Raw genomic sequence first — 67,738 nt, 5'->3', positions numbered from 1 at the left:
AAAACATGACTAGCTATCAATTCAAACTGAGTTAGCATGATTTTAGACATGCTATTTGTCTTTCTATTTGTTTTGTATGCTTTTGGTTCGTTATATTTTTCTTTTTTTTCTTTAAATATGTGCATCTAATTGAGTCTGTGCTATTTTGTTCAGGATTCAAGTTTTATTTGTAAACATACAAGTATCTAAAAAAAAAAAATATTATAGAAACTATATTGAATACTTTAATAGTATGTATAGACTATAAATATGTAAGTATGTATATATAAATATGTAATAAAGATCTAAGTCCAAACAACTTAATAAACAAACAACATTAAGTAGCTAAAAAAACAAAAATGAAAGTGAGGTAAAGTGTAAGTATGCAGTTTTGGCAGCAGTAGTAAGTACTCGGAGTGACTTTTAAGTGGACCAAAACACATCACAGTGTGCTTTGGTCCACTTTGTGCCCAGTAACCTCTCTTCCAGTTTTGAAACTCAAATCTTATTGTAGTCCAGTGAGGGTGGGCCTGTCCATCTGCATGGTCTTACCTCCCGAGAATAAACGTCACAGCAGAAGAAGAGAGACGTCCCCCTCACCCCACCAGACCCTCAGTCAGCCAACTATGGTGCTATTATTCTTCAAGCAAAGGCTATTTGTTGGTCACTTACAAAGGAGTGCACAGTCCAAGTCTTTGAAGGGTAACGCTGTGTCTTTCCAATGTAAACGATAATACTGAGCAAAGATGTGTGATGCGATTGCGAGTCGACTTGACGACTGCTGCAGTTTTTTGAAACAAAACTCTTAAGTTTGTTTTAGCTGCTTTTTTGTTTGTTTGTTTGTTTGTGTCTTCAGAAGAGAAGATGGCATTGCTTGTGTTTACCTCGCTCCTGTGCCTGTCCTGCTGGGTCTGCTTCTACTTCACCCTGTGTAATTTGAACGGGTCCAGGAGCTATGAGTGGAACTGCCGCCTGGTCACCCTGGTGCATGGCATCCTGGCAGTCTGCATCACAGCATACATAGGCTATGTGGACGGACCGTGGCCTTTCACTTATCCAGGTAGGATGCATTACCTTTTGTGCATTCAAATAATGACATTCTCATGTTATAATTACATTATAAATTGCGCTGTTAAGACATAATCACAGACACTAAGGGACACACACACACACACACACGTGTAGCTACAAATAATTTTAAGGATTATTTTTTCTTGTTTTTTAATTACATAAGTCTGACTACATGAAATTAATTATATTTAGCATTGTTTTGCAATTGTATTTCATATAAATTATATTGCTAAATGTGTTACTTGAAACTGTTAATGTATTTACTGGGAAAAAAAACTTGTAAATGGGACGATAAAGGATAAATAAACATTCAGTGATCATATAATTATTATTGTATTATTGTAGTGTAATGTAAAAGTTAAAGGTCCCATATTGTGCAAAATCAGCTTTTAAATCATTTAAATCCTTATATTTGGGACCCTGGAAGTCCTGTTAGTCAGCAAAGTGTGAAAAAAGATGACTCACTCATGTTTTTGTGGTCCTCCTCAGGCTAAGTACAGGAGATAAAACACGCGATGTTGACTTCCGCGCTCACTGGGACGTCACAAGACGCTAAATTCCTGGAATTGTTGTCTCGCGGAGCTCCTTTAAGGTGGACCTAAAGAGATACTACAAAACCGAGCGTTCTGAACAGGGCTGTTTTGGCAGGGTGATTGAACTGCTGTCTTGCTTCATCCTTATGGTATTTTGACCAAAGCATGTCACAGACATGTTCATTAGGACACCAGGGAACCAGTTTAACTTGGAGAAATAGGGTATAATATGGGACCTTTAAATGTATTCAATTGATCGCCTGGTTGTCTTTTTCTCTGTATTTTAAAGACATGCTTGCAAAAACCTTAACTCTGTTTCTCTCTTGTGGATACAAGGTACAAAGAACACTCCACTGCAGATCAGTGCCATGGTGGTGAGCCTGAGCTACTTCATTTTTGACATGGCCTGGTGTGTATACTTTCGCACCGAGGGACCAGTTATGCTGGCCCACCACACCATGAGCATCCTGGGAATCCTCCTGACCCTGTGGTTGGGGGAGTCTGGCATCGAGTCGTGCGCGGTGCTCTTTGGCAGCGAGATCACCAACCCACTCCTGCAGGCACGCTGGTTCCTCAAGCAGACGGGACGCTACAGGTCGCGGCTGGGGGACGTGGTGGACGTCTTGTTTGTGCTGCTGTTTGTGGTGATGCGAATCTTTGTGGGAGGCACAATGCTGTACTGTGAGCTGATCTCGCCGAGACCCAGATTCTTTATCAAGTGTGGGGGCGTGGCCATGTACGCTCTATCCTGGGTGTTCATGGTGGACATTGTTCGGTTTGCCGTGCGGAAAAGAAAGAGCTGGCACAAACAGAAGATGGAGCAGCTCGAGCCAGTGGCAGCTAATGGTCATGAAGGAAAGAAGGACTGATATCATTGTTTTTTAAGGGAAAAGGGCAATGAAAGATAGATTTTTGTATTTTCAGCTGAGATTGTTTTTAAATTTATATCGTAGTCATCTCAGCATTGCTGCTAAATGTTAGACTAAAACGTGCTCAGAGAGAGCACAGTGTAATATGGATCTTAACCCTGATCTGCATTCCTACATTGGACAAATTAATGAACTTTTTTGGAATAACACCCAGTAACACCCTTCTTACACCTTACTATGTGAAGTAAGTGCAAAAAAAAGTCCTGTATCCACCTCCTTAATCAGATCATCTCTTAAAGTGAATGGGTTCTTCCCTCTTCCTCAGCACATACACCACCCCTCCCACCAAGTTTTTGCCTAATCCTGCTAATATTCAGACAAATAGACTGAACCAAACAAGTGAAAACACAACCTCCTTGGTGCAAGTAATTATTATGTAAAAGGAAAGGTGCAGATGCTGTTGGAAACCAAAGCATTTTCTATCAACTCATTGCAGTGTTGCAGTGAGCAGCTGCCTTGTCGTGTCTGTAAGGTCTTTATTAGGAAATAAACATGTCCATGTAACATTTTTTTAGTCACATCAGAGGTTTTCAGATTGGTTTCTTTGGAATGTTTGTTTTTATTTAAACTGTTGTACTCAGGGAGATTAGTCAATACTGTAGCTTGGTGGCAGTTCCAGAGAATTGTGTGTGTGATGTGCTTGATTTCTGTGTTAACTTTTTTTTAGTGTTTTGTCATTTCTGTGCGTGTTTGAAACCCTATTCCAGAGCCTGCTAATCTTTTTTATTCATTCATGTATTTATTTATTTAACTTCCTTCATGCACAGAGTGTACAGGGATACATTCTTTTGCGTTTAATTTGCATCTATGTGTGAATTATCAAGTTTAATTAACAACGTTTAGTGAAATCATGATTTATATGCGACATAGATCTGTATAAATATTCATGACTTACTTACTTCAGTAGACTGAGAACTTTTTATCCTCCACATGAGGGTCGCCGGGCTGAAGGTGCCAATCCCAGCTGACATAGAGCGAAAGGCCAGGGGTTGCACCCTGAACAGGTGCCAAGATAGTTGAGTCAGATGAATTATGAGCTGCTATCTGCACAGTTTACTGATCTTCCGTCTGACTTCCTTTGCACTAATATATTTGAAAGACCTGTAACATTTGAATATGTGGTTAACGCACCATTGCATGCAGTCATGCAAGTATAGGACCATCCTTTTGTTTTTGTCCACCAGAATGTCAAGATTCAGTCTTGAGTTATTATATGGGTTATTTACAGAACTCTGTTGTCCAATTCAATAATAATAAACATACTAGTTATGTTTATTCTTCATATTACTGATATGTTTTATCATTACATGCAAGAGGAGTTTTATCAAAATGAACACTACAAAATGGAGAAAACGCAGACCATCCCTTTGTTCTTCAAATTATGTTGGGTTGAAATTGGTTGTGTGGAATCATACAACGCCTCTTAAGCTGTCTGTCGTTGCGTGTCCAAGAAAATAATCGTCTAACTTATGTGCCTTCTTTGTATGTACTGTACGTGTGTGTGTGTGTGTGTATTTTGTGCAAATGTAAACCCCTTGCAAAACAGCAATTTTATTGACCACCCCTTTATTAGGTCTGGGTTTAATGATTTGCCTTTTGTAATTTCAGTAAAATGAAATAAACCTTTTGGAATATTGTTGGTGTGCTTGTGGATGCATTTTAAACTGAATGTACACTGACACTGGTGTTACCTAAGCTGTCCACATGGGGGCGTCAGAAGAGTTTATTCCTCAACTGAGGGAACACAAGGCCTGTCAATAAGCAATGCTGAAATAATGACATACAAATATGTTTGTCCTATGAATTCAACAGTTTTAATTATTTTGGTATTTGCATAATTTGTTTCCATGTATTGAGATACATGATGACAACAAACGCATGCTTAAGTAGAGAGAATAGTATTTAACTTATGTAGACGAAGTCTATTGATAATATTTCAAAAATGACATTCAAGACCTTTGTTAACATTTCTCTCCGAATCAATAGGGTATCTTTGTGGTAATCATATCCTGAATTACAACATAAGCAACATAATCCACACTGCATTCTCAAAAACTAAGACTATAATGACATTGATGAAAAACCTTGAGATAGACAAGTATCTTTTGTGTCTCCCACAATCTGACACAGTCTGCTCCTCTGGATATGTCATGTGTATGGGTTAAGGATGTTTCATTAGGAGTGGCCTCTTGTGATTTGAGGACAATGGACTGGACTGTAAGCTGTAAATAATGAACATAATGATGAGTGTTCGCCCCATCCCAGACCAACCACAGACAGACTGAAAAACACAGAAAAAGCCACTGGGAGCCAAGACAAAGAAAAATAATAACGCAACACGCGCAATTATCGAGTTAATCATCCTCCCGAAAGAAAGTGCCACCACCCTACTAGAAGTTTCTTAAGCCAGGTTTGCTGTTACATTTAGGGCATTAACTAATGGTTATTTACATCAAGAATTAATGAGGTGAAAACCCAATTCACAATTTGGTCCATAAAGTAGTAAAACTGAAAGGATGCAGTCCATGGCCAAGAGGAAAGGGATTGGGGTCCTAACCAGAAGGTCACTGGTTCAATCCTGGGGTGGGCCAAGGACTGGGGAGCCTGTGAGCAAGGCACCCAATCCCACATTGTTGTGGAGTGCAATAATTGTTCTAAGTGCAAAAAAAAGACAAATAAATAACAAGATGTCCATCACAAGTTGTACGAGACTCAGGTGAAATCTGACCATCATTTCAAAACAAAGATTTCCACTAATCTGATACAGAAGACAACAACAACACAGAGTAAACCAGGAAATGTGACAAAATGTTTAATTGTTTTATATTGTTCTTTAAAGGTGCATTATGTAATCTCAAGCAACTGGCCATAAAATCCTCCTAATATGTCACAGAGACTCAGGAATAATGTTCATATAACAAACTGAACTCACCAACAACAACAGTACAGCCAAAATATTTGCATTAAAAAAATATCTTGCAGACTGCAAATCATGTTTATGTTTTGAAATCGGGTTTTGGCATGTGGCGCCACCTACCGCCGTCTACCAATCATTGCAGTCAGTAGAGTCTCAGCTAGCGAGCAACCACGTGCTGCCAGTTACGTCAGAAAACGAAACCTAAAAGACTTCGGTATTTTGAATTTGAATGTAGTAACCGTTTTTGGCCACATTCTTACATATGGCACCTTTAATATTTGGCCAATTATTTCATTGTCAAACTATTTCCTGTTACTTTCCTGCCATTCAACTTACCGGTTAATGGACTAGTGTAAAACTAGTACTAAAAAGGCGAAATCTTAATCCTCTTACTTTTTCTCCAGCCTGATATATATTGATATATGGTTATTTTAATATTGAAATAATGTGAACATACATGGATAATATGCTTTGCTCTGCGTTTGTACTATTTGTGGTTTATATGGCTTATATATATATGCTAAATGTCTCTGTCTCACTTGACAAATTAGATTTTAATCTCGGTGTGACTTCCTAATAAAATGTCGAATAAAACGTATATACCCAATAATAATTTTTTGAATCGTAACTGAAATTAATATCCCATTCACTAACTGTTGACGCTACTGTCCTGACCGTGTTGTTATTTCCCTGTAAGTTGTAACGTTGACACAGAAACATATCGAGTTTTCGTCTCATCTCCCGGCGGAAGTGGTTAGTGGAAGCGCTATTGGACTCCAGTGTAGCTAGCTGGCTAGGGCGTTGCTAGCGGCAGAAAGTGGGATTTTCGGTACCCTTTTCCAAGTTGTATTCGTGTAGGAAATAGCGTCCAGCGTTGGAAAAAATGGCGATTGGCGTTCGCCAAAAGTTTTAAGCGTCTCGGTGTGTTTGTTTTTTCGCTCGGTGCTTACACAGGATTTGCTTGTTACTTTCTGCCCCGTTAGCTGGCCACGGAGCTAGCCTGCTTTGCTTTCCATCCACGGGAATTCTGCTGAGAAACGACTGAATTCTGGAAACATGGAGTCAAGGAGCGCTGCACGGTGCTAACCGACTCCACAGACTTTTTCTTACGGGCACTTTTTTTTTTATTGAAAGGACAAAACACCGGGACATTTATCGGAAACAGTCCACGTCTATGCTGTGGTCTGTGTGTTTTTTTGGCCGGTTCATTCTGTTGAACGGGAGTTTGCTTAGTTTGCACACGAAGCAAAGTTTTTTTTTTCTCCTCCTGAAAGAGCTTGTGTGTTTTGTTAGCTGGTAGCTGGAGAGCTTCAAACCCACTCTGCTCGCAGTAAAAAAATGATTTCTCATTCAGTTTAATGCGCTTGTTTTTTTTTTTTAAACCGAACACCAAGACATCTCTTTTTCGTCGGATCCGCGCCTGTATAACATTGGCTTGCTGTTGTTTTTGCTCATTTGTGAATCGGTTCGCCTGAACTCGGGGAGTTGAGCGATTCTCATGGTCACAGGAGACTCGTCCTCCCCACGGCCACAGACAGGCATTTCTGGGAGCAGGGAATACCAAATGGGACTGGAGGAATTTCCAGCATCTTCGGAGATCATTTGAGGCACCGAGGCCATTCAGCCCGAGGAGCAGGGGTGGAGGCAGGCAGACGGACGGACTACATACATACATCGCAGGGCCAGGGGGTGTCTGTTACAGTGGAAAATACAGATTGTTTACACGCTTCGTTTGGGACGTGAACGCAACGCCATCATACAAGGAGCTCACACATGCGGGACAACTTGTGCCACCTGGTATATTTATTGTTGATAAATACAACATTGTTGAACGCCGGGGAAGGATACCAACTGACTGTCCAGCTCAACGCGACAGAGGGCCCACGTATTTTTAAGCTCTGCACTGTAGACCCATTGCTGCTCATATTTTTTGTCAAAGAGTATATTGGTCGATTGGACGCGTCTCGTGACAACCCTGCAGTTCCCTAGTATTAATTTATTGACCAGCAGCAGCATTTAAAAAACACACAAAAAAAGCCCTGCCTGTACTTCAGACGGATGCCGGAGAAGGACGCTTCAGGAAATCGCCTCATCACACTCTGGAAAATGTTAATCGGATATAATTTGCTGCAAATCTAGAACCGGAAGCCCAATGAGTGACACACAGTCTAGCTTCACTGACAGGTATGGTACACACTGTGACTCTTCATACTCGTACTGTTCATGCACTGTCTGCACTTTATTCAAAACAGTGACTTGGCATCATGTGTGGGAAATATGTTTTGTTATTGTTTTTATGTTGCCGTCAGTGTAGATAGCAGAGTCTACTCTATCTATCTATCTATCTATCTATCTATCTATCTATCTATCTATCTATCTATCTATCTATCTATCTATCTATCTATCTATCTATCTATCGACAGTCTGATTAACAGTCTGTTTTGCTGGGTGAAGCTTTTCTTTGTGGTGACGTGCACAGTAATAACCGTGTTATACAATCTAATTACTAAGGCAAGGACACATCTTAATGGAAACTCTGCTGATCTCAGCATGGATAATGGAGTTCTCTGCAGACAGCTAAGTACCACTTGTCCAGGGAGCGAGAAGGCCTGCTGCCACTGTTTTGTGTGCCAGGGAGGGGAACAGTCATCTGTCTATCCTTGTACACCTTTCAACATCACAATTACCTCCTAAGCCTTTAAAGCTAACCTTCGCCTACACCTATTATAACAATCTCTGGATTTAGACAAAACCTTAGCTCCGTCAAGTAATCACCTTATCTGGGCATCTGTCAGCTTAAACCCAGAGGTCGAACACTGTTGCTAAGACCAGCAGGCTAAATAATGTGTCATGGCGTGAAGAACACACTAAATCATAGAGGGATCATTATACTGCACAGATATATTCTCTGCAGTCTTACAGGAAGACGTTCCTACTTGATGTTCTTCAAGAATATAGAGGTTTCTAGTTCAAATCTGATTTGCCAATAAAACAAAAGAAATTAAGTTGTTGCATTACATCAAATATTCCTACCTGAATCCCACACACCTGCAAGGGGAGCAGGTTAATACAGTGGAATGTGGGCGGTAGGTTTTTGTCCAAAGGGAAGCTTATTGCACAGGTTGGGAAATGAAATATTCCCATTGCTTGAGCTAGAGGCTAAAGCCCAACCCCATTTTACATGACCCCCTTCCCCCACTGCAGTGATGGCAACATTGTCATTGTGGTGCTGTTTATTGTTTTGTTTAAATGCTTAAACGGTATATATGCAAGCCACAACACTGGAAGTAATAGTGTTGACTGAACCAATGTAACTAAATAACAATCTATACTCGACCTTGTCATTAGAAATTACTAACAAACATAACTTTCACCTCTGTAATGTGAGGACAATAATGTGAAGAAGAACCTAATATAAGGTTGATATTGCTGTTGGAGGGTATACTATTCACTCCGTTTATTGGTGCAAAACAAAAGATGAATGCAAAACATTCTGTACATGATGTAGGTTGGTTGCAATCTTTAGACACTGTGGTCTGTGCAAGTGAATTGCCCTGTATCTCCCTAATTCACACAAATAGAGTTTGCCCAAATTAAGAGTCACTGTTAAGGATGCAGCACTTTCGGGGGTGTTTTTCCACCGTGACGGATCAAAATGACATTATTGATTTGTGGCTTTGTCTCCTCCTCTCTCCTTACATTCATTTGTATTTCCCCCGTCCCTGCACTCTCCCTGTTTGGTGTTGTGCGTTTCGTTTTTTTTTGCTGTGGAGGGAGTGTGCACCTAACATCCTTTGGTGTTGGGCTGCCTGCCAATGGGTCAGTTCAGTGTGCTGTTAGCGCTTTGTCATTGAGTTCTGCTGATCTCCACGTTTTTTCCCACCCTCCCCCTGAGGCCCTCCCGGGAAATGGTGCTGGTGACATCACTAATAATAAACAATAGCATTCAGGGTGGAAGCAAACTGGCTGTCTGTCCTATGCTCCTACAGGTCCATCAGCATAGGTTAGGTACATTTACAGGCACTGGTTGGAGAGTGTATTCAGTGTTTCCAAGTTGGAAGACAAGTGCTAAGTCATGGCGGTTGCTAGTAATGATAATGATAGGCTTTCAACTGAGTCCTTAAGTTTGTCCTTAATGGTCTATTATTGATGTTTCTGATGTAGTTTGATAAAAATAGCTGTTTGGTCTTTGAAATGCATCAATTGATCAACTAAAGGGTCCATTTATTATCATAATTGTTACAATTAATATAAAATGTAATTATTTTTTGCCATTAAAGGTATGATAGTAATGAAGTCAGCACCAGCTGACAATTTGCCTGAAATGTTTGTGGTTCAGTCTGCTTGTATGCGTCTCCTGCACTTGGCATCCCTCCCTGATAATGCAGTATAATTCTTCTCCAATCTCGCCAGCACTGACAGTAGGGGAGCCGTGTCAGCTGCTCTCAATAGGGCATTTGTTTGTTTTGTTTTTTTGTCACGTTGAATCCTTGACAATTCTGCTTCGTAAATAATTAATTTCAATTTCAAAACGTGGATTCATAGGGTACTGGTTGTAGGGATAGGACCCCAAATCCTGAAAAACGAAGGGGCATGGAGAGTCTCTGGTGCTGCCCACTGAGGCACCTGTACCTATCCAGGATGAGTGTCAATCCCCAAAGTCAGCATCAGATTAAGTACTCTTACACTTTTTTTTTTACAGATGTTTTACTTCTTCAGTGCTGCAGCTGGGTTATTAGGGTAGTGGTTGGGAGTATACAGGCTTTTGCATCTTTCACAAAACAAAGCAGTGACAAGGGAGTTATGTTTTTGGATGTGTTTGTCTGTCTGTGAGCAGCATGGCTCAAATAGTAAAATATGGATTTTTATTACAATGTCTGGGGACATATTGGCCTAGGGAAGATAATTTTAAGGATTTTACAAAGACACATTTCACCTTATAAGACACGGGAGTGTGGCGCATTGATGTTAAAAAGCAGGAATCATATTTGGGAACTAGACAAAATCTTTATACATGCGGTTGTGCACTCAGAACCCTTAGTAGTGTGTATTATCACCACTTTTGGAAGCTGCAAGCAGAGGCGTCCTTCATTTAAACAGCATCAGCACTGTCTTTATAGGTGCACTTGTATAAGGGTTTACCATCTTCAAGTTTTACAAATGAATATCTCTGTTTTGAACCACGAACATAAAAACTCAGCACTCCTTAATACTGTGATTGGTTCATATCGGTGAATGCATTCACTTATTATTATTAAGATGAATTCAAGAGCAGATTTAAAATAATAATTTCAAACTGTAATAATTTCTAACTGTACCTTAATCCCCAGTTACGATAGCCTCTGGGACTTTCTTCACTTTTTGTTGTTTTCGTGACAGCCGTGACCAAGCAAGCTGATCTTGATGTCCTCATAAGAATCTGAACTCATATTTTGAAGCCTCCAGGATTTTGCTTTGGTCAAGGCCATGTTGACATTTTGCAACTGGAATTTCACAGGGATCACCTGACCTGTCACTTATTATTGTCGTTCTTGCATGATACCAGCTTTCAATCACGATGATACCCATTCAAATATGCTTTATCTAGTTAGCAGAAGAAGAACTATTACAAGATATTGAGACCATTTACTCAGGACTATGTGTACTGACTGAATGAAGATCCATTTTCCCATAGACGCCCACTGGTGGTTATACAGTACATTGGTACTTTCTGAAGACTTCACCAAGGAAACAAGAAGTCTGTTGGGGGTGGAGGATAATATATTTGTCAATGTGAGAGCTGTGGCTGAAAGGATTATATTTTTTCCTTTGAATGTTTATCTCATAAACATATTGTTGTCTAATGTAAATATCTTGTAACATCTTATTATAGTCTTGTCAATGCAGTACATAGCCTTGAGGCAAATTACTTACAATTTACTTGGACTCAAAAGCTCTTTGATGGTCAAAAGTCAAGGCCACTAACTCTACTGTTACAATTGCAGTTGTTATTTGCATATTAGCTGCAGTGTCCTGCACCAAATGACTGAAGCAAAATACTTGGTCTTGTTTATTTATAAATTGTGAATGAGGACTTTAGGAGGACTCGCACGTGGATGTCACTTTGGCAAGCACACACCAACTCTCACCATACTCTGTTCATTCTCACCAGGTCCTATTTCACTCTTACACACACACACTCTCAGTCACATCAGTCTTTTATTCCACTCTTGCATCAGCCACCCGCTTTCATCCATTACCACTGCAATTAAATGGTTCCTTTCCGGATGAGTGTATTTACAATTATTACATCATTTGTACCTTTGAAGTTTCAAATGACAAATTGAACAGGGATTTAGTTTCCAAAAAATAACACTTTCTGAACAAATGCTCAATCTGTTTGTGTTTCGTAAGAGCAGTTATTATTATTCTTTTGTTATCTTAGTCACGTCGAGGGTGGCTGAAAGAAATGGAGATGGAAAAAGAGAGATATAATGCAGAGAGGAAAGAACCAGGTGATGCTCCAGGGGTAGTGGGTGGGGTCTGAACAGTAGCTGGGGCTGTGTGCTGGTGGACTTGGAAGTCTGTCACCCAGTTCTGTGATGCTGATGCTTGTAGACACCTTTTACAATTCTGCCTTGTTAGCCAAGAGAGCTGCAGGGCCCGGACATTACTTCCACTCCACAAAAGACTGGATCACAACAATGGAGAGAAATGGACAAGGAAAGAGAGCTATCTTACCCAAGTGTCATGCACTCACATGTCCATGTGGGATCTTAGCCACGAAGTAGGCTAGTGCCTTCAAGCTCACTGTGCTTGATATTCTGCCATGCCCCAGGAGATACTGTACACTATGATAGTGACAATTTATACAAGAAATTTAACTCAGTATTTTAATGATACTACTGTGTTAAAGGGGACATATTATACCCTATTTCTCCAAGTTAACCTAGTTCCCTGGTGTCCTGATGCACATGTCTGTTACATGCTTTGGTCAAAATACCATAAGATGAAGCACCACAGCAGTTCAATCACCCTGCCAAAACAGCCCTGTTCAGTACGCTCCGTTCAGTAGTATCTATTAGTAGTGGTAGTAAGGTCCACCTTAAATAAAGTAAAACAAAACTGAAGGGACGGGAAATGACATCAGCCACAGAGGCTACTGGGAGCTAACAGCAGTTAGCATTAGGAAAAGTGATCATTTGCAGCCTCTAGCGGGCACATTGCCGTCATATATAACATGTATCCACATAAATCCTCTGAGGCTGGAAGTTTGTGTAGAACTCTGTGCTGCACTGTGGAGCCAAAAATATAACTTTTCGTGGACTTCTGGTTTTCGGATGCCATTGCCCTTGCTGGCACTCTCTCGCGTTTTACGGACAAAGCGGAGCTCCGCGAGACAACAATTCCAGGAATTTAGCACATTTTCACTCCCCAATGAGTGCGGAAGTCAACATCGTGTATATTATCTCCTGTACTTAGACTGAGGACTACCACAAAAACATGAGCGAGTCATCTTTTTTTCACACTTTGCTGACTGATGGGGCCTCCAGAGTCCCAAATATAAATATTTAAATGATTAAAAAGTTGATTTTGCATAGTATGTCCCCTTTAAAAAGTCAGTATTGCTATATACTGATCTATGCTATTATCCACAGATATGTATTCATTTTTGTAATTGTAATATAGCTCTGAGTAGTTTGTGAAGTCCAGATCTCAGTGTGAGATGCCCTCTGACTGTCTTGAGGCTGTATGTAACTTCATATTTATTGTATTTGTAGAGAGCCAGTAATAGTGTTGTTACCTGTGCAATTTGCTTTGGATCATTTGTGTTTACTCTCACTAATTATGCGAGTAAACACAAACAGCAACTACTCATCTGTGGCTAATGCCGGAATCTAACCAACTGCCAACTGCCATTTACAACAGTAAAACCAAACGTTTGAGTCAGGTAACATACATATTTCCAGGACTTGGCAGATAGTACACCTTCCTCATTCACTCTCCTCGGTCCTCTACCTCTGCTCTCAATCTTGCTTTCACACTTGTGTCCATCTCTAGTTCTTGAGCGGAGCCATAATCCATGAGAGGCACGGGACGATGATATCTGTAGTTCTCACTTCCCTCCTCTCTGCTCCGTTGTGGCTGAAACAAAACTTACAACACACACCAGAAACACTTTCTCTTCACGACTCTTGCTAAAGTAGTACTTGCTAATAGAGCCACTGTTGTTCCAGAGCTGTGGAGGAGGCGCAATTTCCATTTCTGGATCATTAAATACTATAAAGATGACGTTGTATCAGACTGTTGCAAAGATTCTTACACATGTTGGGTAGTTCATGAATGTTTCCTACACTATCAGAACATCTCTAAATGAATGCAGTGACTTTAACATGCACACAAATCACATGGTCAGAGGATCTCTGTTGATCTGTCGATGCTTGTGGCATTAGATAAGAGCTGTAGTTCATAATGAATAATGGATTATAGTTTGTGAGGTTGACTACCATGACAACAATCAAAGCTTTGAGTCACACAGGCCAGTCCTTGATCTAGGAAAGGGTTTGTTGTTGTAGAGAGACGAGAAACTTGCTGCTGCACTGTGATTAATCTTGCTTTGCCCGTTTGTGCTGATTCAGGGGTGACTAGACAGTATCACACTGCTATTCTGTCTTTACAGTAGCATACATTCGGTTAATAACCTGCAATGTTGAGTGAAAGACACTTCTTTTCCGGATGACTTCAAAAGCCAGACGAAGAAAATTAAGAATTGGTGTTCTTGTTGCCTCATGCGTGTCCTGTTGAAGGATTTTTTCCTTTTAGTTATGAATCGCTCGCTGTATTAAGTGTCATCTGGCTTGTTTTTTTTATGTTCACACTCAGAGTAATAGATGAAACTGTTTTATAGCTGTGGGGAAAAGTGTCAGTAATGTGCTTTTACTCCTGTTGCATCAGCTGAAAATGTCATAATTATGCATCTCACAGCTGTTTCGAGATCGCTGCGGCATAACAAATCATTATAATTGTTTCAAGTGTCAAGGGGTCCCTGGATGGTAGAAATATCAACATATCTCACACTGTTGTGCAAAAAAAAAAAATTTCATTTGGATATTAGTACATTATATGGAGATTCTGCTTATTTTCGCAGTTACTCCTTTACTAAGACGAAAAAGTTGTCCACGTTTGTGGCAGGCCTCACAACCAGCAGCCAGCGTCGACAGTGTAGCATGTTGAAGTGCTTCCTTTACTTTCCCAGAGCTGGAGGACAACAGACAGCATAGCGTGAAGAAATGTCTATCCCCCGGCCCTCATGTTAGGAATCCTGATGAGGTTTATTGGGGCAGAAAGGGCACAGTTTTCCCCCCTGAGGCTGTAGCTTGAGCTCAAGAGCCATTGCTCTTGTCTCTCAAACACACAGCACATCCCTCTTACTGAGTTTGTCTCTCATACACACTCACTTAACTCTTAAAAAACATTACATCAGTGTGCATAATAATACATCATTGCACTGTCAAGGTCACCTGTTGAGAGTGACAGCAATGCTCAACTACACCCTAATACAGACACTGTTTTGAAGGAGTGTGACGGTATGAGTGTAGACTCTCTCTCTCTCTCAGTGGCAGGGAGTGGAAAGCAGTGGTGTCATGCAGGCTGGTGTGTTTTGTGAGTGCACCCACATTGTGTGACTCAGGTATATAGATTAGATAACAAGCTGCGTGCATGTGTGTGCGCTCTTACGCTGGCAGGCTGCATCCTTGAATCAAGCTGTCGTAGAAGCTGTTGAACTGCATCACTGAGATAAAAATCACAGAACTGTTTTAAAGAGGAGGTAATGGCATGAACGGTTGGCTGGCTGAAAAAAAAAAGCGATTGCCAGTGCTGTAAGCTACTTGGCAGGAACGGTCTCTCGACTCGGCACAAAAACCAGCTGAGGAAACCGTATCATTACCGTGGAATTTTATTCCAAATCTGCCAATTTTTATAGCTTAGCCTGACATCTGAGGATGTGTGGCAGTGTGCAAGAGGGGTATGTTGTATTTTACTTCCTGGAATGGAACACACCTCAGTCTGCTCTCTGCAGCCTGCAGGCAACTCCCAAAACCTCTCCCAGTTTTAGACGAGGCCCCACCCTCTCCCAGCACCAATGACACCGTAGCTGTGATTTGTGTAGCTCTGCTTCTGGTTGGAGACAAAACTTCAACAGCGACTGTGAGTTGAGTGAATCAGCGTGCTGCGCGCAGCTGTGCAATTGAGTAACATTTAGCAGAAGAAAAGGAGTTCAGTGTTCAGTTTAAATCAATTTATGAGAAACTGAGAGGTGTAAAAATACTTTTGGTTCAAAAATAACATTTTAAAAAACAAAACTCTATTAGGTCAGATTATATCAGCTGAGAAGGCTCGTCTTCTATGTGGCCTAGAATGCATTTGCATTCACACTGGGAAAAAAAGGAATTCCTCACAGATCACCCACAAAGTGTGTCTCAGTGATCAGATCTCAAATGAGTCCCAAGTGCATCTTGGGTGTGTTCATGCTTGTACTTTGTTATGCTGACATATGATCAGATTACCCTAGATAGTTACCAGGTTTATAGAGTCGCATGCCTTATTTAGAATGCTTAATTTTTTTTTTAGAATTTAGAATTATTTTATATTTACTGTTATTTACTTATTTGGCATATCTAAATTTGTTGATTCAGTTGCATCTGATTAGATACCAAATTGTCTTTTGCATTGGTCTTATTGCACCACTCAAGGAGTGCCATACCTCTCGCTGCAAATTGAACCTGGCTGTGATTACAGCATTAAACCTTGCAATAAATGTATCTCACTCTCCTCCGTTACTGACATTCTTTGTGCAATGGAGGAGTCCAACACCACAACTTGGCAGAGAGGGATAGCTTGGAGAGCTAAATGATGCATTGCGTCCCCTTTTTTCCTGCAGCTTTGCTTGAAATGTGTCTCACAAATAGGCATCCTTACATAGTTATCAGTGCAACCCATGCAGATAGAATGGTTATGTCTGGACACATAATCCTAAATTTGATTACTATCTGGAAAGCTTTGATTTGAGAAATAGATGAACATAGCCAACAATAATTAAGGAGCCAGAGACTGTGACCATCGGCCCGTCTTCCGTTTAGTTTAAAGTTCTTTTGACATATATATGTTTTTATGTCGGCTGAATTTGAAGACTATCATGATCATGTGATCACCAGAGCCTAGTTGTTACTGCACTGTGTCAGAGGTGTCGGCACGAAGTTGAGACTTACTCAACTCTTCCCTGTGGTGTAGATAAGAGCTTTTATTGACTGTTGAGCAAATGCTGATTCTGTCCTAAATCTGCAGATTGCAAATGCACCTCAATAGAGCTGGGACGATTAGTCGACGTAGTCGACTTAAAAAATTCGTCGACATGAATGTTTTGCGTCGATGCATCGCTGTTCCAAACCGCCTACTAGAGGAACTATCCCTCCAGTCCAGTGGTGGAGGTAAATATGCACTAGAACGCTCGTCGCCACTCGCGGAGACGCGTGAGTTTAAAACGGAAGAAGAAGAATTCATAACAATGGCAGCGGCAAGCTGTAGCGGGAGCACCGAGGAACAAACGGCAAAAAGACACGTCTACGGTCTTCAAAAGTGTAGGAATTTTTTGTACCCTTAACTCTTCTAACAATGTGGTTGTTTGCAGACTATGCAAATTTACTTTGACGGACCACAGCAGTACAACAGCGATGCACGAGCATTTGAAATAAAAAAACCCTGGAGCGCTGTTTCAGGATGGCAGCAAAACTCCATATGCGCTGTTGATTTCCCCCCTTCCCCGCCCTGAAATGTTAGTTTATCAAGCAGTCGCAGTAGTAAACTAAAGATAAACGCTACGTTAGACAGTTGTTGTCTAGTTATTGATTCCGTTCGATAGAGTCATACAGACAGACACGCAGGTGCGCGCACACGCACAGTTAAATTTGGATCCAAATTTTGCAAGGAAGGGGAAGTAATGTGAAATAATCGGTAACTGAAAAACGAATCGTTAGATTAATCGTAAAATTAGTCGTTAGATTAGTTGACCAATCGAAAAAATAATTGCCAGATGAATGGTTTGAAAAATAATCTTTTGGAACAGCTCTACACCTGAAGTTAAAAATGAAAACCTGAAGAGCTTCTCCATGTAGTATTTGGGGGTAGATCCTTCTTTAGTCAGGGAGACCCTTTCACAGAAATGACTGTGTGTCAGATTCCCAGAGGATTTCTTGTCCCTCCCTCTTTCACTTCTTTTTCTCTCTCCATGTCTGGTCTGGTCCCAGGCTCTCTTTTGCTGCCACTGTTGCTGCAGTTGGCCCAGCTCTGCCACAGTTTTCCATCAAAACACCAAACCTCAATGGAGCATTCAAGCCCAGGCCCGCTCCACCGCTGCCCTTCCCTCCTATCCCACCCTGTTCTGACTCTGCCTCCTCTCTCCCGGTCTCACTCCCTGCATATTTAATGGATTCATCCAGGAAGAAGTCTGAGATGAAACCTTCAGTCTTTCACAGCTAGATCTCCAGAGTTAAGGAAGCGTGATTCTGAAATGTTTGTACGGCTTCTTAGTAGAATAATATATTAAAATATGTTGTACAACTGGGAATATTCCATTGCACTGTCAATGTGAGATCATATGAATTGCAGCTGCCATATTCTAATTACTTGCTTTGACTGTGAAAATGAAAGCAGATATTATTATTATTATTATTATTATGTAATGTAATCATTTTGTTTTAAAAAAATAATGAGCAACAATGATGATTTCACCTCTAGTAGGCCTACTTTCAAGTTGTATTTTTCCTATAACTGTATCTAAAAGCAGTGGTGTAGAATGGGGTAGAAAAACTAACAATCAGGATGTGAAACCATATAGTTATGAAGTAAATAGAGCTATGGCTGTGTGGTAGGGGATGCTTGTCAGTGGAAAGAGAAACGTTGATTTGCAAGTGAAAACCCTTCAGTGTAATCAGTCAACCTTAGCGGTGACGAGAGTCTGTAGCAGTGAAGATACAGAGTTACTGCAGCAAACGTCTCTTTGGATTTGCTTTATCTCAACTATAATGCCTCAATGGCAACTATAACAGAATACATAACTGATTGTATGGTAGACACGGAAGAATCTGATTTTGGAAAACAGGTCCCAGAGTTGGGGGAAATCTCAAAATGTCACCCTTGCATTTTTGTGTATGCAACCGATACGCTACTTTGGGAAAACCTCTGACTTTTCGCCAATGTCTGAGTTGCAGCAGATGTAGATATACATGTTCTTCATTGTGCGGAATGAATAAACTTTAAAAAATAACATTTGGTGAAGGTGCAAGCATAGAAGTCAAGGAGGAAGCAGCCTATTCGGCCAACTGTTTTAGTCATTAGTCATATCAGGGGCTCTGGTGTGTTTGTCGATATCCAATTATACATTGTAAAGCCCATAATATCGTGCATCCCTTGTCTACTAATAAAGCTTTATTGTTAGAAGTTCTGTTTATCATTGAAATCCAGTGTTTTGAAACTGCATTTTTTTCAGTTCAATTTGAAGCATGATAATTTGAAGGCCAACATTTGTGCTGTGTGCTGTTGTGAGAGGCTCTATTCATTTTTGCCCAGCTTTTTATTTTATTTTATTACTGCACTAGCTTAGTGAACACTGAGTAGGCAGGGTTTAAAAAACAAACATTTACTTTTCTACCCCGGCAGGGTCAGCTAAATAAAGCAGTCAACTAAAAACATTATCTTAATGCGTTTTATTGTTAGCATAAGAGCTTTGATTTTTGAATTATGACTTGTGGGTTATTGTGTCTGCACACATATCATGATACAATCAAATCATGACTAAATCCCATTGTCGCTGCTCTAATTCTTGATCTATTTTTCTTGTCTCTCCGGTTGCTATGGACAGTGTGTTGAAGGGTAAACAATGACATTCTTATAATAACTATAATAGCTTTGAATTGCCCAGTGTGAGTGTGGGTTTATCGCCCCTTTTAATCTGAGCTGGCAACACTCGTGGCCAGGGAAATTATGTTATCTGTCTCCATGTCCATCCCATTCTGTTTGATGTGATATCAGAGACATTTTTTGAGGAGATTTCTACAGTTTTGACTAAAACTTTCACTTGGACTCGAGGATGAACTGATGACAAGTCAAAGGTCAAGTGTTAGGGTTAAGCCCAATTTATACTCCTGCGTAAAGTGCTCTGCGTAGCTACGCAGAGTCCTCTGCGTCGACGCAGAACCTGTCGAAGAGCCTCTGCGTCGTCTCCGGGTGCACGGAATATTTTTTAAGTGTCCGTCACTCCGTCAAGGGACTACGGAGACGGCAAGAGCTGCGATTGGTCCTCAGGACAGGCTGAGCTAAGCTGCTCTGTGCCGGCTCTCAGTGCGCTCCGGGCGTCCTGACAGAGGCGGAGCTGATCCCCGCCGATAACGCCGCTGCCGAACTATAAATACGTCATATCTTAACACACACAGCACATGTTTAGACTCTAAATGGCCAATTTCTCGCCTCAAATTATCTTAAAACTGCGTTCCGTGACACAGAAAAGTGAGAAACGGCCACTTTTTCAACAACAACAGTCTTTCTTTCTCGGACGCCATTGCTCACTGTAGCCAGAAGCACAACAACCTTGCGCAGCGACCCCTACTGATCGGGCGGGAAATTGCAGCGAGTGTCCGTCACCACGACGCAGAAGTATAAATGCTCGAGGCGTCTCCGTGGTGACGCAGACGGATAACGCATACGCAGTCGGAGAAGTATAATGTGGCCTTTAGGGTTAGAAACCCACCATATACAAAGTTAAAATTCTATAGAAAGTACAGTGTATTCTATCTGTAATTATTGTATTATTATATAAATATTATAACATTGTTATCATGAATCCCGTTGGCTGCTATAATGAAGTGAAAATTTGATGATTTGATGGATTGGTGACAGCCCTCCAGTAATGGTATGCCCTTTTGTAGAAGTCGATGGCTTCTGTCAAGGCTGCATTTTTGTGTTCCGTTTGATTCAGCTTTGCCAAACATTTGAACACATTCAAGGAATCTGACTTGCATTCCATTTTGCCAAGAAATTCACTTTGTGCCTTTTAATTTATTTCATTCCAAGTCACAGCACATGAGATGCGAATCAAACAGACATGGATGGGCGGAGGCACACATGCAACCACAAGCAGAAACCTGGCAGTGTCGGGGGTTCTGTGCGGTAGGATATTTTGGGTTGCCGTGTAGAAATGCTACCTATAATTTAACACGTTACCTTCCAAGTGTGTTGGAGAACCCATGTAGCCTTCAATTAGCGTCACAACTCAAATCTTTACTTTGTTCATTGTCAACTAAAGCATTGTACACTGATAAAAGAAAAAAACATTGTTAGTAATTAGTAAAAAGTATTGTGTTATAGTGTTTCTATTATAATAATGAAAATCACTCCTGTTCCTGTATTTGTATGCTCTATGATTTATTCGTCTCGACCTGCAGTTTCTTGGTCACCAATTGTTTTTTTTCTTTATTTTAATGCCAGAAACATTAAGGATTTTCATTCTTGTATACCGCTCAACATCTCCAGTGTCCAGACTTAATTTTGCTTTTTCACCTACGCCAGGAGTTTGTCTGTCTGTCTGTTAGCAACATAACTCAAAGTCGCCAATGGATTTGGATGACATTTTCAGTAAAATGTGATTACATTTTGGGAATGATCCAGAGACTATAGCTATCACTATTTTTTTATCGCTATTTTGTGGGGGGGGGGGGGGGGGGCTTAGCTGCCTTGGCGGAGGTCTGCGCTCACAGAGTGCTTCTCGTTTTTGCCACTGTAACTTAAAAAACCTAATTTGCCGCACTTCAGGTCTTCTCAGTCTTTGTCCTTTGAATTGACCTTTTTCTCTTCATTCTTCCAATGTGTCTTCCACGTCATTTTTTGCTTGGGGTTACTGTGCTCGGACACTATGAGAACATTAGTTTGAGAGCCATTATATTGGTTCATAAGTGAAGCATAGATGTTACAGATGGTCTGATGCATCATTCTGCCCCTTAAACCCAGTCTCACTGTCATGTTTTCATTTGTTCCTGTATGATCTACCAAGAACAACATGTGCCTCCTCAGTTTTGCCGACCCTGGGCTTGTGTGTGTGTGTGTGTGTGTGTGTGTGTGTACGAGTGTCCCAGTTCAGTGTGTGTTTATGTGCTGACTTTTCCATCTCTCCACTTCAGAGGTTTCTTAGGGAGTGGACTACGTAGAGTTACGTTTTTTTTCCCCTTTTTTCAGCTGGAGGCTCTGGAACTTATTACAGTCTGAGGCATTTTCATAAACGGGCCATTCAGCTGCCCCTGCATGAGTCTGAATGGGACACAGTGTCGCCAGGAGAAAGGGAGTAAATGTGGGCCAGTCATTCGAGAGACCTCCTCTTTGCGGAAGAACTGGTGTTCTTAAATATATAATTTATCTTACAAAGGTTCTGAATTATATATTTATATAAAATCAAAGTTCACTGTTGCAGAATCATGACATTTTACAAAGCATATATAGTATACTGTGTTAGACTCGTCCATGGTTTCCACTTCACCACAATGAAGATAATGCATCATAGTATAATTTTAGACTTAATTGTGTGTGTATATATACAACAATATAAGGTTCAACCAAATCAAAGTGGCTTTTACATCTACATGGAAAGAAATGGCAAATCATGGCTCAGTGTAATTGTAGAAAAATCTGACTGTGTGGGGCCACCCAATTTATTCTTCCTCATGAGGTTTCCCATACAGAGGACAATGCAGTACAGAAACATATTATTTACATTACCCATTCATATAGTCACTTTCAGTGTAAACATAGGTGGGAAATGTGCCTAATTTAATTGTGGTTTGTGACTTAATTCATCCATCACAGGCCAATGGAGTCAAAGTGAAGACTTTTAGTCCTAAATCTTACTTTTGACTCCTCAAGGTTAAATACTAAAGAAAGTGAAAACCTACTGCAATAATGAGCAGTGTAGTAACTCCTCAAATAGTAAGTCAATACTTACTGGAAACAAGTACGATATCCCTAAATTATTTAATGGCTCAGTGGCAGCAGTCGGGTCTCAAACAGGCCACGGATACGATTATGATATGATTACGGTCAAGTCATGATGTCTGTGAGGAACTTGTGTGGCAGACACGGCTTGACATCTGAGGGACATTTGACCTGGATACGGCTTTAATCCGCAGTCAAAGAACTCGGGATTATCATGTTTATCACTATGTGGGTCTCGTCCAGGGGAAGCTGCTAGCTTGGCATCTTGTTTTTCACTCTCCACGTAGCAATTCATACGGCGACCGTCTGTTTGTCTGTCATGTCATTTTGGTTGGAGACTAATGATCATTCTCCTTTATCTTGCAGGTTTCCCAAGAAAGCAAACAGGTAAGAATCATTCATTTTCCCCTATTTAATTGTGGAGACACGCATGCTTATGGTTGGGTAATTCTGTGGCAACACACACACACACACACACTTGCAGAGCTCTAGATGAGGCAGGATTTACTAGGCCTGGTGTGCTGCAACACAGAAGTCTTCAGAGTTTGGACTAAACATACCCCCACACCCTAACTCCCCCCACCCATGTACACACATACACACGCACACAGTGACTGACAAAGGGGTCCCTCTTCTAAGGGCGGCCCATCACTGCCTTTCACTGTGAGCAGAACAGTGGCCTTTCACAGTTGGGGCCGGTATAGGCAGAGGCAGCCATACATAGCCTCCCGAGGTTCACGCTCGAGTCTGGCCTTGTGGCACCACGACTGAGGAGCGTCCTTTCTCTGGCTTTGCTCTCTGGGAGCTCTGTTGAGTGGCTCCACATCCTCAGTGGCTGTCACATTATACAGTAGACACACTCGGCATGATTCATACACTCGGAGGACCTTATGTCACGACTGTTCTCAACGATGAAGTGAACAATTGTTGGTTTTGTGTATTACTGTAACTCCTCCTGAACCTTCATTTGCCTACAGATTTGTGCATAATACATGACAGTAGCACAGCAAGATGAAATGACACTGTGGAAATTTAACTCTAGACTACAGTGTGTACACTACCATTCAAAAGTTTGGGGTCACTTAGAAATGTCCTTATTTTTGAAACACTTTTTTTCAACGATTAAGTTAATCAGAAATGTGGTAAACGACTATTCTAGCTGCAAACATCTGGTTTTAAATGGAATGTGTACATAGGTGTATAGAGGACCATTTCCAGTGTTCTAATGGTACGTTATGTTTGCTAGAAGTCTATTGGATGATTAGAAAACCCTTATTATTTTAAATAAAAATCAGTATTTCTAATCTTGTCAATGTCTGGACTATATTTTCTATTAATTTTACAACTCTTTTGATGAATAAAAGTGAGTTTTAATGGAAAACTGTACAAAATATTGTGTAGGTGACCCCAAACTTTTGAACGGCAGTTTGTAGCTTTTTTGTGTGCAGGATTATTATTATCTTTGTTTTTTTCTCATGGGATTTCCTCTCTGTCTAGAACCAGCAGCATTCTCAGTAAAGATCATCCCCCAGACAAGAAACCCAAAAGTGACAAATCCTCACTTCTCTCCAATGAGTTTGACCCTACAGGTAATCTCCTGCTTTTATTTCCAGATCCATACTGATCCTTGTCTCTGTTATCTTGCTCTCTTATTGCTTCAGAAATCCTTTTTTTTTCCGTCCCACCTTTCTAACGGTGTATGCCTCACTTTATCTTGCTACCTGCCACATGCTGTCTATTTCTATCTATCTGTCCTTCTCTCAACCATGTCTTTCATATCGCAGGCACACACACACAAACAGACAGTCTCATAAGACAAAGTGTGTGGTTTGAACAAACCGTGCCGGGATTGTGAAAGGTGGTGTGAAGATCTTTCTCTTTATGCTTTGTGCTGTATATACATTTTTACTTGTGTGGTCTGAGGTGAGATAATTGTTTGGGTCTTATCTCTGACAGTTTACGTTACCATGTGTCTTTATGCTGCATGCTAAAGGTCCACATGGTTGTTACAGAAATTGTTGGTTGGTCTTGATACACATGTTAAGGTCTTAAAGTCGCAAAGGTAGTCATGAAGGTCAAGATTGTTATTGTCGGTTTCAGAAACAGGCTAGTCTGATTGGGTGACCCGATTTTACCTGCCGTCAATAACGGCAGAGTGATTTGAGATGTGGCTTCTGTATTCAAAACAGAAAATGAAAATCATTTGCACCACATGGTGGCTTTATCTCTCAGTGTGATGCAACTGAGCACAAAGAAGCTGTGGTAACGCAAAATAAAACCCTGTTTGTTTACAAATGTTTGCAACGATGAGAGAGATTAAAGTGCACAGTAGCCACAGAGGAGCAAAACGATGCTTTATTCATCTGAAACACACATATTATTGTCCTTGTTAGTTTATTTTTCCTTTCATAACCAAATGTGTGTCATGATCTTTTTTTGCATGCCTGCATGACGGTCATCAATATTTCAGTTTGTCTGCGTCTAGACATCTGTTCCTGGCATGAATTCTTTGGCTATATTTTCCTCTTTGTTGCCTTTTCTGTCACAATTAGGTGCCTGGGTTTATTAGCGTTGTGGGCAGGAGAAGTCACTAACTCTGGGAAAAGATGTTAACTGATGATTCACTTACGTCATAACCCGTGACGGGCTTCAATATCGAGGCCATTTTATAATTTTTTTTATTTATTTTATTGAAGCATTGTCTCTTTTTGCTACCACTCACAAAGCAGACACACAAAATGACCTTGATGGTTGCACCAGCTGCATATGCAGCATACTAAAAACTGAAATTGCTTATACTTGAGTCCAAACATGGAGGCTCTCTTTCAGTTTCCAGCTGTGCATCGTTAGTTAAATTCACACACACACATTTTAAATAAATGAATATTTTGTGGAAAAGCATGAGAGAGAAGAGAGGGGATAAGTCGGCAAATAACTTAATTTAAGTGACTGTACTCCTGCCCATTCCAGCAGGTTTTTTTTTATCAAACTACCTATTTATTTGTTTTTTCTTCTCCCATGATTGTTTCTCTTCATGATTTTCTCTTTCCTGTTTTGTTTTTCCTTTCCTTTTGTTTGTTCGTTCTCGTTTTCTCCGTGTCGTGTGTTCGCTGTCTGTGCTGTCTGTGCTGTGATCTGCGTGGTGGGGGCTGTGAGCAGAAGCTCTGGTGGTGCAGAAGAGTGGCAGCAGCAGCAGTGTGCTAGCAGAGGGGAAGCCTGAGTCCTGTGGTAAGATGCTCCTGCTGGAATGGCCCCTGTGACAACTAGTATCTGTACATATTTCCGACCCTGCTGTGAAATTGCTACTCCGCGATAGTTGTAAATAATCATGTTTAATTGCCCGTAATACATTTCATTTAATTGTTTCTGTGCACCTTTTTACAGCTCTGTGTCTCTCCCCGTTGTTTTTCCATGCGACTGGGTCTGAAATAATTAATCTGCTCATCATTTGGTTTATAAACTTGTGGGTGGAAAAGATAATTGTATTTTTTTAGAGATGCGGATATTCTGTAGATATCTCTTGGTTTTGTTCGGCTACAATTTCATTTTGTTGACTCTCATCAACAAAGCATAAGATCAACAACTGAGAAGCTTTAACTTAGGAGCATTTCTTTTGATATAAATATTAGTGCTGGGCACATTAAAGGCGCCATATGTAAGAATGTGGCCAAAAACGGTTACTACACTGAAATTCAAAATACCGTGGTCTTTTAGGTTTCGTTTTTCTCCGCCATTGTAGCTCAGACGTAACTGGCAACCCGTGGTTGTCGGCAGCTGAGACTCTACTGACTGCAATGATTGGTCGACGGCGTTAGGTGGCGCCGCATGCCAAAACTTTCAAAACATATAGATGATTAGCGATGATTAAACAATATTTTGGCTCTACTGTTGTTGGTGAGTTCAGTATGTTATGTACATGAATATTATTCCTGAGTCTCTGTTACATATTAGTAGGTATTTATGGCCCGGCACCTTTATCGACGTGTGACGTCATGTTTACGTGACTCCCGATTGTTAAAATGAGTCTCTAAAGTATCGCTAAACTGTAAAACAAAGGGCACACATACGCAGTGCACAGGTACGCTGGTTATTTGTAGCATTGCTCTTTTCGTTTAATAAACAGATTGCTCCAGTTTGACTGTAGGCACGTTAAAGTAGCTAACTGGTAAACGGCGCCTGGACTTCGGTGCCGCGGCACGTAAACATGACGTCACACGTGTCTTTTCTCGGTCTGTCATCATGGAAACGCCTCATGTGTTAATGTGCGTTAATGCCATTAACCGTCGTTAACGTGCCTCAGTGTTGATAAATATAGATTAGCAAATTATCCCGATAGTTGCACACCGAAGCACTGGTGCGAGGTTTGCCATCCTCATTCCTAAATCTGACGACTGTGGCTCACGCTGTTGCAAAGCATACCTATCCATGATTTTGTGTGTGTGCTTTTCTTTTTTTAATTGCCAGATGTTTGTTAAATACTGAGCTTTTTTTTTATTTTTCATAAGCAAAAGTAGTATTTTAAACGCTGAAAAATATTTTTGGTTCAGTGGAAGCACAGCTGATACCATTTAAAAGACTGATATTGGATTACCTGGAGGCAGTTGCACTGTTTACCTTTATTTTCGTAAAAACCCACTTGAGTTGGATCTAAATATTAGGTTCTATATTTATGTTGAGTTCCAGTTAAGTCATCGTGTAAGTGTGATTTAAATATGAAACACAGAAAATAATACATACATGCTTACTGGGACTTTCATTAGTGTAGACCAAAGCTAAGCACCTTCTGAGCAGTGACATATTTGCAGAATCCACACCTAAGCAGGGTCAATAATGAGCCTCGTCTCCCGCTGTGGTGTGAACGTGTCATTGTACTCCTTCGTGCTTTTGCATCTGGGATAATGTTTCTGATTCTTTCCCTATTATTGGTCACAATGTGCACGAGAAGGTCTTCGGACAGAAATGGTCAGACAATGTGAGATTTTGTACCATATGGCTCCTCGCAGGGAGGCAGCTATGTAAAAATGGCAGTTTCTGCCGATGACCGTCTAGTCTCTACTGTTGTATTTAACAAAGTATGTGTGCTCCATTTGAGCCAGTTACATTTATTGTGTTTGGCCATCCGCCAGTTTAGAATCGACTAAATTCACAGATGAAAGGCGTTTATTGAGGCTCGAAAACGCTTTGACTTGGAGATTTATGAAAAGTAGTCTGACCTTTGTACGTGCAATCGTAATGACTTTCGTCTTTTTGTGATTATGTGGCTGCTGAAGGTACTCGGTCAGCGCCAAAGGTCAGTTTATTCTCTAGGGTACATGTCCGTGTCTTTTAGCTAAGGGTGCTGATCATGGATCAGTTAAAACGTCTGAATAATACATGATCTTTTTCGATTTAGGGATCGTATCAGTGCTACCTTTCCTTCGCGGTTTATATGAATCCTCTCTAAAATACTGTTAAATGAAGGAAAAGCTAAAACATCAGAAGGCAAATTCACTCCAGCCTTTTAACCCATATGGCTTCATCTGTCTTGTTGACACCCTTGCCCTCTCCCGATGCCCCTTCCCCCTGCTCCCTTAGTTCTACCTCACCCCCCTCTCCACTCCCTTCCCCCCAGGCTGTGGCTTTTGGCCTTGTCTATCTGCTCTCTGCTTTTTAAGCTCCTGTTCCTTCCATTCTCCAACCCCCCACCACTGTCACTGTCCTTGTTGCGATCGACTCACCTCCGCGGGTTGATAACAAAATCAATCCACGAGCCACCTCCCTTCACCTGGGTTTCAACTCGCTTATATTTAAAAGTCAACCTTCTGTCACTAATATCAACATTTCAATAACATCACACTGTGTTCCCTTTTGTGTGCGTGCTATCCTGTCAGTCAGCAACACGTTAGAAAAGCTCTGATGTTTGTTTGCCACGTTAATGAAACACTAACATTCGTCCTTCTGACCACGAACAACATGCATTATTTCATAATTAATGTATTGTTATTATTGTTATTATTGTATTACTCTTAAAAGGTCATTTATATACTTAATGTTATGTTTTTTGCAATGAAATTTACTTAAAATCAGACTGACTGAAATACAATACGTTTTAAGTCATGCAATTGCGAGGTTTATATACTTCAATGACTCCAGTGTCTTTCTGGTCCTTTTGAAGACACTGTTATGTGTTTTTTTTCTGTCCTGTCCGTCTCACTTGCAGGTCTGGTCCAGCGATGTGTAATCATCCAGAGAGATGAAAATGGCTTTGGGCTCACGGTCAGTGGTGACAACCCAGTATTTGTGCAGCTTGTCAAAGAAGGTAAGGCAGAGTCTCAAATTAAGATTAAAAGAAAATTAGTTATTACCATGTTAATTCCTTCTATGGTCTAAGCCACATATGTCAAACTCAAGGCCCGGGGGCCAGATGTGGCCCGCCTCGTCATTTTATGTGTCCCGGGATTGATTAAATGGTCTTAATAATCAGTGTTAAAATAGGTCCATGCTTACTTTAAGGCGCGTGTTGACCATCAACTACATTTCCCACAATGCATGGCGCTTGTGTTACCTGCAAAGTGACGGCACCGCCACTAGATCGCAGTGTATCATTGTATATGCATCATGCGACAAGTGAATAAATACAGAAAGTTATTTAGCAATATGTTACGGAGTAGTTACCTTTATTTGACATTATATTTGATTACATTTATTTACATTTATTCTGTGGAGTTTTTGGCCCTTTAAGGGTAACCATTATGCTGATGTGGCCCTCAGAAAAAATGAGTTTGACACCCTTGGTCTAAGCCATTGTAATGGGGCTGCTTTGACTGACTCTGACATCAAACATCATGGTAGTGTGATCTGAATAGTGAGGTCATTTGTTGTAAATACCCTCTTTATTTCTGCGTCGTCATGTTGTCTTTAAAAGAAGGGACTTTAACATAATACCGGGCTGTTATCAGGCCACAGAAAATATTTACAGTGTCAGTACAGTAGTGGAAAGAGACGGAAGAGGAAGGAACTGATCGGGCACCGAATGTTGCACTGTCATCATCTGGCAGCGTTTGCCTTTCCCTGCAAAGCCTCCCATGTGTGCTTTTGTTCACGACTCATCACAAAGAGAAGTCTACTTAGTTTCATTTGAATAATTTATAAAACTTGTTTTTCATCTCTTTGTAAACTGAGTAGCAAACGGACGTTTGTATCATGGCGTAGCTTCTCCCAGTCGTGTAAGTCACACGTCTGAGTTAAGACTTTAAAACAAATAAAATCCAAATATCATATCCCATAAAGCTGTATCATTTAGTCACAAGTCACACATGTCTTGTTTGGCCTTAGTCAGATGACACTGGTTCAAACCATAACCATAATCATAATACAACCGAAGATGCACATGGCAAGTATTGCATTTTCCTGTCTTTGGATACCGCTTGAGCTGTAATGCTGCTGACCACAGAGTCAGACCAGGATCTCTTAATAACCTGTCTCATGCCTAAATCCCTTTGTTTGTGGTGGTGCTGTGAAACAGGTCCTTCTTGTAATATAACCACTGTTATGGTCTTTTAAAATAGTCACTTTGCAACATCATGTCTGTCAGGATTCTACGGTCTATTAGAAATACCAATTGTTGCACCAGCAGACTATGTGTACCCTGTGAATTTCCACCTTCCTTTCATTGATTTTCATTCATTTCTCTTCTTTAATCTGCCTTTTTGTTGTTTAAGATGTTATTGTCTCCTCTTTTTTATTATCAGATGGGGCTGCTATGCGAGCAGGCGTTCAGACAGGAGACAGGATCATCAAGGTAATGTTCATATGCCTCCATATTTTAGAATATACATTATCCAAATGTTCTAGTAGTCCAAGACTAATGCAGAAGCTGTAGGCTGCCATCTTGTGGCCACTTACTATCTCTGCAGTCTCTGGCTCAGAGTGAAGCTTTTGTTTTCATTTGTCATCATCGTACCATTACTGTCTTCCAGGTTAACGGGACTCTTGTTACACATTCTAATCACATAGAAGTGGTGAAGCTTATCAAATGTAAGTTTTAATGTCTATATTTAAGTATAATCCACATTAGAAAGACACAAAAAAACTTGAATAAAAACATGTCTCTTTTTGATATTTTCCCCAGCGGGCTCCTATGTGGCCCTCACAGTGTTGGGGCGCCCTCCAGGGCTCGCCCAGATCCCTCTGACTGAAGCTGAGTCTGAAATGGTGGGCATTAGTATTTCCTCTCCAAACTCTCCAGCAACAGAACGCCCTTACAGTCCTCAGGGCAGACTCTCCTCTCCACATCCACCATGGGTATGAACGACATTAATGACTGCTGTTGTTCTTTTTATATATCTTGTCTTCAAAAATGTGTACTTAAAGACTCCCCATTGTCTGTGTGCTGCATATAGATTGTAGATATGCTACATTTGCATATAACATTTTCCTTTTGTTTTTTTCTATCGACAGGATGAAAATAGTATCCAGAAGGTCGACGCTTTACAAAAGATGCAGGAGTTCCAGGTTAGCCGAACAATCATTGCCACTTACCTTTTTTAAACAGCGTATCAGTGTTTTCCATAGTGGAGGAAATTGCAATCAACTGTCTCAACTCAGTGGTTGAATCATCTCTGATTGTCTTAATAGACCAATTTGTTCGAGTCGAAGCCAGCTACCATGCGTGCAATAAGGAATAGATTTTCAGACATTATTCTCAAATGCTCTCACATCCTATATACTTAATTATTTCACATTTGTGACTATATATATTTAACAAAATATTACTGGTCCTGAGTCCTTGTCTTGATTCCACTCCTCTAGGCCATGAAGGACGAGTACAGCAAGAACCCCTCCCCCAAACTACTGAAAGACATCCAGGAAGCTAATAAACACATTCCTCGGCTGCAGGGTCAGCTCTTCAAGGCCACTGGGGCAACACAGGTATAGAAATCGCATAAATTCAGCCCATTGAATGGGGTAACTATCTAGAAACATGATTTTATGTAGAGCAGTGGGAACCTGTGTGACAGCTTATTTGATATACTGTACATTTCCCACTGTTCAATGAGATTATATTCTCATATATTCATGTGTGTTAATACACATTGTATGTATTTTTAGGTAGTAAGATTTTCCACTATTGTTAACACTTGTTTTGTCTACTTATATCCTCAGGAGGCTGTTCCAGGTAGTGATACAGATGATGGTAGCATGTTTGAATCAGAGCATACTCTCACCTCCAAGGCAGACAACAGCACAGACATGTCCTGGAGCAGCACTCCTGTAAGTTGTCACATAAACTATATATGTCGTATTACAATTGAAGTCGGTCTCGGTAAAGTAAAAGACAGTAGATGCATTCCCCTATTTTGCAAAAGGTTAACAATCTTGAATCTGGATCACCACCAAATTTGTATATTTGGTCCATAACCTACATCCCCAGAAAATTCCTTTTTAAATGCATCCTTTTGAGCTCTGCTGCTCACAGTCGGCCACAAAAAGTGACTTGGCAAAGGTACTGCCATTGTTTTGTTGTTGCTTCTTTTGCTGAAATGTGACTGATTGTCAGTCAATACATTTCCATGCACAGTTAAGTTGACTGCGATGTTCAGTTCAGGGTTTCCCATACATTGACCAATACGTGGCAGGCTGCTACAGAATCAAAAGTGACCACCACAAAATTATTCTGTCTTTGTTTTACGTTTTGTGCAGTCCTTGCCTCACATACTGAGATGCATGCATGCAGCCATACACACACACACACACACACACACACACACACACACACACACACACACACACACACACACACACACACACACAGACAGCTGATTCATCTGCCTCTCCTCCTTCACATAAATTGCCTGCAGCCAATATTAAGTGAAGAAGTGGGATATTTGGCACAGAGAAGACAGTCGGCAAAATCTGGAGTTCACATACAATTAGTATCAGTGGTTTAGTCAGCGTCTTACACAGTATACCCACTACAAAACGGCTAGTATATCTGTAAATATCTCTATAGGTAAACCCAGACATGGTTATAGCATTATTTGGTCTTTCAGCTTGTCTTCATACATCCATTTATTTAAAAAAAACCAAAAAAAAAAACCAACAACAATTAATTAAGCACAAAATCAGTCTCCTCCTTGGTCCAAAAATATACCCGCCGGAATTTTACAATGTTCTTGTACTGAGTATTATTTCCAGGTATTAGCCAGCTGTGGTGCTCGAGTGCCCAAATCAGCTTAAGTTGTACTCAGTCGAAGCTAGATTTCCAATCCCATTACATGGCCATATTAGTCCGACTTTGAGTAATTTGTTTCAGTTTTCATTTTAGTTCTAATATGAATGTACCGAATATAACATTTTGTTTCATCCCCCCAATCAGTTATCCCACAGATTTGGGCCTGGATCCCCTGACAGTATTTTTCCAAGAGAGACATCTGGCCCCAGCCCAAAGAGCACACCCAGGAACAGCTTCAATTCCTGTCACTCCCCAGAGGCAGAGGACACCACTGACCTGGTAGCTATATACGTTTGTCTTTATGCTAATTATCCTCAAGCCATTTGCTTAATTCCTGCTTTTGTTGGTGCAAACAGAGTTTAGGGCTCTCAGTGCAAGTATACTGGAGCAGGATATTACAAACTATCCCATGTAATTTCATTATATATCACTGTCTTCCTCCCAGGACTCGGTGTCCCCTACAACAGTCAACAGTCCCTCCTCTTCCCGACTTGTCTCACAAATCATTGGAGCCGAGGACGATTACTTTGATTCAGACCAAGAACAGGTATTTTAACACAGGGCAAAAGCAAATAATGTCACAGCTGTCAGATAATCAATACTTTTCAGTAATCAGTTTGTTCTGGGATAATAAGACCTTTGTTGTACGCTTCCAGACAAATGGCCAGTGTAGCAGCTTTAAGAGCATTGAAGAGCTCAAGTCCCGGCCTGCCCACCTTGCAGCCTTTCTCCACCATGTCATCTCTCAGTTTGACCCTGCTCCTGTGGTAAGAACTGCTCGCTTCACACCTTGTGAAACTCTTCTTCTACATAGTTTTCCAGCCTAGCAGACTCCAGTGGCTCCATTATGACTCGCCCTAATCATGTGTCCACAGCTGTGCTACCTCTATGCTGACTTCTACAAGCAGACCAACTCCAAAGAGACCAGACGGGTGTTCATGGACCTCCACAATTTCTTCATTGACCGAGGAGCAGTGAGTGCAGCTTTGTTTGTTTCTTCAATGAATATGAAGACAACAACAGGCCTCTTCATGTCTGATTGTTGTTGTTTTTATATCCTGCAAAGTATCTGAAACACAAAAGAGGAGATTATACTGACTGTTTTATCTCACCCATTAACACATGGTGGTGATTACCTGTTTATTTCAGAGTGGACCTTTTTCTTACAATGAGTTGTTGGGGAATAAAACTTCAATCTTTGTTACAGAATTTGAAAGTTGCTGTTCCCGAGTCTGTCTCTTCTGATCTTGGTAAGTATCTCACACTGTGTTTTAGCTTTTGCCCAGTGCCAATTTGACTAGGTGATGTTTTTGTGTATCTGTTTATTGAAACCATTAGGAAAACCTCGTTATACAGTCCCTGTAAGTTCATCACTTACTCAGCCATGCACGTTCCTGACTAATCAAATGCTCCGATGGTTTGGAAAGCACCACTTAGTCTTAAAATTACCCATTTAGCGTGCACATGCCACAGTTCCCTGGTAGCTAGTGTACAGTGTATTCGAGTGTGTGTGTGGATGTGTTTTCAGACCGGCGGCGGACAGAGCTGATCCCAGAGGAAATCAACAGACAACACGTTCAAACACTGCAGGACTCTCTGCTCCTCGACATTCAGAAGAACCTTGAGGATTTCAGGTAAACCCGTTAACTCGGATTTTTAGCGATGTTATAGGTTGTAATCGATTGCAAATCGAACAACGCTGAAGTATCTTCTCCTCTGTGTTTGGACGTGTAGGCAGAAGCGCAGCATGGGTCTAACAGTGGCTGAAGTAGAACTGACCAGACTGGACCAAGAGCGAGTCATAGACCGTGGCACTCTGGAGCGAGAGCGTTCATATGCTGAAAACATCATCACAAAGATAGAGGATATCCTGTAAGTATAGCACATGTGCCACACTTACAGACGTGTTGCTGGTTCGATGCACAGACACTCACATTTCTAACCTTTAATAGCAAATAAAACTCTTTGCTTTTTTTGTATTGCTTCCAGATTAACTACTCAGACCACAGAGGAAGAGAAATGGTAAGCAGACCTAATCTTGCTTGGACTCTTAGTTGATTGATATGTAGAGTATTATGGGATAGCTCATTTAAAATGGTTCTTTACTGTGTCATATAGCTTTTTGTGCATTTAAAAGATCCCCTGGCTTACAAAAGTCAAGTTAGTCTGGAGCCCTGTGAAGGAGGGTCCTCTTCTCCTACAGGAAACACAACTCCTGAAAAGCATGACCGCCCTGACTGACTTTTTCCCCATTAGTAAATAACATGTAACACATGACGTACGTTGGTATGGGCGAACCAAATCTATTGTTATCATACCCACAGCAACAGCTCATTTGGAAGCCACTTGGTCAGATGCATGACATATTTTCCAACGCACTAAGTGGTTGACTATTTACTAAAGCGTGGGGCAGCTGACTCACCAGACCATAATTAAGAAGCAGAGGAGTCGAGAGCTACATTTACAATGCATTTTAAACACTTCAACATGGAAAACCTATTTCAGTTGCTCCTACTAATTAAAATTATGAACCCATAAATAGCCAAATTATAAGCACTTAAAAGCTACAGGGGCTCTGCTCTCTTAAATTATTTAATCATTTGCCCTGAATTGAATCAGTCAGTATAGTCTTTGCCATTTTAAACTAAGAACACATAACAACCTATTGGTGTCAACTAAATCCCTTCCTACATCCCCCACCACAGTTTACAAATGAAGCACTGGGACAGTTTAATTGATGATGTAATTTATGCATTAAGTTTTAAATTGAATTATTCAAAAGGTGTGACTGTAACACAGCCCAGATGTTTAAAATTGTATGAGGATTGCATATGGTTATACGCAGCATGAACTCTTCTCTCTTTGTTTGTTATAATTCAGATGTGTTGTTGTCTTTCAGCACTACAATGCAGTATGTCATCTATACATACATGAAGCACCTTGGAGTGAGGGTCAAAGAACCTCGCAGCCTCGAGTCCAAACGGGTCCGGATAAACTTTCTCCCTAAGATCAAGGTACTTAGAAATCCATGTATGCCCTTCGAGATTTACATTTCCCTTCACCATCTTCCTCATCTATTGCCTTGCTATGTTTTTCATACAGAAAAGCATAAAGACTGAAAAAGAAGGAGAAGAGAAGGTGAAGAAACCCAGATTTCCCAGTATCCTTGGACCCCAGCGTCGGCCGAGCCGCATTGAAGCAGGGCCAGGTGAGTGTTGACTTAAAGATGAGCAAAAATTATACTATATTTTACTTCTATGGCATTTTTTTTTTTTACAACTTTGACTCTTTTTATATTCAGTGGGTAAAGCCTTGGAGGGTCGCCCCCGTCCTCAGAAACAATTATCCCAGCCTATACTGGGGACAAGTGAACACACGGAAACAAGTCGTTTAAGAGGCAGCCAGTCGAGCGAGGGCTCCGAACTCACACACTCCATGTCTGTCAACACTTCGTCGCCAAACAGCACCACCTACAGCTCAGATACGAGCCGAGACGCTGATACAGGTGAGCTTCTGAACGACCAAGTTATACACTTATCATTAGAAGGAACTGTCAGACCAAGTGAAGGCTTCAAACTTCTAACTTATTTCTCAGGTGGAACTCCGACCTCAGGTCCACACAGACTAAGTGACGGCCTTCAGTCTGACTCTCTGGATGGGCTGCCGTACCCTGTTTCGCACTTTGACCTATACAGCTTGGACCAACTGCAAGAGGATGACCGAGAAAGTGACAAGTGAGTTTATATGAGTCTCATTTGAAAGTGACACATTGGCGTCTGTACAAAGTTAATAATAACCTCTTCTTCCCTGACCCTCTTTTTGGAGTCCCTGCTCAAAAATGACATGCCCAAACTAAATAGAGTAAATCAATGCAGTTACAAGCTCTATGTGGATTATCTTGGTATCAAAATAAAGATAACACTTGTGAGATTCCACCAGAGGTGCACTTTTCACTGTAGATGTCACTGTGCTAGAGTAAATGCACATGGAACACAGCATAAATGAAGGATTTTTTTCTCTCGCCTAAACAAATATTGCATTTTAAAGTAAACACCACCTTTAAAATATGCAGTAGGAGCTTAAAAACACATGGAGGTCATGTAACAACATGTGGATATGAGCTGTTATGAGCTGGATATGAGCAAAGTCTGATGCTGGTGAAGTGAAGCAGAGTGAAATTACAGAGGTTTTAGTAAAGAGATGTCTGTGCCGTTGGAGATTTCTTAGGTACGAAATTATTAAAACCCATTTAATTTTATTTACATGACACTAATGGTTTAAAGAACACTTGTTTTGAAAAAAAACAAAAAACTGATAACTCGCTGTAAATCGATGCTCCTTTTCACTCCTGCTGGTTTGATCCATCAGTGTTTTAACTGTTTCGTGAAGATAAGAATGGTTTATATGAGCTTTTAGCTGAGTTTCTGACCTTTCTGTGGGTATGCAGCATGTCTGTGTTTGTTAAAGTTAAATATGGTTTTATTTATTTATTTTATTATCTTTTGTCGCTGCGTGTGACACTGCCCCCGGTCAACCGTGAAGAAGAGGTTAATGTGCATTTTTTTCTGTGTACAATTTTTTTCTAGAGCTCACGAGGGAACACCAAAAGCCTTAAGAAGGTACATGATCTTTTAAGAAATTCTGATACTACATTGAGAATTTGTATGAGCCAAATATAAAGCCAGTAATTTTTGTTTTGCTGCAGGCTTGAGGGACTGGGTCCAGCTGACGTCCAGAGTGAGGACGACCAGGGAACAGACTCTGAGCATGATCCGCCGAACTGGCAGCAGCTGGTGGGGAGAGAAGTCCTGGCCGGTCTCCGGCCTCATGAAATAAAAAGACAGGAGGTTATTAATGGTGAGAAAAGAACATTGTACAATTCATGAATGCTCCTTTTGTTTTTCTCAGAGATCACTTGATTTTAAATGCATTTTGTGACACTGAGTAGTATTTTCTGGGATCTAACTCAAATCTATGTGAAACATATGTTAGCTTAGGCTGTGAAGATCATCGACCATCTTGAATTAACATCTTGCTATGCGTTCCGCAGAGCTGTTTTACACAGAGCGCGCACACGTGCGGAAGCTGAGGGTTTTGGACCACGTTTTCTACCAGAAGCTCTCCAAAGACGCCATCCTGCCTCCTGCTGACATCAAGAACATCTTCTCCAACTTGGAGGAGATTCTACAGTTGCATGGTACACATACTCGCAAACATATACACGTATAACTGGTTAATATCTGTTCATTTGCTTGCCTTGAACATTTAAAGATGGTTAGAGGCAATATAAATGATAACATAGAATATAAGCTGTTTGTCCTTGCACACATTGATGGTACTTTTGGTGTCTTTGGTGAATTTCAGTGTCCGTACTGGAGCAAATGGTCGCCGTTCGGAAGAGAAATGAGTCATCGGTAATCGATCTGATAGGAGATGACTTGCTCTCTTGGGTGAGTACAATTCTCAGGGTGAAATTGTATTTCCTCTCTTTTTTCTTTTCTTTTTTTTTTACAAAAAATAATGTCCGGTATCAAATCAATTTCAAGATGACTGATGAGGTTGGAAAAAATGTATTATTTTCCCCAGTCTCATTTAATTTATTTTGAAATGTCACATTAGCAGTCAGAAAATGGCCGTGAACTGCTTTTATGTGTAAGAGAAAAGCTTTTTGGCAATGTTTTCATACTTAAAATAACATTTGTAAAAAGCCTGAGTGACAAAACCTTGGAACAGAAGCCAATTCTTCAGTAAACGTCCCAGATTTGGCTGACGTCTCTGCATTTTGATAATGCATGGTACATTACATAAGGTTGCCTCATGTCAATTGGCACACATGTCTCAAATGTCTCAATGGGGGGATAAGTAGGATAAACCGGTCCCTGAGGGTCTGTGCAATGATCTAGTCTACATTTAAATTTGAAATCGTCTCTCTGCTGTGAGGATTCTGGGCACAACTGCTCATTATAATAGATAAACACTCAGTATTTCCATGGCAACCAAGTGTCTGATGTCTCTCTCTCTCTCATCCACTGCTCTGTCCTGTCCTGCATGGATACAGTTCAGCGGTGGCGAGGAGGAGAAGATCAAGCAGGCGGTGGGGACGTTCTGCAGTAATCAGCCGTTTGCTCTGGAGATCATCAAGACCAAGCAGAAGAAAGACTCGAGGTTCTCGTCCTTCATCCAGGTACTGACCTTATGCTCATTTACGCGCTTACAGCAAAAACCGGTGAAGTCAATGTTTCCCAGAAGCTACTGGACTGAATTAAATGCTCACAATGCTACATTCAGTGGAGCTCAGTCAGTATCTATAGTTAGAAAATGTATACATTTTGGTGACCGCATCATCTTTCATTGCTTTGCAGGAGGCGGAGAGCAACAGACTGTGTCGCCGGCTGCAGCTTAAAGATTTCATCCCTGTCGAGATGCAGCGGTTCACCAAGTATCCTCTGCTGCTCGAAAACATCGCCAAGTACACAGGTGCCGTGCTGTTGCCTCACACATCTTCATGCAGACATTAGTCCATATATTAAGCGTGTGTGTGTTTGTGTTTGTGTGTGTCTGTGTGTGTGACCTGATATCAAATTCCAAATACACTTTAAGAATAGATTAAATGAAAAAGTTAGGCTGAGAAATATTGGAATATGTAGAGTAAGAGAAGAGCCTGTTGTGACACTTGAGGTGATTTATGGCACACAGTAAAGTCGGTGTATTGGCTGTCCTGTTTCAGATGTGCAGTTTGTGTGTTTACTGAACTCGAAATGACAGTATAGAAATTAAACTCAAACCACTGCGAGATCATTGAGACATTGTCCCAGCGTTATGTCTTTTGTCCACTAGAGAGCAGTAGCACATTCCGTTTGTAGTTGCACAATGTAAAGCCGAGTGTAAATCTTTGATTTTTACAGTTTGTTAATTGTTTATGTAATTATTATCAGCTATTATACCCTCTCTCTTTTTTTTGATGTCATTATTTTGTCCAGAGGAAGGCACTTAGGCAACATTATGGATGAACTGCTGTTAAACACAACCAGCCACTCTTCAGTTTTTAGTTTAAATCTACTCTTATCTATTCCCGTCACTCTTTTGTCTCTCAAATCCAACGACTGACTTTGTCATCTAAAAGAAATGAATCCCTGCACTGTGGCAGTTCTTCTGCAATATGATTATTATTATTCAGAACATAGATCAGGTTATTAAATATGACATTTCATTTATTTGTGTTGCAGGCAAATTTGGAAATTCATAGGCCAGGTATAATCCCCCCTTTTTAACCTGAATGTAAGACGTAGTTAAATCCAAAGGAAACCAGCTCTTACATGGGAGATGAGTGGATTTAAATGAACCAAAAGGAAGTCTTAAGTAAGGTTCTGTGCCCGGACAGTTACAAAGATAAATGGAGAGATTATCATTTTAATGGTCCTGGAGCGGGAGTGCACATTTTAGGAAATGTATCACCCATTATTTGATTCATCACAGTATGGGGGGTTGGAGGTTGGGGGGTCTCACACAGAGATAAATCTCTAATGATAAAGTATAAGCGGCTATTATAGGATCACACTGCCCCCTGCTTTGTCATAATTTCTGAGAATGATGGGATGTTAATGGAGGGAGGAAATATCAATTTGCCGGACAGCCGCCTGGATAACTAAGTCGTTTTTTTCTTTTCTTATTTGGTATCATACCATTTTTCAGACAATACAGTGGAAAAGGACAAAGCGAAGCAGGCAGCAGACTGCTGTAGGAAGATCCTAAACCATGTCAACCATGCTTTGAAGGTATCTGAGGACAAGCAGGTATGTTGTTGTTTTCATTTTATGACTTGTTATGCAATGGCTTTGGTTTTAAAAGTGCTTACATTTACATGCTGTGTTTTTTCCTTCCATCCAGAGGCTGGAGGATTATCAGAGAAGACTTGACCTCTCCTCTCTAAAGCAGACAGACAACCCTATGATCCTGGAGCTAAAGGTGAGTCGTCCACATGGTCACGTTAACTTTAGTTTTGTTGCACACCGTTCAAAAGCTTGGGGTCACCTATACAATTTTTTTGTGTTTTCCATTAAAAGTCACACTTTTATTCATCAAAAGAGTTGCAAAATGAATAGAAAATATAGTCCAGACATTGACAAGATTAGAAATAATCTAATTTGCTTATGTCAAAGAACCAGCAAAACTGTTTTCAGCTGTGATGACATCATTGCACAAGGGTTTTCAAGGGTTTTCTAATCATCCAATAGTCTTCTAACGCGATTAGCAAACACATTGTACCATTAGAACACTGGAGAGATGGTTGCTGGTTATGGGCCTCTATACACCTATGTACATATTCCATAAAAACCAGACGTTTGCAGCGAGAATAGTCATTTACCACATGTATAGAGTGGATTTGTGATTCATTTAATGTCATTGAAAAAAAGTGCTTTTCCTTAAAAATAAGGACATTTCTAAGTGACCCCAAACTTTTGAACGGTAGTGTAGAATGAGGCTACATGGAAAATGACTCATAGACCAGTAGGAAGTTCTGTTAACTAATATGTTAACATTCATCAGAACCTGGATCTGACCAAGAAAACAATGGTGCACGAGGGACCACTGTCATGGAAAGTGAACAAGGACAAGACGATCGGTTTGTAATCGGTGCTTTCAAAGATTGATATAGAGCACAGCAGCCTGTTGTGCCCGTGTTTGCCAGTAAACACGTTTGTTGCTTCCCGTCTCCTCTCAGAGCTGTACACTCTCCTCCTGGAGGACATCCTGGTCCTGCTTCAGAAGCAAGACGAGCGTCTGATCCTGAAGTGTCACAGCAAAAACCTGGCAGGCACTGCCGATACCAAGCATATCTTTAGCCCCATCATCAAACTCAACACTGTGCTGGTGCGCTCAGTGGCCACAGGTCTGTCGACACCCCGCGAGCAGATGATTCAGAATCATGTACGGATGGACAGAATTATTAATCCTCAACTCCTCTGTCCTCCTTCTTTCTGTCCAGACAACAAGTCCTTCTTCGTCCTCTCCATGTCGGAAAATGGAGCCCAGATCTATGAGCTGATGGCACCTACGGTTGCAGACCAGAGAACGTGAGACATAATATCTTCTGATTGAATTTGACCGGCTAAACTTTTGTTGTTTCAGTGAATACTAACTCTTTTTTTTTTTTTTTGCTTAAAAAGATGGCAGGGTCTAATCATCCAGAGAGCGGACGCCATGAAAGTCAAACCTCACAACATCATACCATTACCTCAGAGCGAGTATGTTGCTTTGTCTTCTTCAGACCTCATTTAGATCGGTTGGATTTCATGTTGTTGTTTTTTTTAACACGGGATGGTTTTTTTTAATGTGTCAGCGGGGACAGAGACGGAGTGGAAATCATCACAGCAGGTGTTTCCAGGCTGAGTCGAGACGCGGACCGCACATCCACTGGCAGCACCCAGTCCACAGGTACCTGTGCCCACACATCAGTCGACTGAAATACTCTTTCACTGCTATTAAAATATTCCATCCTTCTCCACGTTGTAGATAATCCCTCTCTAATTATAACTCCTCTGACAACTGTAATTATGACTTCTTAGATAAAGAGAGCAGTCCGGCCTCTAGAAGCGCAATGCAGGGCTCTCAATCTGGTAATAATCCATTTGAGAGCGTGAAGGCAGCGGAGGAAGAGGAAGAGGAAGGTTTCGTGGACCCGGAGCTTCCTTCCTACCAAGTGGCTGAAGATTGCAGAGGAGGAGACTCGTTTAACGCGTTTCCCTCCAGAGCGGACGAAGCACTGAAAACACGTGAGCATGCACAGGAGATCATTCAAAAACACGTGCTGCATATGCAGCGAATTAACCAACTGTCCAATGATGCTTTAAAATAATAAAAAAAGTAAATAAACCCATCTGGATTCCTTACTTGATTTTCAGTGGCGGCATTAAAGCAGGTGTTGGTGACCCAGTTAATGTCCCAGGAAGCTGCGGAGCAATCCAATCGCTCCACAGGGGCTCGTCTCCTCAGGACCACCTCTCTGAGGACTCCCATCGACAGCCGTGCACGGGTGATGGTCCACAACGGCTCAGAGAAACCCAGCTGTCAGACCGAGGACCCAGTCCAAGACCTGGGCTCCGGGGACACGGGCTTCTTCGACACTCCCGACGATTATGGTAAGACTGAATCGTCAACGTTGCCATTTTAAAGGTCTGGTGTGTAACATTTATGAGGGTTTATTGTAGAGCTGAAACAATTAATCGATTATTAATTAGTCGTCAACTATTTTGATCGTCATTATTATTATTTCATGATTAAAACAAGATTTCTGATGGTTTCAGCTTCTTGAATGTGAATGTTTTCTTCGTTTCTTTGCTCCACATAACAAAGAAATCATTAAAAGTGAATCATTTTGGTTTGTGGACCAAACAAGACATTCAAGAACATCGTCATTTCCAGGTTTGACAAACACTGATCAGCATTTTTTTTAAATTTTCTGACATTTTATGAACCGAACGATTAATCAAGAAAATAATCGACTACGAAAAAAAATTGTTAGTTGCGGCTCTAGTTTATTGGCAGAAATGGAATATACTACTTGGTATTAGTAGGATTTTATTGATCCCGACTGCGATATCGATACTGCTTAGAGGAAGAGAGCCTTATTTTTGTATGTATTTAAGCTTGAATTTTATATTGTATTCTTGTAAAGTAACTACTTTTCTTAAATTTATCTGCCTTAATCTTTATTGATCCTAAAGCCGTCTCATGTTTTTTTTTTTTTTTTCTTGTTCTGGTTCTGTGGGATTATGTAGCACACATTCATTAAGTCTTAGTGATGCTAATGCAGCTCCACATTGAGCCTCTCATTGGTGTTGGAGCAGTGTGAACGCTGCAGTTAGTCACAGCAGAAATACACTACTGTTCAAAAGTTTGAGGTCAGTTAGAAATGTTTTTATTTTTGAAGGAAAAGCGCTTTTTTTTTTCAATGAATATAACATGAAATTAATCAGAAATACACTCTTTACATTGTTAATGTGGTAAACGACTATTCCAGCTGCAAACGTCTGGTTTTTAATGGAATATGTACATAGGTGTATAGAGGCCCATTTCCAGTGTTCTAATGGTACATTGTGTTTGGTAATGGCGTTAGAAGGCTATTGGATGATTAGAAAACTCTTGAAAACCCTTGTGCAATGATGTTAGCACAGCTGAAAACAGTTTTGCTGGTTCTTTGACCAAAGCAAAGTTATTATTTTGAATAAAAATCATTATTTCTAATCTTGTCAATGTTTTGACAAGTTCTATTCATTTTGCAACTCTTTTGATGAAAAAAATTTGACTTTTAATGGAAACCACAAAAAAATTGTATAAGTGACCCCGAACTTTTGAACGGTAGTGTAGGTTTGCGAGCGCCGCCCGTTTATGCGGAGCTACGTTTTTACACGCGGCGCATGATTTCTTCATATTTTTTTACATTTTGCAAAGCGACCCTGAAAACTTTAAAAAACGATCCGCCGTGATGGTTGGAGTAAACCTCCTAACGTCCGCTGTGTCTTCATCGTGACGAAAACAGCGACATTCTCAAAACTATGCAAGTACTAACGTAATATAAATATCAATCGTGTATTTTTGTTGTTTAGATTTAGTTTTTTTATATATAAGAAGGCAGTAACCTTTAAGAACGCTGTTTCTACTGAAGCTTAAATGCACAAATGTTTTCAAGTGGAATTTTACGACCAAGGAAAGAGAACCCTTACTCCACATCCTCCATTAGGTGACACTAATTCTTCCAAACTGATTGGAGATTCAATTTGTTTCCTCAAACGTCTCATAAAGTGGTTCAGTTTGATCGGTTCTCTTTGTCCCTTCTGTCGCAGTTGTAATGAATGATTTATTCTGATTCTCTCAGCAGGATACTTGGTCCTGGAGGGTTACGGTGGCCCAGGAGAGAGCAGCACAGATGATGACATCTTGGCATCAGCCACAGGGAAGCAGCTGAGGACCTCGCAAGGCTGCGCCGCAGACTCCGGCATCAATTTGAGGTTTTCCTCCACGTCACAGGCGGGCAGCCTCTCCTCTTTCAGCAGACAAGTTCTGTCTCACCTCAGAAACCTTCAGTCCAACCTAAACTACTTGAAGGTATCGTAACATTGAATCCCTTTCAACACAAGTTCAAAAACGCGATTCCCTGTGTCTACGTGATCTGACAGCCAATTGTTTGGTTTTTTTTCCCTCTGCAGGAGGTTGAGGCCAAGTATAATAATCTAATACGCCAAAGGCCAGATCGGCCAACAGCAGACACGGACGGAAACAAAGGTATCTGACTTCATGCTCGGTGTAAAACATGCGTCACTACACTTTCTTGTATCTGCCTCTTGTCCAATCCTTACACATACATTTTTATCCTCCCAGATAAGAGATAGTGGACGTCTCTGCCACAGCTTTTGACTCTGGTCCCAAAGAGGAAGTTCCTGACTTGCAAGTCTTGTGTCCTGGACTTTTGTGGACATCCTATAAGCTTGTGTTCTCTCACTGCTGAGTTCTCTTTTTTTTTATCCCCCCCGACCCCCCCACACCCCCCCGTCACCCACGATTTGCCGCAGAGAATGAGAAACTGAGTATGAGCAGAAACGTATGAAGGGAGGAGGCGTCTTTGCGATGCTGCATCCCACTCACCACCACCACCACCACCCCCCTCCATCAGCACAAGGCAATCAGGGAAGTGGGATTGCCCCAGAACGTCACCCCCCCCCCTCCTCCACCATCTAACACCCATTTCCCCCTGAACTCCCTGCAAGAAAGAGAACTTATACCAAAATGTACAAAGATGTGTGTTTAGAATATATATATATGAAACACGAAACAAGAAAAGGAAAATTTTAAGATAATGTATTAAGATTTTTTTTTTTTTTTTTTTTTATCCCAAGATGTATTTATTTTCTTTTCATTTCTTTTTTTTTTTTTTTAAGTGTTTCCACAGTGCTTGCATGCTTTTGGCCATGGCATTACCCTCCTTTTTTGGCTGCCCCTCCCCTTCTTCCTGCTTCAGTCACACAGGGTTAGTGTGAGTGTTTGAGTGCACACTAGCATACAAGCTTAGCATAATCCCCGGTGAAACTGCAGGAATATATTCAGACTGATAGAGGGCCAGAGGAGTTGCACTGGTGATGGATAGAGATCCCGTTGTGTTTTTAAGAAAAAAAAAAGTAATAGGGAAAAAAAAAAAAACTCTTCAACTGTGTTTAAGACTAGAATTTTAGAGAAATTCTAGGAGTGGTGTTCACTAGAATGAAGAGTCTGAAGGCTCTGATCTGGTCCTGTTGCATTTCCGTGCTGCTGCTGCTGCTGCTGCTGCCTCCTTCTCCCCTCATTGTGAGGGGGTATGTTGCCTTTCATCTGCTCCTTCGTGTGTGCTTCTTTTCTCTCTAACAGGCGTCATCCCTGTTGTTTTCCCCTCAAAAGTTCAGTGATTTTCATGCTTATTTATCCCCCCCCCCTCCACACACACACACACACACACACACACACACACACACACTCGTCTAAGTCTTGCTCTCTCATCAGCCCTGGAGTATCCTCTCTCTCTCCCCCCACCCCATCTTCTACAAGAGCGGTCGTGCTTTCTGTATTAGAAAAATGCTGCCTCTATCTGCGACTGTTGGAAATTCTGATCTTGACTGCCTGATATTCTAACAAAAGTGTCATGAAGTTCACCATATACTGTACATTGATCAAGTTGGAAGGTTATGCATAACTTTAATAAATAAATGGTGCCACAACACATACAAAAAAAGTGCCTTTTTTATTTTCTTTAACTTTTTCAAACAATTTTAGCTTACCCTTGAATCTGTATCATTGCATACGACTACTATTAATCAACCCGGATGATTGATCGTGAGCGTACACAGGCCTCTCGGCTCATCATGTACCTCCAAACGAAACATCGTCCTGCTGTCGCCTAACACACGGCGTCTCTGGTGTCCCGAGGAATTGAATCTCTCCCGATTATTTTTTTACATTTATTCTCATCCATTAATTTAGCAAAAAAAAAAAAAAAAGTAATTAAATTACCTTAGCAAATGGGATGGGAGGGGAGGGAGGGGAGGGGGAGACGCTGCAAGTAATTAAGAGAGTGGGAATTTAAAGAAGTAATGACAAACTGGAAACTTAAAAAGTGCTCTGGTAACAAAATACCTGAATCTGCAAAACCAATACTAAATCATTATTTTGAAAAGGCTTTTATTGTCTGAATGTTTTCATATTTTTGGATGCTGCTACTATCGTGTTTCTATTGTCTTCATGTGACAGTATCTTAGAAATAGTCTTTTCTTTAGTGAAGCGATTTGTTTTATTTATTTACTTATTCGTTTATGGGTAACACTTTAGATTAGGGAACACATATTCACCATTAACTAGGTGCTTACTAACATGTATAAACATACTAGCCCTTAATTAGAAATCAATAAGCACGTATTAACACCTTATTCTACCTCTATTACGACTTTTTTTTCCTACATAACACACAAAGGTGTACTAATAAAGGGCTAGTATGCGACTTATATGCATGTTAGTAAGCACCTACTTAGTGCTAACTATGTGTTCCTTAAACTAAAATGTTATCTATTTATTTGTTTATTTAAAATGCTGTGTGAAAGGCTGCCGTTTGCATTCATGTCTTCAAGAGAAGGCCGTGCCGTATGTTTTGTTTTCGTTTAAATCACTGTAAAGTGACCTTAAAGCTGTCCGTTGTAAGAGAATCAAGTCCAGTGTTTGAAACCTTTTGACAACTTATAGAGAAAAAACATTTTAAAAAATGTCCATCCTCTTACTCTTGCGTCAAAGAACTTCCCGTTGACCTTAACAGTAAGAAATGTTTTTTTGGAGACACTTGGCAGAGCTAAATGTCAAGAGGAAGAGTCTGCTGCTTTTAAAGGAACCATCAGAGATGTATTGACAGAGGGGGGAGGGGGGGGATTATTTGGGGTATGATGGTTATTTCCAGCAGGTGGCAAACTTCTACCATTAAATGTGGTGTTGAGAAGACTCACCCTGAAACCTGCAGTGACATGGGGCGTTTTAAATAACATGCATTTAACTCCAGTGTCTGTGAAGATGACCCTATAGGTGACTTTATAATCTGGGTTTATGACGGTTTTGGTTGGCGCGTCTGCAACAGTTGCTTCACGTATATGTTCCCCCTCTTTTTCTCTCTGAGAGAAAGAGAAGTGCATGTACTGTACGTGAGACGTCGAGAGAGAGAGAGGAGGTTATGACGACACAATGAGAAGCCGGACAAGGAATGAATGGAAGATTAATAATAAAAAAATAGCGAGGAAGGGCCATAAATTACGAGCGACAGAAAGGAAGACGGTAGGAACAGTGTGGAAAGGACACAAGGAGGATGAAGAGAGGGCAGAGGGACCATAATTGATTGTCTAGTTTCTCCACATGCACCTGTCACCAAGCTAATTGGAGTGGCGAAGACAAAGGGGGGGAGAGAGGTGTCCGTCATATCAACGCCTTCCAGGAGGGCAGTCGGTGTCGAGCTCCGACGAGACGAAATCTTTGTCCTCCTCCCGCTTAAGGTATGCAACAGTGCTGGGGGATCACAGGCAGGAAAAAATTAAGCTTTGTCCTTTTTGGTGGAATGTGAAATTATTACCGTCATGTACAAGCGAAAGCTGTGTGTTTTCACCCACAAGGCCTTTTTGAAATTGTGTCGTCCTTTAAAGGACTCAAATTATACCCTATTTCTCCAAGTTAACCTAGTTCCCTGGTGTCCTAATGAACATGTCTGTGACATGCTTTGGTCAAAATACCATAAGGATGAAGCACCACAGCAGTTCAATCACCCTGCCAAAACAGCCCTGTTCAGAACGCTCTGTTTAGTAGTATCTCTTTAGGTCCACCTTAAAGGTCCACCTTAAAAAAAGTTAAATGAAACTTAAGGGACAGGAAATGACATCAGCCACAGAGGCTACTGGGAGCTAACAGCAGTTAGCATTTGGAAAAGTGATCATTTGCAGGCTCTAGCAGGCACATTGCCGTCATATATAACATGTATCCACTGGACAGATAAATCCTCTGAGGCTGGAAGTTTGTGTAGAACTCTGTGCTGCACTGTGGAGCCAAGAATAGAACTTTTCCTGGACATTACTGGTTTTCGGATTGTTTTACGGACAAAGCGGAGCTCCCGAGACAACAATTCCTGGAATTTAGCGTCTTGTGACGTCCCAGTGAGTGCGGAAGTCAACATCGCGTGTTTCATCTCCTGTACTTAGACTGAGGAGGACCACAAAAACATGAGTGAGTCATCTTTTTTTCACACTTTTGCCGACTGATAGGACCTCCAGAGTCCCAAATATAAGGATTTAAATGATTAAAAAGTTGATTTTGCATGATGTGTCCCCTTTAAATAGAGCAGGGGAAAACATTCACTCACGTGTTTCCAGACACAGTTTTTCACAAATGTGGCATAAATAGTGTGACATTTATCACAACGTGGTGGTGGTTGTTGTTGTTGTCGTCGTCGCCCGTGAGTCTTCATTCCAAGATCCTTGATGAAATAAATGAACTTTCGTAGGACGCAAACAAAATGAGATTTCCTTCCACGTGTAAGCGACATATAATCAAATCGGCGTCGCTCAACTCGTTGGCTCATGTGCAGCATGTGTTTCGAGAAAATATAATTTCTCATCAATATGCTAATGCGTCTACAAGTGTATCTACTGCCATTCTGGTATTCCAGGTCGCTTATATGTTTTGCTCCTGCCAGTCTGCAGCCCCACTCCTCATCCTGTATCTCCTGTAGCAGGAATTGAATGAAAACCCTACATTGTTCCTGCATGACTATAGTTACTGCAGCCGCCTTGTTTGCATTCATCGTCACTCGCTGCCCTGTGATAAAACTTGAAATTGCTGCTCTGCAAATCATGCGCCGAATGGGGGCCTCGTTCACTATTTGGTCGTGTTTCGTTTCAGCGTTTAGGCGTGGAGTTCATCGATATTCATTCATGTGTTGTGCAGCCGCACAATGAATCCCGAGCCACTGCTCAGCAAAGCGTCCCCCGACGTACTGTATATGGTTGAGTATACATCATTGTGTGGTCAGCAGGATTTTGTGAGGTCAGTGAGTGAAGCATAAGATCGGCCAATGAAATAATTGAGTACATTCAGCTGCACGTTTCCTCGCAGTCACAGTGGGGATTGTTTTCCCTATGCAATAAATCATTGTCTCGTTGTGTGTGTGCTTGTGATCAAAGACGATATTATATTTCAGTCTGTGGAGGGACAGAAATAATTAGAAAAGAATACAAAAATGGAATGCTTCTAACAAAGTTGGATTCAAATGTATCAGATATGCAGATGGTGATTTATGGCTGTGGCCTTTCTCTGTTTTGAAAAAGGGAAGGTGTTTGTCAAAAATGCCTCTCTAAACGTTCACATGTTCACTTTCTATTATAATATTCACAGTGACAGTGGCGTTTTTATTAGAAAGACACGTTTTCTTCACTCTTAGGGTTAATAAGGGTTCCAAAAGGGAACTTTCCCGAAGAAAGGTTTTTTTTCGAAGGGGTTCTTGGTAACACTAATGGTTCCAGTAAGAACCGTTTTGATCCAGAGAACCCTTTTAAAACCCCTTTCCTGAATAAAAGGGTTTTAAAAGGGTTCTTGGTGGAACCATCCAAAAGGGTTTCAGAGCCAAAAAGGGTTCTCCTATGAGCGAACTAAGCCGCTACTTAGGGCCTCATGGCCACTAGAGGGCCCCCAAGAGCAATTAACTAAAAAAATAAATAATTAAAAGTTTGGATTGTTGTAGTTTATTTAGAATTTTTCTCCCCATTTTTACCAAAGCTTTTTCACAGTTTTTACATAGTTGTCAGATGTGATTATTTAACTTTACATTTTATTGATAAACCATTTTTATTACCTTGTTCCGGTTGCATCTGTTGATTTACATTATTATTTGTAAGTATTTGTTTGATATGTATTTGTTTATTTTATTTAATGCTGTGTTTTTTGTATAAGTTAAAATCTTTGTTACTTAAGTCAAATCTTTGTATTACAGGCGTGTATTTTGAATCCCCCCCAAAGATTGTGCACATTTTTAGATTTTCAGACCTTAATATCTTAATATTTTATTCATAAACCGTTTGGTTTTATTTATTGATTCACTGTGTCGCCAGTAGGGGGAGTTGCTGATTTTGCCAAATATTAATTGAAAGATTTTTCTGTAATATTGCATATCTGGTGTCTGCTTCCATGCAACAAAAAGTTCTCACATTTAGTTTTACAAGTGTATTTGTATTTGTGACAGAGTAGAATAAGTAGAATATCTTTAGTGTAGTAGGTGTGTGAATGATCAATAATCATTATTATTGGCAGTAACAGAGGGCCCCAAAATCAAATTTTGCTTAAGGCCCCAGGGAGGCTTGGGCCGGCCCTGCGAAGAACCTTATATGGTTCTACTTCGCGCTTTTATATCTAAGAGTGTTGTTAATGATCTGAACCAAATCATGTTTACACGTCACAGTCAATGACGGGACATGTGATGCTTCCCTGTAATACGTCACCTCAATAACCTGACCTTATGAGATTGATTTCTTTCGCTACACTCCCCCCCCTCCACACCACCACCACCACCACCACCACCACCACCACCACCCCACCTTCCATCGATGCAGGAGCCAATGTAAGATGGATTGGACTGAAGATCAATGTGCTCTCCACATTCTGATTAATCCATAGCCTCTGGAGTAATCACTGTCCCAAGCACAACAATGAGCCGGGAGAGAGAGAGAGAGACGTGGAGGGGATGCGTTAAGCCGAGGCTGAGAGATAAATGAACTGACTCCTTCAAATGGGCGGAATATGCTAAAATGAGTGCGGCCGGAAAAGCAGCAGAACGGCAGAATCGTGTATGCCCAACACAAAGGGTTCGGACTGCCTATGCAATAACAAACAGGTGGATTTAACATCGTCTATTTTTCCACACCTGAACTGGAGGGAGAACGTGGGCGACAAACTCTCAGGCCGGCTGGTTCTCAGAGGGGCGATGCACAGACAGAGACGTGGAGCTGTTGAACTGTGACCTGGGAGCACCGGTCCAGGCTCAGCGCTAATCCATGACACTCTGTTGAGTTTGGTTAGCAGCAGCAGCACAAGAGAGCGTTTTGTCCTGCCAAATAAATTGAGCAGATAGTGGGTGTCGTCGTCGTCAAACAACAACAACAACAAAAATGAAATCAAAAATGAAGACAAAGTGACACGTTAACGTCTCATGTGGGTTGACAGACATATGGCTGGAGTCAGCTGCTCCTCTGTGTGTGTGTGTGTGACAGCGATGAATGGAGGCTGTCTCCCTTTTTCCCGATGCTGGATTTGGTCAAGAGGGGGGGGAAAATGACTCGCTATTAATCATCCTTAAAGATGCATAAAGAATTCAAAAAATGTTTGTTTTTTTTTGTCTGAGAAATATTATGGTTTTCTTTCTGAAGATAAAGCTGCTGCTTTCAGACCTGCACTGACGTCGGGGATGTGTTTCCAGAGGAGCATTATGTGAGAACACAACCTTCCCCCTGTCTGTGTCCTACAATCTCTGGGTAATGGTAATGTCAGAGTAACTTCAAATGGGAGCAGAGGAGAAGTTCTGGTGAGTGTCCTGTGTACCTCTCGGACAATCGGTACCAAACCTCCCTGCTTCTGTGACTCAGACAAATCTCCTGTTGCATTCTGGATGGCTGTAGATGTTCGGCCATGGCCTGGAACTTAAAGGTCACACAGAGTGGTCCTGTTGCACATAAATGTTAGTTATGGAGGTCTACTTACATATATTAACTTGTTTTTATGGTCAAAAACCTCCTAGTTGCTGTAAACTAGCCGATAGAAATCCTCTTTTCTGACAGTGTTTTTCTGCTGCGAGATTTCAGAGTGAACTTTCACCCCCAGAAGACAGAGTCTTGTGATTGGCCAGTACTATCCAGCACATCCGTTCTCAGAAGCGCAGCGCCCCCCTCTGGAACGGCGGATGCACTGCTCCTCATTATCAAAACATTGTTTTAACAGTGTTTAAAAATAGCTTCGTCACGACTCCCCGCCGCAGTCCCTTTATGACTTTAAACCGGAGTCAGACCCAGAGTCAGAAGACACTGTTGCTCGTGAAACACCTCCACAACGGACGTTATTCTTCTTCTGCGGTTCAATGTACGTAACCGGATGTGCCTGGACTACCGCCCGGAGCAGGACGATCGGTTGTTCAGGAGAACCGCTGCTTACGTAACTATTACGGGATTTTCAGTGATCTCGTTGAGCCCCGAGATTACAATAAAACACAATGTTCTCAGCAATGGCTGAACTTTTTGTTTCGATCCGTCAGGGCTTCATAAACAAGGTAATGACGCAGATACACACCAAAAAAACAGCGATAATAGGAACTTCCGGTCTAGTTCGGCTTTAAAGGAAGCAGGGGAGGAACAAAACCCCTGCAAAAAAAAACACATTACAAAAGTGTGAGTTCCATTAGGGTTGAGGGAGACTTAGAGCTGAGTTCCTGTCTTATCAACGCGAGCTGATGATGATGAGCCCCTCAAGACATTTAAAAGAGGTCTGTGCCAAAATGAATAAGGGACATTAGTGCGATAAAGTATAAAAGCAACATAGGCTTTGACAGATGAATGGCAGAGCGTTTGTTGAGACACTGAATCTGAAGCGAAGTAAATTAATTTCATCGAACAAAATGGCGGGAGTTTCACCTTAAATGTTAAGTAAGTACAACGATAATGACACACAAGAATGTTCCTTAGCTACTGCAGAGGCCAAAGAGCAGTGTTTATTGTACGTGTTACTGTCTCAGGAGATCACACACACACACACACACACACACAAAATAAAAAATCAGTACCTGGTGAAGACAGCTGAGAGATGAGAGAATTGTTGCATAAATCTGACCGTGTTAAAAGCACTTGCGCGGCTCCCTTTGTAAAAAGCCTTCCTCGTTCACGCTCACACATTCATGAGTCACCGCGTGTGTGAGTCATTATTGTGTTGCCAGGAGCGCACACACTGTCCTCAGCTGTGTGATGCTTTATGATGAAGCCTTGTGTGTGCGGTGTTTAAAAAAACCTATATCCATAATTACAACATGCTGTCCTCTCATGCGCCGCTGACTCTTATGTTTTAAGCATGAGCATGAATTTTACATGAAGCGGCATGGATTTGTTTTTGCATCGACGGCGTTTGTAAACAGCGGTTTTACGATGAGGAGCTTGAAAAGGTTCACGTAAGGAAAGCTCTTTTAACGACTGAAATTCTAGTTCATCTCGTAAAAAAATAAAGTGGTTCAATCACGATAATAACGTTAAAGGACTCAGACCCTATTTCTCCAAGTTAACCTAGTTAACCAACTGTTCAGAACGCTCGCTTTTTTGAGTGCCTGTCTCTTTAAATGCAAATGAGACACAGGAAACTACGTCAGCGTCACTAACAGCAGTTAGCATTTGGAAAAGAACATGCCGACTCTAGCCCGGCACATTGCCGTCATATTATAACGAGTATCCGCTGGACACGTAAATCCTCTGAGGCTGGAAGTTTGTGTAGAACTCTGTGCTGCACTGTGGAGCCAAGAATAGAACACTTTGCGGACTTCCGCTCTTCCCGGATACTGTTGCCCTCCCCTGCACTCTGGCGTTTTTTAAGGGGCAAAGCGGATCTCCGTGAGGCAACAATTCCTGGAATGTGCACAATGTGACGTCAGATTGCGTAATTTTGCCGACTCATAGGGTCTCCAGAGTCCCAAATATAAGTATTAAAATGATTAAAAAGTTGATTTTGCATAATGTGTCTCCTTTAATGTATTCATTAAGGACTTTGATCTGTTTTTGCATTAATATATAATGTCTTTTTGATGTACTTTAAGTAAACTAACCCAGCAAAAAGCAAAAAGAACAAGAGTAAGACATTGCAAAACCAGATTTTGAGCGATTGGTGCACTTGAGTTGCGTCCACTGTTTTGGACGAGCGTCTCCTCGCTCAGGCTCCACGTCTCCGGCTCTATCTCCGCATTAGATAAGGAGCCCTAATGCAACGCTTGTCTGAAACTCCTGAATGGATGCGGGGAGACCAAGCCGGGGTCAGGTTATTTAATCTACCTGACATGCTCCTGCAAAGTGCTGATCAATACTGCTCCAAAGCGAACATCAACATCAGGAAGGAATGAATCCGCTTGAGAGGAGGGAGGAGGAGGGAAAAAAAAGAAAAAAAGAAGCTAAGAGTGAGCAAAGATTGAGGGTGAAAAACAACAAAGCCTGACTGGAATTCAAAATGACTCCTTTGTTTGTCGCTGCTTTCTCCGCAGTCTAGACGAGTCGTTTGAAACATCCAGGAACATCCCGCCGCCTGGTTTAACTCACCTGACAGCAGCAGCAGCGTCCTGCTGGCACGGAGTCAGGTGCACGCTAATGATCCCTGGACCTGAAATAGTGAAGGTGAAGCCGCGTCTCCAGACGAAACTGGAGCTGAAGTTCACTTGGGTTCACTTCTGTGGAGAATGACAGTCGAGGGCCCTGCTGGTCCCACTAAACTGGTTTGCAATGACACGATTTGACAGAGGTGGGGAAGTAGAGGAAGGTCACTTATTAAGTGGTGTCCCCGCAGAGAGGCTTCAGCTCTAATGCATTATCGTTGTAACCCTGCAGACACGAGTGAGCCTTTTCTTTTCCCTCTTAAAACAGCTTTTACAACATATTGTGTTCTTTTTTTGTTTTTTTTCTTTATAGCCCGGTGTTGTGACCTATCAAACACATCACAAATAACTTTTTTCTTATTCTAAGCAGGAGCATCTGTTCCTCGGAGAAATCTCATTTAGGGTAATAAGTGATCTGGAATGGTCTTTTCATTTCCCTCTTTATCGAGGTCACGCGCCGTTGTGCGGTGCCGCGGGCTGTGATGTCGACGCCTGATTTTGAAAATACACATATACCCAGAGAGGGGAGGGAAGGGGGGGGGGGATAGTGAAGTCCTAATAAAGACAGGACTGGTGATTGGTGCATGATAACGCATGAGCCACGGGAGGTGAAGATAAAAGAGGATGCTGAGTTAATCTTCCCCCCCAACTGAGGTTCTTCATTTGGGGGTCAAGGGCTCCATCTACTTCTGTCATACTTTGACTGATGACTGTTTGTTCCTGAAAAGCCAGCTAAAGAAAACGCGCGCCGCGATTACGCAACAGAGTGTGAGCAGCCATTCGCACGCTTCGGCGGCTCCTCTGTTTTCTACGCCGCACGACACTTTGTGTGCCAACTCCGATATAGTTTCCTCTACCTGCCAGCCAAAACGCCTCGCGAGAGAATTGAGGCCTTCCTCGAGCTATTACTGTCACCCGAACGCTCGCACCTGTCCTCATTGCTCATTCCTCGCGCCTCGTACCCAACGTGAAAGACACTAAAGTGTCTGATCTCCTCAGATGAGGCGCAATATACTACGTCTTCTGTGTGTCTCCGTAGCGTTTGCTAAGAGTTATGAAACTTGACCCAACAAAGAATTGGAACCCTGTGCATCACAGTCAACAGCAGCTGTAGCACGTGGTTGGTGTAGTGGTTAGCACTCATGCCTTTACAACACGAAGACCTGGGTTTGAGAGGGGGGGTAGTGGTTCTCTGATTTCCGCCCACCAAAAACAATATTCAATATGGGTAAATTGGACACTCTAAACTGACTGCAGTTGTGTATAGATTATTAGGGGCACATGTAAAAAATAAATTGAAAGAAAGAAAAAAAAACCAAAAAAAAAAACCGGCATGAATTCTGAGATAATTATAAAAGTCAGAATTCTAGATGAAAGAAAAGGTCAGAATTCTGAGATTAATGTCAAATTCAGAATTTTGCGAATTAAAGACAAAGTCAGAATTCTGAGATTAAAGTCAAAGACGGAATTCTGAGATTAAAGTTAAATTCAGAATTCTGAGATTAAAGACAGTCAGAATTCTGAGAAAAAGGTAAAAGTAGTCAGAATTCTGACTTTAATCTCAAAATTTGAGAAAAATCTCAGAATTCTGACTTTTTTCTCAAATTTTGAGATTAAAGTCAAAGTCAGAATTCTGAGATTAAAGAAAAAGTCAAAATTCTGACTTTAATCTCAAAATTCGAGGAAAAAGTCAGAATTCTGAGATTCAAGTCAAAGTCAGTATTCTGAGATTATAATCAAAGTCTGAATTCTGAGATTAAAGTCAGAATTCTGAGATTAAAGTCAAAATCAGAATTCTGAAATTAGACAAAAAGTCAGAATTCAGACTTTTTTCTTCTTCTTTTTTTTTTACACATGTGGCCCTAATGAAGTGAGTGAATGCGTGATTGTGTGGTTGTCTCTGTGATGGACTGGCAAATTGTCCAAGGTGTTCCCCACCTATCATCCTATGTCAGCTGAGACTGGCACAGCGCCCCAGCGACCCTCATGTGGAGGATAAAGCGGTAGAAAAATTGATGGATATTTAGTATTGGGTCGGTCTGACTTTGGCCCTATAATGTAAAAAGTGAGTCAAATTCTACACTTCTTCACTGCTTTAGTCCTTATTACTCACCCACTCTCTCCAACCCATCACTCTCTGGGCACTGGACAAAAGCCAGAACCATTAGCCCATTGTCAGTCAGAGAGAGAACTGGGTTCCGTCCCGTTAGCTGATGGGGAAAAAAAAATTGCACCATTTTGGTCAAATTATATTCTGGTTGGCCCTTTGGGGATAGAAGGTGGAAAGTGTTAGTGTGCGCACTCGTGGAAAACACCGAAGCACAACAGTGACACGCTGATGCATCACCGACGCACCAGTGCAAACGCTGATTTGATTCATAGCTGATGAATATTTATCATACCGTGCCTTCAGCTGCACTGGGTCACCGGGGTGAAACCGAGGCATTGAACCGGTTGCGGCTCGACGTTGTAAATCAACCAGGTAACATAAGCAGCTGCCGAGGTGAAGGCTTTACTGTGCATACATGTGTGGTCATGCATCAGCGCGTGCTGAGACCTTTACATACATGAACATATATTTATGTGTTAACATGTCTATGAACACCATCTTTCTTAAGTGCGGTGTGATTGAAAGCGCTTCATCCACCGAAACCATGTGATTAAATCATCACAGTCCGTCGGCATTAGTTGATTCATACCTTATTATTCGCTCGTGTACTAAGAGTTTAATGTAACAAATGAGTCAACCGTGCCTTATGAATGCACCTACTCACGCATTATAATCCCATTACGTCTCCTGCAGTTAGAGCATTATCCTGTCGAAAGCGCCCACTCAGTGTCTGCCTTGACCTTATGTGAATAATGCAGAATGCAGCAGGCAACTTCAAAAACATCAACAACCAAAAAAAAGAAGAAGTACAGCAGCAAGAACATTAGGTTTCCAATCTGAAGAGTTGAACATTAAATATTCATTACTGAGTTGTGCAACAGTCAGCACTGGAAATACTGCTGGTTATCATTCATTATGAGCGTGTCGGTTGAAAAAAACTCAGGCCGTGTGCGTCTTCAGGGTTATGATATCGCTGTGAACCGATCACATTTGGTTGACGATGGCAAGCAAACGCCATAAACCAACGCCACTTTCTTCAACTTGAATCAAAGATGAAAAATGTTGCACAAAACTGTGAAATCTGTTACTTTTTTAGCAGAGGTGGAAAGAGTACTTAAATATTGTACTCAAGTAAAAGTACTGGTCTAAAAATGTACTCAAGTAAAAGGAGCTTGTTTAAAATTGACTCAGATTATAAGTAATTTAGGGGACACAGATCTGACATGAATTGTTTTTAATTAAAGGCAAACCTTTACAAAGTATAGTGCTGACAAAATGGGTCAAAGGTCACCAATGCTTTAACTTTCTCACTCACTCAGGGTGACCTTAGTGCCATTTCACCTGTCCTTATCATCATTCACCTGTCCTTATTGTTCACCTGTCCTCATAATTCACCTGTTCTCATCATTCACTTGTCTGTCCTCATAATTCATGTGTCCTCATCATTTACATGTCCTCATCATTCACCTGTCCTCATCATTCACTTGTCCTCACCATTCACCTGTCTTCACCATTCACCTGTCCTCATTATTCACCTGTCCTCATCACTTTTCTCACCATTCACCTGTCTTCATCACTGTCCTCATCATTCACCTGTCTTCACCATTCACCTGTCCTCATCATTCACCTGTCTTCATCACTGTCCTCATCATTCACCTGTCTTCATCATTCACCTGTCCTCATCATTCACCTCTCTTCATCACTGTCCTCATCATTCACCTGTCTTCACCATTCACCTGTCCTCATCATTCACCTGTCCTCATCACTTTCCTCATCATTCACCTGTCTTCATCACTGTCCTCATCATTCACCTGTCTTCACCATTCACCTGTCCTCATCATTCACCTGTCCTCATCACTTTCTTCATCATTCACCTGTCTACATCACTGTCCTCATCATTCACCTGTACTCGTCATTCACCTGTCCTCATCATTCACCTATCTTCATCACTCACATGTCCTCATAATTCACGTCCTCATCATTCACATGTTCTCGCCATTCATCTGTCTTCATCATTCACCTGTCCTCATCACTTTCCTCATCATTCACCTGTCTTCATCACTGTCCTCATCATTCACCTGTACTCGTCATTCACCTGTCCTCATCATTCACCTATCTTCATCACTCACATGTCCTCATAATTCACGTCCTCATCATTCACATGTTCTCGCCATTCATCTGTCTTCATCATTCACCTGTCCTCATCACTTTCCTCATCATTCACCTGTCTTCATCACTGTCCTCATCATTCACCTGTACTCGTCATTCACCTGTCCTCATCATTCACCTATCTTCATCACTCACATGTCCTCATAATTCACGTCCTCATCATTCACATGTTCTCGCCATTCATCTGTCTTCATCATTCACCTGTCCTCATCACTTTCCTCATCATTCACCTGTCCTCATCACTGTCCTCATCATTCACCTATCTTCCTCACTCACATGTCCTCATAATTCACGTCCTCATCATTCACATGTTCTCGCCATTCATCTGTCTTCATCACTCACCTGTCCTTATCATTCACTGCCAAAGTTTCCGGTGTGTGATTTATTTTATTTTATGTTTTAAATTATTAAAATACAGTAATACTATTATTACAGTAATTTTATTACAGTTTAATTATTACTATATATTTACAGTAATAATAATAAAAAAAAACATACTTAAGAAAAAGTAAAATTTAACATTTTTAAAATTCTTTTCGAAAGTAGACAAAAAAACCTATTTAATCCATTACTTTCCACCTCTGTTTTTTAGCTGCTTTCAGACACTGATCTTCACTGATTGTCTGCAGATTGTCCCTAAAGTCTGCTGCACTGTGTCAACACAAATGTCCACAGAAGTTTCTGCCATAAGTCATGGGTGACTTCCTTCGCAAGCTCCCTCTTGCCTCCTGCATGCTAACGCTGGGTGTCTCCCCATCACCTGGTCCATCCACACATTCTCCCGCTGCTACAAATTCATCTCACCCAGGCATCGTTGCGCCACATTCATTACAACTTCTCTGGAGAACGTTCCAGACCCAATTTCCCCGGGATTTAACCCGGAGTTCATGTCGGAAAAATGGCTATAAAAAGATGAGAAGCTTGAGAAGAATCGGTTTCAGGCTTTTAAATCACACACAGACAGCACTTCCTCCCGCTAACGAGTGATACTTTACTGTGATTTACAAAATTAATCCATTACTCTATTAAACAACCTCTCAGGTTGACAAGTGAATATGCTAAGTCAATGCCTAATGCCAAAGTAGCTGTCAACAGAATAATGCTTTGGATGGTAATGAGGGAAATTGCTGACAAACCGTGTTCTGATTTGTCAGTGAATTGTATTCCCTGTTCGTGTACATTGCCAGCTTTCCTCAATCAATATGTCACCAGCGAGGCGCCCACTCTCTGACTTCAGCATCCGCGCATCATCCAATGTGAGCAGCACCACCACGCAGCCTTGTTCACATCACGGCGAGGTGACTGTACCCTTGTCCTGTCGTTCCGGCATCAGCAGCTTCATTCTGCCCACACGTTGCTTCATACTGGTGGATCACTGGGGATTTTACAGGTCACATTTTGCCCAATAAGGCACTGTTGTGGGAAGCGTAATTGCAAAATGGCTCCCGCACAAATGTGATTTGTTTAAAGGGGACATATTATGCAAAATCCACTTTTTTAATCATTTCAATACTTATATTTGGGACTCTGGAGGTCCTATGAGTAGGCAAAGTGTGAACAAAGATGACTCACTCGTGTTTTTGTGGTCCTCCTCAGTCTAAGTACAGGAGATAAAACACGCGATGTTGACTTCCGCACACAATCTGGCGTCACATTGGAATTGTCGTCTCGCGGAGCTCCGCTTTGTCCTTAAAAAAACGCGAGATTGCAGGCTAGGGAAACGGTATCCAGAAGAGCTGAAGTCCACAAATTTCTATTCTATTCTTGGCTCCACAGTGCAGCACAGAGTTCTACACAAACTTCCAGCCTCAGAGGATTTACGTGTCCAGTGGATACATGTTATATGTGACGGCAATGTGCCGGCTAGAGTCAGCAAATGATGGCTTTTTTCCAAATGCTAACTCCTGTTAGCTGCCACAGCCTCAGTGACGCTGACGTAGTTTCCTGTGTCTCATTTGCATTTAAAGAGACAGGCGCTCAAAAGAGAGCGTTGTGAACAGGGCTGTTTTGGCAGGGTGATTGAACTGCTGTGGTGCTTCATCCTTAAGGTATTTTGACCAAAGCATGTCATAGACATGTTCATTAGGACACCAGGAAACTAGGTTAACTTGGAGAAATAGGGTATAATATGAGTCCTTTAAAGGTACAATGTGTAGTATTTATGGGTTTATATAACCCAAAATCCACTTTTTTATACATATTATGTGCTCCTGCATTGTCTAGTCGCTGTATAATAGTTTTTGTTTCATTTTCGTAGTGTTTCAAAAAGTCATGTAAAATAACATGACCGCGGACCGCGGTTGCATAGCCACTGTTAGCAGCAAGACGCTATGTTTCTACCGGAGCCTGTAAGGACAAACGCGAGAGAACAAATCAAGCGTCTCTTTACTTGTAGCAGAAGTCCCGCCTCCTCTCTCTCCGCTTCGTCTGCTACGGCCGCGGTAGCTCGCCCTCTCCCTCGCCTCACGAACCTCATCTGCTGACACGGAGAAAGACGACGAGGACGACATTTGACCAGCTGCGGATACCGTAGCGCTCAGGGAAGGGAGGGGGTGAGCAGAGCAGCAGGTCTTTGTTGTAAATTTCAGCCTCTCCTCTAGATGGCACTATAAACTACTTATTTCCCCTTTAAAGTCACAAAAGAGTTCACTCACGCTTACGACAGGACGCAGAGAAGAGTCTTTGCATTAACTTGTTTATGAACACGTCTCGTTTTCTTGTTTTTTCTTACACAGTGAATTTTACATAGTGCCTCAGTAAAGTTATTCGACACTTCCAATTAGACGGAGCTCGCTAAAGCATATACTGCACACTGTGCTTCAGCAAACGCTATATGCAGCTGTCAAGTTGCCAGTTTCACAAGTCTGATTCCCCTCCACTCCCCCCCCCCCCCCCCGTGCCTCATTTATACTGTTTTTCAAATCAGACGATGCAAACATGTAACAACTGGGCCTGAAATGCGACATCACATATACTTTTCCCCGCGCACACATGAGACGCAACGCTGCACAGTAAATCTGTGCCGTTCAGCATCTATTTCAACAGCTTACCACAGTCCCCGCATACTGTCGCTGCAGTGCACTGCGCGGAGGTTTGAAGAAAAGCAAACTGAAAATCAGCAGTGCATCTATGTTTTCAGTGTTTGCGTTGCGCAGATAAGGGAGGGGATTGGTTCCTCTCTCGTATTTGCTGATCGGTAACAAGCAAACGCTGGGCAGAGATTAAATTCTCTGTACTTTTGCAGATTTAGACTGCGGGGTCATATTGATTCACAGGGAATCGGAAGTTGGTTTCTAGGTCTTCACTGTGGACATTTCTATATATCATACACTATAGAGGTGACACACAGTCCTCAAGGGTAGAAAACTGTGCTGCCTGCTGCACACTTCCAATGACTAAACAACTTTCTTTTTTTTTTTGTACCCGCAGGCTGTCCTGTACTGTCCCACTGCCACACAGTATTATATAGTCTTTTCTTAAATGTCATCCCCTGCATATATAACTCAGCTGTAAATCCCAGAAAATCACAATACAGGCCGTCTAACATAAGTTAGACTGCAGTGAACTTTTCCAAACTTTGGGCCACAGTCGGTCTTATTAGATCCTATTGATGATTATAATTATTTTATTACCACTTCAGTTCAGCTTGTGCAGAAGCTAAAAATGTGCTCGCTGTAGTGAAAGTGTGTGCCCAAAAACTAAAAATGTGACAAATGTGTGGTCTAGTTTATTTCGCCAAACATATATTTGGCTGTGATGTAACTGAACAGGCTTGTCCTTTTAGGACGTATGACAGCAGCATCTGGACCATAGTTGTGAATGGACAATTATGCAAAAACACCCACCAACCCAAATCATCACATGCTTCAGATTACAGTTCTGGACAGGAAGGAAATTCAATTCAAACATATTGAGGCACATTGTGTGTTATTCACTCAGTAAAACATCGAATGGCCAAAAATATCAAAGGTTTTCTTCACACTTGGAGGGCTTTTCTGAGGAAAACAGCAAGTCAAACAGGACACTATAGTTGATGCACTGTGAAAACAGTTTACACAAACCCAAAAATATTCATGGATCTGTTTTTCCGTTTCACGGCAACCACACGCACACACACACACACACACACACACACACACACACACACACAAAGACAGACACAAACAAAAGATTACAAAAAACGAATTAATTGAGTTTTGTTTGTGACAGTGTCCTCTTAAAGGTGCCATATGTAAGAATGTGGCCAAAAACGGTTACTACATTCAAATTCAAAATACGGAGGTCTTTTAAGGTTTCGTTTTCTGACGTAACTGGCAACCCGTGGTTGCTCGGCAGCTGAGACTCTACTGACTGCAATGATTGGTAGACGGCGGTAGGTGGCGCCACATGCCAAAACATGACTTCAAAACATAAAACATGATTTGCAGTCTGCAAAATATTTTTTTAATGTTAATATTTTGTCTGTACTGTTGTTGTTGGTGAGTTCAGTTTGTTATATGAACATTATTCCTGAGTCTCTGTGACATATTAGGAGGATTTTATGACCAGTTGCTTTAGATTTATTACATAATGCACCTTTAACATATAAAAGAACGTAGAGCAGAAAAAAAAAAAAACAGCCTCCTTTTACTCCCAATTTAAATACACTTGGATATCAGACAACGTCCAAACTCTTATTTGGCAAACAAACACATCTTAATGATGTTATTTCTCACTTGTGTTACATTATTATGGTCCACAGACACATTCATTCATTCATTCATTCATCTTTTACCACTTTATCCTTCACGAGATGTCCGCTGGTACCGATCCCAGCTGAAATTTAGTGTCCAATTAACCTCTAATATATATATATTTTAAAATTCTTACCATGTTTTATTTCCTTCTAATTTTCATCTAATTAATTTGATATTGTGTATAGTTAAGACGAACATTCTAAAAGATGTTAAAGAAGATTAAGGAGGAGGTGTGAAAGTATTTATATAGAGCTTTTCTATAGTGTTGATGACCATGACAGGTCTGACAGAGGCCACTTTTAATGAAGAACGCAGCACATACAAATATCGTTACATCATGTCTGTTCATGAAGACCAAACAGAGGCGGAATAACAACACTAATCAGCTGCAAAATGTCCACAAAAGACACGATGTCACGAGTACATTGACCCATTCCCACCCCGCAACATTCATGTGCAACACGTTTTCTATCACACGTCTTTCTTACCCATCCAGAAAAAAAGTAAAACGAAACTTAAGGGACAGGAAATGACATCAGAACCACAGAGGCTACTGGGCGATAACAGCAGTTAGCATTTAGAAAAGTGATCATTTGCAAGCTCTAGCAGGCACATTGTCGTCATATATAACATGTATCCACTGGACAGATAAATCCTCCGAGGCTGAAAGTTTGTGTAGAACTCTGTGCTGCACTGTGGAGCCAAGAATAGAAATTTTCGCGGACTTTCGCGAGTCATCTTTTTTCAAACTTTGCCGACTGATAGGACCTCCAGAGTCCCAAATATAAGTATTAAAGGTGCTATATGTAAGAATGTGGCCAAAAACGGTTACTAGATTCAAATTCAAAATACGGAGGTCTTTTATGCTTTGTTTTCTGACGTAACTGGCAACCTGTGGTTGCTCGGCAGCTGAGACTCTACTGACTGCAATGATTTGTAGACGGCGGTAGGTGGCGCCACATGCCAAAACATGATTTCAAAACATAAACATGATTTGCAGTCTGCAAAATATATTTTTTTAATGCGAATATTTTGTCTGTACTGTTGTTGTTGGTGAGTTCAGTTTGTTATATGAACATTATTCCTGAGTCTCTGTGACATATTAGGAGGATTTTATGGCCAGTTGCTATGGATTTATTACATAATGCACCTTTAAAATGATTAAAAAGTTGATTTTGCATAATATGGGACCTTTAAGTGTCTTAACCCTAACCCTAACCCATGCACAAGGACATGTCAGTATAAAGATGACTTGCACATTTAGTCCTGCACCACATGACATTACAGTGTGTCTGGTTATATGCAGACAAAGTCTGGAGGCTGTGTTTGTTCCTCACCTATAAGTCTGCTAAGTCGTCCTCGGTTGTATTTCACCTGTTCCCAATTACCCCGGTGGCTCTCTTGTGTACATAAGTCTGTGTTCCCTTCACTCCGTGTCAGGTTCTCTGTGTATGTTGCTGGAGTATTTCTGTTCCTTGCGTTTCCATGTGCTCGACTTTTTGTTCTTGGCTTTGTTAACCCAGGTTTTGTTGTTGTTGTTGTTGTTGTTTGTCGTTCAGCAGTTCATACCTGCTCTCCTGTCTTGTCTTGTCTTGTCTTGTCGTCCCACCTTTGAGATGAAAATCTCAGAGACAATGTTCTTCTGACACACCAAAGGACCTTTATTACGTACAACAAAGACCTGGTTCACAGGTATGCGGCAAAGACTAATCAAGACACGCACATCCCATCACATGTGTTCAATGCGTAAATGTCACTGGAATTTTTCCTATTCAGCTGAGGTGTCTCTCTGCGAAACATTATTACACAATGCAATTTTACCCTTGGTTTCAGCACGGTGACGTTCATGTAAACCAGACTCAAAATGTCACAACGTTTATTATAGAACAAAATGTTAGCAGTGAATAAATACAATAAAACAAATGCCACATTAGTCAAATAATTTCACACAATGTTGACTAAGCATATCTTAGCTCTCTGTGTTCCTCAGTACAGCCGTGTTCAGACGATCGACATTCCCGTACTGCACACAGGAAGTGATTTGTTATCTATCGAGACAGATGGAGGCAACAGCAGAAGTGTGCAAACACGGCTGCAAACAGTTTGGAGAATGACTGGCTGTTCAGTCAGGTCTGATAGTATTGCTCGACAGTCGAAAGAGGCCGTTTTGAAGACAAAACAGAGGCAGAGTAACAACAAAAATCAGTTTCCACAAAAGTGCAACACAACGTGAATTTCTGGCCAGCAGATCGTCGTTGCATTGTGGGTAATGTAGGCGGGCACCATGGTCGCCGAGTGAAAAATGGCCAAGATAATCATAGTGATTTAATGCAGTAAGTTTTGGAGAATGAAAAGTGGACAAATGCGTATTCATTAAAGCTTTGTGTTTGTTCCGCAGGGGGCCTTATGAAAAATGTATAGCAACTACAGACACAAATATCTCATTACATCTCAATTCTGACCACATAATGCAATGTGGATGAGTCATTGAGTTACACTCGAGACAAAATTACCTTATTTTTTTAATCAATAATGGATCGCAAATTACTGCGCTGCACGCTGTGGCTGATATGCAAATGACATTAGTGATAATGCACTTTAGCAAACAGCTAATATCGTACTGAGTTTGTGCACAATATGGCATCATTCATTCATTCCAGAGGCAATATCTGCATCGCTTCACCACGTGGATGAGATGCTCTTCAGTGTGAAATGACACAAATACGATTTGATTGCTGCGTCTAATGCAGGTGTGGAAGTGGCTCGGGGGGGGGGAGGGGGGGGGGTTAAAAATATCAACACCTCATATCCACTCCAAGTGCTCCTTAGCATTTACATCACCCTTCACCTTTCACTGCAACGTTTAGACCCACTGCTGCCACGACTCTTCGCCAACCAGTCGAAGTGCAAAGACGGAGGCGCAGTGTGACCTTATTGTTCACCTGTTAAATCCCTACAGAGCTTGACGGAAATAAAAGTGCGTGTCGAGGCTGGAGGCTTCTCTTTGACTGACGGTAAGGTCAGGATACCAACTCTCCTCCAGATGTTATAGCACTTTTTTACCCACACTGGAGAGTGTGCCATCCCTGCTGCTGCTGCCACAAAAACCACTCGCCTGTTTGTTGTTTTGTATGCTAATAGATTCATCAGTTTAAAGGCTTTCCTTAACAGTACATACATTTGCCCGCGAGCCAATGGCGGCCCCCGCAATGAATTACAGTTGATAGTTTTAAATGTTTATTGGACATTAGTGGATACAGACCAATAAGTGTAAACTGTAGAACTGCAATCTGGTCATTAAAATTATTTCAAATGGGATTTCTGTATTTTTTCTTTTGGCGGCCCTCAGTCCAATGTCGGGTTCCTAAATTGGCCCTCAGGTATCAAAACCTTGAGAACCCCTGCTCTACATTGACCATAAGTGTGAGAGTGAGAGTGGATGCTTGTTTGTCTCTACACTCTTAGAAATAAGGGTTCCAAACGTGTTCTTCTACAAGGGCTGTGGTTCTACCTGGAACCATTTGTTTTTCAAGGGTTCTTGGTAACACTGATGGTTCCAGTAAGAACCATTTTGATCCAGAGAACCATTTCAAAACCCTGTTCCTGAATAAAGGATTTTAAAAGGGTTCTTGGTAAACAGTC

General features: G+C 41.2%; 2 protein-coding genes across 2 annotated transcripts; both read left to right on the top strand.

The window, feature by feature from the left end:
• Positions 1–843: 843 nt before the first annotated feature.
• Positions 844–2,452, top strand: tlcd5a (TLC domain containing 5a; the record flags this gene model as incomplete). Its single annotated transcript, XM_083886225.1, has 2 exons — positions 844–1,039; positions 1,920–2,452. 2 exons carry the CDS (start codon positions 844–846, stop codon positions 2,450–2,452), a joined length of 729 nt encoding a protein of 242 aa, XP_083742351.1.
• Positions 2,453–7,501: 5,049 nt separating this feature from the next.
• On the top strand, positions 7,502–45,310 carry arhgef12a (Rho guanine nucleotide exchange factor (GEF) 12a). Its single transcript, XM_083887334.1, has 41 exons — positions 7,502–7,613; positions 22,809–22,829; positions 23,940–24,031; positions 25,602–25,670; positions 28,642–28,740; positions 30,173–30,222; positions 30,401–30,458; positions 30,553–30,725; positions 30,882–30,935; positions 31,233–31,352; positions 31,587–31,694; positions 32,800–32,934; positions 33,101–33,202; positions 33,312–33,422; positions 33,531–33,629; positions 33,863–33,905; positions 34,184–34,289; positions 34,390–34,527; positions 34,645–34,677; positions 35,555–35,669; positions 35,758–35,863; positions 35,957–36,160; positions 36,251–36,389; positions 37,242–37,274; positions 37,361–37,512; positions 37,706–37,852; positions 38,020–38,105; positions 38,714–38,839; positions 39,018–39,132; positions 40,348–40,448; positions 40,543–40,620; positions 41,203–41,278; positions 41,378–41,545; positions 41,642–41,729; positions 41,823–41,900; positions 41,996–42,090; positions 42,222–42,428; positions 42,558–42,794; positions 44,531–44,760; positions 44,862–44,937; positions 45,034–45,310. Exons 1-41 carry the CDS (start codon positions 7,582–7,584, stop codon positions 45,042–45,044), a joined length of 4,311 nt encoding a protein of 1,436 aa, XP_083743460.1. The 5' UTR covers positions 7,502–7,581; the 3' UTR covers positions 45,045–45,310.
• The last annotated feature ends 22,428 nt before the right edge of the window (positions 45,311–67,738 follow it).

This window comes from Microchirus variegatus (assembly GCF_963457635.1).
Source record: "Microchirus variegatus genome assembly, chromosome: 3".
NCBI lineage: Eukaryota > Metazoa > Chordata > Actinopteri > Pleuronectiformes > Soleidae > Microchirus > Microchirus variegatus.
This window is presented reverse-complemented; position numbering and strand designations above follow the sequence as displayed.

Bases quoted from the DNA above. Each gene is read 5' to 3' on its own strand.
- arhgef12a (XM_083887334.1), top strand. From the start codon at position 7,582: ATGAGTGACACACAGTCTAGCTTCACTGACAG. The intron at 33,423-33,530 runs GTAAGAACTGCT...ATGTGTCCACAG, and splicing joins AGTTTGACCCTGCTCCTGTG to CTGTGCTACCTCTATGCTGA. The intron at 36,390-37,241 runs GTGAGTTTATAT...ATTTTTTTCTAG, and splicing joins GATGACCGAGAAAGTGACAA to AGCTCACGAGGGAACACCAA.